The sequence below is a fragment of the Rhinolophus hipposideros genome (genome assembly GCF_964194185.1).
Source record: "Rhinolophus hipposideros genome assembly, chromosome: 9".
NCBI lineage: Eukaryota > Metazoa > Chordata > Mammalia > Chiroptera > Rhinolophidae > Rhinolophus > Rhinolophus hipposideros.
In genome coordinates this window covers 92,421,258-92,491,259 of record NC_138055.1, presented here as the reverse complement: position 1 = coordinate 92,491,259, position 70,002 = coordinate 92,421,258, and the positions used below count along the sequence as shown (strand labels likewise).

Sequence of the window (70,002 nt, the reverse complement as noted above, 5' to 3'; positions counted from 1 at the left end):
ATCAGAGAATATGTTTGGTATGATTTCAATCTTCTTAAATTTGCGGAGGCTGATTTTATGTCCCAATATATGGTCTATCCTTGAGATTGTTCCATGTACACTAGAAAAGAATGTATAGTCTGATGTTTTAGGATGAAGTGCTCTATATATGTCAATTATGTCCATTTCATCTAATGTGTCATTTAGGGCTGCTATTTCGTTATTTATCTTCTGTTTGGATGATCTATCCATAGCTGTCAATGATGTATTTAAGTCCCCTAGTATAATTGTGTTTTGGTCAATTCCTCCCTTTAGTTCTGTTAGTAGTTGCTTGGTATATTTCGGTGCTCCCTGATTGGGGGCATAAATATTGATGACTCTTATGTCTTCTTGTTGTATAGTCCCCTTTACCATTATGAAATGCCCGTCTTTGTCTGTTGTTATCTTTTTCACCCTGAGGTCTGTTTCATCGGAAATCATAATGGCTACACCTGATTTTCTCTGGGTACCATTTGCTTGGAGCGTCAATTTCCATCCTTTCACTTTGAGTCTATGCTTGTCCTTGTAGCTGAGATGTGTCTCTTGGAGACAGCATATGGTTGGGTTTAGTTTTCTGATCCAATCTGCTACTCTGTGTCTCTTTATTGGTGAGTTCAGTCCATTTACATTTAGGGTGATTATTGATACATGAGGATTTCCTGTCATTCTGTCTTTAGTTTTCTGGTAAGGCTGTGTCTCCATTGTTTCTTTGCCTTTTTGTTGTTGTCTATTATATCTCTGTGGTGGTATTCTATGATGTTTCCTTCTGTTTCTTCTTTTATTACAGTATATATTTCAGTTCTGGATGTTTTTTGAGTGGTTACCCTTAAGTTTATGTAAAAGAAAGTTTGATATTTAGAGTATTCCAGTTACTTCAGCACGCTTAGGGGGCGCTAGTCTCCGTGCCTAAGGCTTTCGTTCTCCGCTCGGCAGTGAGGGCTTAAACCACCGATTTCAGCCCTCTTCCCTCAGTCTTTGCTGCCGTGAGCATTGGGTTCAGCCATGTTATATGCTGCCCCTTCAGCCCTGTGGGCCCTAAGCGGAGCCCTAGCAGTCCGAGTCTTTTCCTCTCCCGCAGCTGCGGTAGTTCTGGGATGCAGTGAGCATGGAGCACTGAGCTAGGTCTGCGTACTGCGCCAGCACGGCTCCATCTCCGCACTTCTCCTCTCCCGCCTCCTCCGCTCGTGCGATTCACCCACCTGGAGGTGAATTCAGTAGACTGCCTCTTTGTCTTGCCTGTCTGCTGTGCAGGGAGTTCTTTGTGGGGTTATTGTTGTCCGATTCGTTGTGAATTCCAGGGGAGCTTTACAGAGGCTCACCTCACGCCGCCATTTTTTCCGAATCCAATAATATTTTAAAAGGATTATACACCATGACCAAGTGGGATTCATCCCAGGGATTCAAAGATGTTTCTACATCCATAAATCAATGCAATATATCATATTAACAAAATTAAGGATAAAAACTATATGATCCCCTCAATAGATGCAGAAAAAGCATTTGACAAAATTTGACATCCTTTTACGATAAAAATTCTTAACAAAGTGGTATAGAAAGAACATATCTCAACATAATAAAGGCCATATGTGACAAACCCACAGTGAATATCACACTCAATGATGAAATACTGAAAGCCTTTCCTCTAAGATCAGGAACAAGACAAGGTTGCCCACTATCACCACTTCTATTCAACATAGTGTTGGAGTCCTGGCCACAGCAATCAGACAAGGCAAAGAAATAAAAAGCATCAAAATTGGAAAGGAAGAAGTAAAACTGTCATTATCTGCAGATAAAATATTATACATAGAAAACCCTAAAGACTCCACCAAAATACTTTTAGAATAAATGACTTCAGTAAAGTTGCAGGATGCAGAATTAATATACAGAAATCTGTTGCATTTCCATACAATAATGAATGATCAGAAAAATAACTTAAGAAAACAATTCCACTTACTATTGCACTAAAAAGTATAAAACATTTAGGAATAAATTTAACCACAGAGGTGAAAGACCTATACTCTGAAAACTATAAGACATTGAAGCAGTGAAGAAAGAAACTGAAAAAAAATACAAATAAATGAAAGGATATAACTTGCTGATGGATTGGAAGGTTAATATCATTAAAGTATCCTTACTACCTAAAGTAATATACAGATGCCAAGCAATCCCTGTTAAAATACCAATAGCATTCTTTTCGGAATTAGAACAACTAATCCTAAATTTCATATGGGACAAAAAAACACCCCAAATATCCAAATAAACCTGGAAAAAGAGCAAGGTAGGAGGAATTATGCTTTCTGACATCAAACTGTACTACAAAGCTACAATAATCAAAACAGTATGGCACTGGCATAAAAACATATATAGAACAATGGAATAGAATAGAGAGCCCAGAAATAATCCCTCACTAATATGGTCAAATAATCTATGACAAAGGAGGCAAGAATATACAATGAGGTAAAGACAGGCTCTTCAACAAGTGGTGCTGGCAAAAGTAGACAGTGGTGTAGGCAAAAAATGAAATTCAAACACTTTCTTATACCATATAAAAAATAAACTCAACATGAATTAAAGAATTAAATGTTAGACCTGAAAGTATAAAACTCCTAGAAGAAAACATAGGCAGTAAACTCTTAGACATCACTTTTAGCAGTACCTTTTTGAACATATCTCCTCAAGCAAGGGAAACAAAAGAAAAAATAAACAAATCAGACTGCATCAAACTAAAAAGTTTTTGTACAGCAAAGAAAACAATCAATAAAACAAAAAGAAACCTACTAAATGAGAGGAGATATTCACAAATGATACATTCAATAAGTGGTAGTGTACAAAATATATAAAGAATTTATACAACTTAACACCAAAAAAATAAAAAATAAAACAATGTGATTAAAAAATGGACAGAGGGCCTGAATAGACATTTTTGCCAATAGGACATACAGATGGCAAATAGACATATGAAAAGATGCCCAACATCACTAATCATCAGGGAAATGCAAACTAGAACCACAATGAGATATCACCTTACCCCAGTCAGAATGTCTATCATCAGTAAATCAACAATCAACAAGTGCTGGTGAGGATGCAGAGAAAAGGGAAACTTCATGCATTGTTGGTGGGATTGTAAATGAGTGCAGCCATTATAGAAAACAGTATAAAGTTGTCTCAAAAAACTAAAAATAGAGCTTCCATAGGATCCAGAAATTCCACTTTGGGGTATTTGTCCAAAGAAAACAAAAACATTAATTTGAAAAGACATATGTACCCCAATATTCAATGTTCATTGCAGCATTACCAGTAATAGTAAAATATGGATGCAACTTTTCTGTCCATCAATAGATGAATGGGTTATAAAGATGTGGTGTATGTGTGTGTGTATACATATACATAAACATATACATATACATATACGTACATACATATAATGAAATATTGTTCGGCCATAAAAAAGAATGAAATCTCACTATTTGCAATAACATGGATGGACATACAGGGTGTTATACTAAGTGAAATAAGTCAAAGAAAGATAAATACTGAATGATTTCACTTGTACGTGGAATTTTTTTTTAAAAATGAATAAACAAAACAGAAACAGATGCACAGGTATAAAGAAAAATTGATGGTTGCCAAAGGGGAGAGGTGGAAGAAAGAAAATAAAAATATTTTTAAATAAATAAAATGTTTTAGGGGGTTAAAAAGCCTTTAATAGTTTGGTGTTGGGCACTAAGTTTACTTCTGCACTGTATGGGGCTTCATGGAGCCCCAGGCCAGCAGCTGCCCCTTTTCCCCTGAGGAAGCTTTCACCCTTTGCTAATGAAAAAAAATGCATTTTTATAAAATGTCACTTGGAAAGTTATTGATGAAGTAGTGTTGGGACAGAGCCCCAGAGAACAGTTTCCAGGCTCTCGGTCTCACGTGGAAAGGTGCTGGCTCGGGTAGTAGATGGCCATCAGCTGTGACTAGTTGGCCGTCAGCTATAACCCTTGAGCTATTGGCCAATAATGTAACTGCCACGCTGAGCTGGGGAGTGGAGTCGAGGAGAGTCGGTCAGTTGGCAGAAAAGCGGACGGCAGGTCGCAGGTCGTGTGAATCCAGCCTCCAGTGAGACCATAGTGGTATGACTTCCCTACCCATGGCTCCGTGGGTGTTCCTCTTTGGCCTAGCCACATCCTGCGTTCTTATGTGGGGAGCGGGAGCAGAGACCCCTCAGGCCGCCCCACATGACACATGGCGCAGCGAGCTGGTGTGGTGTCGGCCGAAACTCTCCGGAATGTACGGGAGCAGTTTACACGTATAAAAGCTCAGTTTCATAAGCAGGGTACGGTGCCGGCCAAAACCTACTGAAGCATGGTGGAGCGGTTTGTCCGTGTGAGAGCCCAGCTTCGGGAGGCCCATGAGGAGAGACGCTGGGAGCGGGAGGCGCGTCTGCCTGGGAGACTCAAGCCTCCAGCTGGCACATCACCCTCTTGGCCATGGAAGGCGTTGCCTTCATTTTGGTGATCTGCTGCGGCCTTAAGCTCCGAGGGTTGTGGACATTATACACCGAGGCCACCACCCACTCAGACACCTGGCACGGCCAGCAAGAATCCGACCAGGTAGGAATGGAGTCTGACTCCGGGCAGGAGGACGTGTGGCCCCCACACAGTGTGTGGTGCCCGGTGGCCACTGTTCTCAGGAGTTGGACCCCCAAGGAGGGGTGGGAGGACATGGATGGCTTTCCAGCCAGCGTGAAGAAGGCCCTGCAGGCTCTGGCTGAGCGGTTGCCGGAGGAGGCGAAGGGTACATTTGGTCGTGTGGGCTGGACGTTCCTCACGGCCTTGAGTCTCAACACGGAAAGTGCGCTTAATGAAATGGCCCAGGTGCCAGACCAGGTGTCCCGGTTGGAGGCACTGGAAACTTGGTTCGCCTGTTAGAAGAGGGGCCCCACAGTGGAGATTCTGAGGCAGAGACAGAGGAAGCGAGTGGAGACAATGTAGCTCCCAACCCCTAAGCCCAATCTTGAAGCAAAGGGTAAACGTGAGCAACCTTTGGGCCCCGGGGGCGTTGCTGCCGGCAACCCAGCTGTGACTGAGTTCACGACCTACACCCCTTACACTCCCACTGAGTTGCAGGAGCTGGGGAGGCAGTACAGACAGTGCCCTGGAGAGCCAGTCTCGGCTTGGCTACTAGGTTTATGGGGTGAGGGAGCAGACAACATTCTCTGCTCCCCAGGTGAGATGGAAAAGCTAGTCTTTGTGACAGTGCTCCGTCCCTGCGACAAAGGTTACAGAACTGCCATAGGTTGGCCCACGACCAGAGCAACCATTCTCTAATGGAGTGGCTCACTGCTGCGGTACGCACAGTATGGGGACAGGCTGGCGAGCTGCCAGACACTGTGAGTCAATGGCAGTCATATGCGGAACTCACTTAAATCATTCGTGAAATGGGTATGAGACATGCTATTTTCAACCTTAACATGCGGGGGCCGATTGACGAGCTTTTTACAGCCAGCATGAGAGATCTGGTTTTGGATACTGCACCTGAGAGTGCTTTTGGATCCTTGGTTTCCATTACACCCTATGTGGGGCGACGGATCCATGAAGTTACAACTGCCATGGCCACCCTAGGGGATGTTGAAAGCTGGAGGCGAAGGAAGACAGGAGGTCCGCACAGTTGAGACCTGGAAGCCCAAACCAAGGGTAAAGGGGTGAGGTCCCGGGCCTCAGAGAGTAACACGCACACAGATGTGGTGTGATCTCTTGGCAGCAGGGGTCAATTGGGAGAAAATAGACCAACAACCCAATGCACTCCTTCTAGAACTTTGGAAACAATTGCATCCGGAGCAGCAATTCCGGAGAAGCCTAAAGGAGAAATCTGGGAAAGCACGACCCGTGTCCCTCCAGGACTTCATGTGGCAGCTTGAGGCCGACTCCTTTCAGCTTGAGGGGTGGGGCCAAGGTACCCGGTCAGAGGGGACAAGCAGGGACCGGAAGCCCCTCATGGGACTGTCCATACATTGGTCCCTTTCTCATGTGCAGAGGGTTTTGGCCCTAGTTGACACTGGCGCAGACTGCAGTCTTGTCTATGGGAACCCAGAACTGTTCACCGCACCAGCAATCTGCATTGATGGCTACAGGGAAAGACTGTGACTGTGAAAGCCATTTCCTTACCACTGGGTATAGGAAGGCTTCCCCCTCGTACCTACAAGGTTTATGTCTCCCTCGTTCCGGAGTATATTCTAGGGGTGGACGTGCTACATGGCCTCAGCTTACAGCCGTCGGTAGGAGAGTTCCATCTCTGGATCCAGGTGGTGAAAGCGGTGACACGCGGGCATGCTCACCACCCTCCTCAAGTGTTGCCACAGCCCTGGCGTGTGGTTACAGTGTGACAGTACCGGCTGCCAGGAGAGCAGGAGGAGACTGGTCATATAATATTGGAGTTGGAGAAGGCACATATTGTGAGGCCCACGCACAATCCCTTTAACTCCCCAGTACAGCCTGTCAAGAAGCCAGATGGGACCTGGCGAATGACTGTGGACTATGGGTAGTTAAATAAGGTGACACCACCCTTGCATGCTACAGTACCTTCAGTACATGATTTAATGGATCGTCTGACTGTCCGCCTGGGGACATATCACTATGTAGTGGACTTGGCCAATGCTTTTTTTCTCCATTGACATTGCACCCGAGTGTCAAGAGCAGTTTGCTTTTACTCGGGTCGGGCGGCAGTGGACTTTTCAAGTCCTTCCGCAAGGATACTTGCACAGCCCCGCTATCTGCCACAGGCTCGTGGCCCAGGATTTGGCACAGTGGGATCACCCATCCTCTGTGGCCCTGTTTCACTATGTCCATGATATTCTGTTAACATCAGATTCTCTTTCTGATTTAGAGAAAGCAGCTCCTTCTCTTCTCCGCCACCTGAAGTCATGTGGCTGGGTGGTGAATGAGGAAAAGGTCCAAGGCCCTGGCTTATTCGTCAAGTTTTGAGTGTTGTGTGGTCGGGTAAGACAAAAGTCATACCTGAGGCGATTACTGACAAAATACAAGCCTTTCCCCAGCCAACCAAGGTCTCCCAGCTGTAGACATATTTGAGTCTGCTAGGATATTGGCAACCGTTTGTACCCCATTTAGCACAAATGGCAAGGCCTTTGTATAACATGATAAAAAAAGGGGCCTCATGGGATTGGACAGAGGCTATAGAGCAAGACTTCGTTGCCACAAAATGGGCAGTGCAGCAGGCACAGGCTCTGCAAGTAGTGGACCCTGGCCGCCCATTTGAACTTGATGTTCACGTAACCCAAGAGGGGTACGGATGGGGCCTCTGGCAACGGCAGGAGTGTCTTCGGTTGCCAGTGGGATTTTGGTCCCAATTATGGAAAGGAGCGGAGGTCCGCTACTCTCTAATAGAGAAACAGCTGGCCCCTGTGTATGCAGCCCTAGTGGCCACAGAAGCCATCACAGGAACAGCACGGATGTTGGTTCGAATAATCTATCCTGTCCAGGGGTGGGTCCGTACATGGACCCAGGGACCCAAAATAGGGGTGGCACAGACCACCACCCTCGCCAAGTGGGGTGCCTACTTGGAGCAACGTAGCACCCTTAGTTCAAGCCCTTTGAGCACAGAGCTACAACAGGTCCTGGGGCCTTGAAGCTTGTGACCCAGACTGAGCCAAGCACTCTGCATAGAAGGGAGGACTTGGAGCCCTCGCCCTACAAAGAAGGACAGTCCCCAGTACCTGAGGATGCCTGGTTTACCGATGGTTCTAGGCGAGGAGCTGCAGCTGTTTGGATGGCTATTGGTGTGCAGCCCAAAACGGACACCATTTGGTTTGATACTGGGACGGGCCAGAGTAGCCAGTGGGCTGAGCTATGGGCTGTGCGGATGGTAATCAGCCATGAGCCCAGGCCCCTAGTTATTTGTACTGACAGCTGGGTGGTGTTCTGGGAACTAACGTTGTGGTTCCCTACATGGAAACACCAAAACTGGTTCGTAGGACGCCGTCCACTGTGGGGTCCAGCCATGTGGCAGGACCTCTGGGACCTAGGGCAGAGAAAGGAGGTGACCCTAGTGCATGTCACAGGTCACTCCCCTTTAGTGTCCCCAGGTAATGATGAAGCAGATGCCCTAGCACGGGTCTGATGGTTAGAATGGGCTCCTGCCACTGATGTGGCCCATTGGCTGCACAGGAAATTGCAGCACGCTGGAAGCCGAACCATGTGGCAGGTGAGCAGACGCTGGGGTCTGCCTTTGAAATGGCAGGAGATAGCAGATGCCTGCTATGACTGTGCCGTCTGTGCCCAGGACAGCCCCCAAAGGCGGAGGCTCCCCTGGGAGACACAGCAGATAACGCGAGGGAGGGTGCCCCTCACTCACTGGCAAGTGGATGACACTGGACCCCTGCCTAAGGCCCGCAATACGATGTACGCGTTCACAGCAGTGGACACTGCTACGGGGTTGATGTTTGCTTGGCCATGTCCGGCCGCGGATCAGCGGCATACAGTCGTTGCTCTTACACAGCTGTGCGCCCTCTATGGGCGCCCCCAAGTCATTGAAAGTGACAGGGGTACCCATTTTACGGGGCAAGAGGTGCAGCGCTGGGCTGCCAGGATGGACATGCAATGGTTGTTTCATGCTCCGTATAACCCACAAGCAGCTGGCATGACTGAACACTACAATGGCCTTTTGAAGCAAGGCCTCCAGGTGTCAAAACACCCTCCCACCATGCGTGACTGGACCTCGCATCTATGGGACGTCCTGAGAGTCCTGAATGAGAGACCACGGAAGGGAGGGCCCGCACCAGTAGAAGCTCTGCTACATCGAACGGCCGCTCCCATTCAATTACAAGTCATCACCAGTGAGACTCGGGTAAAGGCAGGCTACGGCGGGAATGGAAACATGTTGCTGCCAGCACCCACATGCTTGCAAGCAGGGGAACGGCAGCAATGGCCTTGGCCCGGGCAGGTCAAAGGCCCCACTGTCGGTGGTTGGGCCTGATAGCCCCATGGGGGGCCGGTTTGACTCATGATTTGCAAGTGACGCCAGGGGTGGTGGGTGAGTGGCCACCGCAAGTGACTGTAGTATACAGAGGTCCCGATACCAGGATAATTTTGCAGGGAACCTATGTGTTCTCACTATGGCCTATTATGGGGTCCCCTGTTCTGTTACATGTTGAAACTATGCAAGGGACCCCAAGCACTGCCATAAAAGTCTGGTACCACAAACCGGGAAAGTTGCCAGTGGCAGTGACCCTCCTTTCCCAGGACAAAAAGCTAGCGTGTATCCTTCCAGATGGAAGGGATTTGCCATTGTTGGTTTCTAAGACTACTGTTTCTTTTCATCCGTAGGTGCCGATAGGCTAATATGGCACAGGGACCATCGCGGAAGACACTTGCCACGTAGATTGTGAGGCGAGACCCTGTAGGGGTGGAGTGTGGGGACAGAGCCCCAGAGAGCAGTTTCTAGGCTCTTGGCCTCACATGGAAAGGTGCTGGCTCCAGGTAGTAGATGGCTGTCAGCTGTGGCTAGTTGGCCGTCAGCTATAACCCTTGAGCCACTGGCCACTAATATAACTGCCGCGGCTGCGCTGGGGAGTGGAGTCGAGGAGAGTCGGTCAGTTGGCAGAAAAGCGGACAGCAGGTTGCACGTCGTGTGAATCCAGCCTCTAGTGAGACTATAGTGGTATGACTCCCCTACCTATGGCTCCGTGGGTGTTCCTCTTTGGCCTAGCCACATCCTGCGTTCTTGTGTGGGGAACGGGAGCAGAGACCCCGCCTGACACCCTGCACGACAAGTATCCACAGTATTTTCTTTCTCATTAGAACTTGCCAGTGAGCATGTTCATTCCCTCCCAGTGAGTCCTCTAGAGACCAAAATGTTGGCTAGAAGCTGGAGGAAAAATAAAACATTTTGTCATTTATTAAATGGTGAGATTAGAAAGTGAGATTAGAAAAATGGAAGCACAAAGAATGAAAGTGACTGCCTGTGGGCGGGGAGAATTCAGGCCGTCGCTGACTCCAGGGCTCCTGTGCTCTTACTTTCTACTATATGAAAAGAGCACTTCACGTGCATGTCCTCCACAAAGCTCTGACCGCTGTTTGCAGAGTTGAGATGCGAGCCCACATGCAAACACTGCTGTGCTCCGCGGCCCGATACCTGATTCTACACCTACGCCCAACTCCAGCCCAGATCCAAAGCTGCCAAAAGCTACGGCCAGCCTCCAGAGTAGCACTGTCCAGTAGTCCCTCCTGCCATGGTGGAATGTTCTGGAACTGTGTTTAGCAGGCCACCACAAACCACGAGTGGTTATTAAGCATTTGAAATGTGGCTAGTACAACTGAGGAACTGGATTTTTAATTTTATCTACTTTTCTTAAACACAAAGTTAAATAATTATATGTGGTTCCTAGCTAGTGTATGGACGGACAAGTGACACTCTCAAATATTAGGAAGATCAGCAGGCGGTGAAGGGGTCTGCTTTGAGAACTCTCTGAGCACACCATGTTGGACTGTGGCTAGCTGGACTAAGTAAATCACTTCTCAGGGAATTCTGTGTGTAACACAAGAAGGAAGAATAGAAAACAGAAATAGTGAGAGAAACAGAAGAGAAGAGTGAGAAGGTGCCTGTTTTTGAAGTGTGGCAAAATGGCAAGGTCTCTAAGGTTTATGGCTATACCTGAATGGCCATGGCCAGTGCCCCACGCCTGCATGAAGTCTAGCTGTGCGGCCATCAAGAAGGGTCTTTGCTGCTTCCGACGGCTCAGCATAACCATCAGTACCTGTCAAAACTGGAGGTCTTTGTGTTCCTTGCAATGAGGTCAGCCTGACCACTACTCTCTGGCATCTAAATATACAACCAAAAATGTTACTGGATGGTTTAATAAAAAGAGTTATTACCTCCTAAAAGTGGCTTATAAATCTGGATATGCATAGAATGAATTTTCACAAAATGAAGCATAATTTAGTTTCTCCATTATCCAGTCTCATGCAGAGTGGGGACGATGCTTGTAATAATAACATAGGGGGCAGCAGAAGAGTGACTCACTGTGCCTATTAGCTTGTTTTTTCTCTTGGTTTCCTGTACCATCTGTGGTATGCATCAACATTTCCCCAAGTGAGCAATCACTGCGATCCTTTTGTGGACCCTAAGAAAGAAGACACCTACCAAGAAGGACTCCTGGTGGCTAAATGGGCTCACATTTAAAAAGAGAGCCCAGCAAACTGCTAGGCTTCAGGGACAACCCTGCACTAAGCTGCCTGCCTTCTGCATTGAACTGCCTGGCTTCTATACTGTGTTCCTGACAACTGAAGCAACCTTTATAAAGGAGATCCTGGAATTGTAGTTCAACCAAAAGGATTGAAGCTTTTCCAATCAGAACAGCTCCATTCTGACCAATCAAGATAGTGCTTTTTGAACTAATCAAACTGTGAGGATTGGAGTCCTCATTTGCATGAGAATGAACCAATAAGGGACCTGGGACAGAGACTTCTCTATATAAGTCAGCTCCCCTCTGTCTCAGAGAGTGCACATTCTGTGTTTCCCAGTTGGAGATGAAACACTCAAGATGTCTCCTTGACCGGAGAAGAGAAGAGCAGGCAGAGCAGGGCGGGCAGAGAGGATTAGAGCCGAGCTGAGCTGTCTAACCCTAGCCTGAGGGGCCTCACTGCAGGTATGCCTCACAGCCACAGCCATGCTGCTTTATCATGAGCTGTAACACTATCGATCTATCCCACCACCATGCTCTTCTCACAGCCCAGCTGTATCACAGTTGAGCTGCCTGCACTGAGTAAAGTTTCCTTCTTCACCACACTCCAAACTGGGCATTCCTGTTAATGCTGAGTTGGCAGGAACTATTGGTTGACATTCCATCGAATGACACTTTTCAAGGCAAGTATTCTTGACAACACCTGAGAATTCATCTTGGGACCCCATTCAAGATAAGCCTCCAATTTATTAGAGAGTTAGACTTATAAGCCAATTTCAGTTAACATTTGTTTAACCTTTAAAAAATGCATCCATTCTTTTTCATGGTTTTGGTCATATGTGTAACTTATGAATATACTTATAAGGTAAATATGTAGACATTTTCTACCTCTAGGATATATAATAGTCCCTTATAATGTAACTTTAAAATTTTTTAAATGTTTTTTAATCCTTGTGAATTATATTTGTTAGCAGTGGAACAGAGAACTGCCAAAATATTTGTTTTCCAAATATGTAATCAGTTTTCCAAACATTGATCTATTCCTTTTTCCCCACTCATTTAAGTCATCTTGAACACTTACCACATTCCCAGATATACATGGATCTAAGATTTTTGTTTTACTGCTCCATCTATGAGCATCTCTGCCATTTTAATTGCTATTGTTTTCAAAATTTTTCTTAGTCACAGTTTTACATTTTCTCTCCCAAATGAATATTAGAATCAGTTTATTAAGTTTAACTCTAAAATTCTTTAGGTCATCTGATTGGTTATGTAGCAGGATGTGAGAGATTATCTTTTATGAATCTTGCCTCCTCCCTGCCCATACTACCCACCATTTCCACCTGGCCTCTCTCTGACCCTGATAAAACACACACTGCTGGTGGAGAACAGCGCTTCTCACATAGCGCGTCCTGTCCCTGCTCATCCCAGGGGCCTTTCTCCCTCTCCTTTCTAATTTTTTTCACAGCACTTATTGGTATAGCACATATGTCAACATTATGTATATTTTAGCTATATTATTGTCTGTCTCTTCTCTGCAATGAAAACTTAGTTAAAAAGAGCAGAGACTTCACTGTTTTATTCACTGCTCTATTCCCAAGGCCATCGTGGACACTCAGTATTTGTAGAGTGAATGAGTCACTTTGGAGTGATGGTGTTTGGGATGTAAAATTGGCCACCTCACCTGAATGCCAATTAGGGCTGACTCTCCTCCATGTGGGAGATCCTCAGAAGGTGCTCCCTGGTGTGGAGGAGTAGCTGCCCAGGTGGTGAAAGGCCTTTCTTTGGTCAGCAACACATCATTTCATTTCATTGATCTCACCAATTCTGGGAGGAGACGAAGTGGGTTTAACTGCTGGTGGGAATGCAAATTAGCAGAATCTCTGGGAAAGCAGTTCGTACATGGTGTCTTAATCATGTCCCTTTGCCCCAGAGACCACCAGAACACATCTGTAGGGAAACAAATTGGGTTTAGCACCCATTGCATTGAGGGAGAATGTACACCATAGGGAGAATGTACACCTGTCTTACTGGAGGAGAGAAACTAAGGCTTTCTTGGGATGCTGTCAGGAAGTGGGGGCAATTCCATGACTGGGCATCTTTATCTAGAAAGCAGGAGGAAGGAATTAAGACTGACTCTGGGATTGGTAGAGCAGCAGCCATCGCTCAGAGTGGCCTGGATGACGATCGTGTTCTGTCTGTGCCCAGCCATGGACACAGAGGGAGCTCATTCTTGTCTTGCTCCATCATGGTCCCAGAGTGGCCTTGCCTGACAAATGTTCTGTGACACTGCTCATGTCCCACAGGAGGCCACCAGGGCCCGCTGTGATGCCAGGCCAGCTCTGCGTGTCCTGGCTGCTGCTGTCTGTCTTTGCTGATTTTTAACCCAGAGTTCATTTTTGGGAACCAATCTTAAGCAAAAAGATATACATGCAAATGAAAATGTATATACATCTCAGCATGATTGTTAATAGAGAAAATATTCCTAAACACAGGCACAGTAAAGAAGTTTTATGAAGCAAATATATGCCATGCGCCATGCGGGCGGGGCAGAGTGTAAAAACGGCTGGTGAAGTGCTTGGCACCAGGTGGCGCATGATGCTGCCCTCACAGTGATGTGCCCAAAGCTGCACGTGACCGGGACCTTTCACAGATAAGGTGAAATAGCTAATCGAGGTATACAACACCAAGGAGAAACATATAAATATATATAGAATATCAACGACATGCTAGGGAATTATTTATTCAATAAATATTGCTTGAATCCTGGCTCACTAATGGAGGGACCCATTCCTAGTCCATCCTTTTTCTCTGTGTCTCATGGTGATATTAAAGGGAGATGGCATAGAATGGCCTCAGCGGGAAGTCCCATGCCTTCCTGTACACAGAGCTCCTTGCTCCTGGAGTGTGCCTAGAGCTTGGCACCTTAAATCCTGTAGTGCCAACAACCCTGTCCTACTGGCCAGAGACCAGGGACCAGTGCCCCACTCCTGCCGGTTCACTAGGCAGAAGAAGCGCCGCCCCACTGCTGAGCCCCATCCCCTGGTACTCCCTGTTCTTCCTTTCACACATTTGAAGCGTAACCCGTGTGGATGTGAATGTGGGAATGAGACCCAGAGTGGCCAAAGGCACTGAAGCAAATTCTGTCCCTTAAACCGGAGCCCGCTGCGTGGAACCAGAGACGAGGCTGGCTGCTCTGACATTGCAGCCACCGCCCTACTCTGCTCTCCCTGTGGCCTGGACTACACAGCTGGACCCCACTGGCAGCCTCCCCGACCTGTGGCAGGAGGCCACACAGGATGTGGGCTCATCTCCTGCTCACAGGCTGGGAGCATCTTCTCTAGCCGTCCTCAAAGCTTACAGGAATTACCTCGAGTGAATAAGACAGAAGGAATCAGTCAGTCCTGCCTGAGTCCTAGACCCATGTTACAATGCCTCCTGCCTTCCTGCCCTGAGGAACAAGGCATTCTGTGACAAACATACTTTTGCTCTGTATAAATATCAGCTGCCAGGAACACAACTTTTTAACCTGCTTGCCTACAAGTGACCAGTCCTGGGCAAATCATGTGCTTTTTCACACTTTTGTACTCGCACCTCCATTTTGTTGCCTCATTCTTATTCACACCCACTGACGCCTGTCTCCTCAACGATCACCTCCCCTCTACCTGCCCCTTCCCTCCTTCCCTCATCCAGAAAACACTGTGCTTTCTAGTTCTAACATACCACAATTTCTTTTACTTACCCCTTACCCAAAACACTGTGTCCTCATTTCCACATTATAACTAAAAATACCTATTCATCTTAGAACCACAGAACTGAATTGCTTAAAAGAAACCAGTTATGTGCGTCTCTTTAAAAAATGAATGCATCAAGAAACTTAGGATTTGGGAAACACACAGACATAGCTGATGTTGGGGAAACTGTGAGGTGGGGTTGCGGGAACAGGAAGGAAGGAGCCCAAAACTGGTAGGGAATGGCTGGAGAGCACATTCTGTCTCCATCCAGCAAATGGTACAGCTGTTTTAAGTAGTGTACTCATTACCACAAGGACTAAGTGTGCCTTCAAATGAGCATTTTTCAGACAGGAAATTCTCTATACATCTAAAATTGTCTTTCCAGGAAAAAAAGGCAAACATAATTTAATAATCTTGTATGGAAGACAGGTGCTAATGATGAGAGCTGTGCATGCAGCTCGTGTTTATTCTAAATGTCATGAAGTCTGATTGTATCGGTGCGGTCAAAAATGCCCCTCAACTCAAATAATTCTTGGTCAGATCCCCACCAATCATCAAATTACCTGAAAAGCAGGAAAATGTACAATCACTTAAAGAACATTTCTTAGTCATTTTATTCTGTGGCTGATGTGTGTGTATGGCACATAATTTGATGGGATGAGTATACTTATGTGGTTAAGATCATCTATGCAAAACAAACAAACAAAGGCCTCTGCATAAATTGTTGCCAGAGGCTTACTTTCCTCACCCAGACTTCTCTTCGCTGCTCACTCAGCACCCAGGCTGCATTTCTATATTGCAAGGTTGGACTGGGCTGTGTTCAGTCATAGTGCACAGGGTGCCAAACACCTCTCAGGGCGACAGTGTGAGATTCCCCCATTTTCCAAATGTCAGCACTGGGGATGATGCACATACCATGGCACATTTTTCTGAGAGGTCAGTTGTCCCAGGAAACAGCCTCACAGTTTCTGGGTGGAAAAGCAGACAGTGTAAAAACATGAGGGAATATAGCCATGCTTCAAACGCCCGTTTCCTCACCCTTCTTGCCAGCCGATTGGGTGTTCTTTCTATGCTCACAACTTTGCCCGTAAAAGTAGGGCACAGCCACACAGAACCCTGCTCAAGAGCCCTTTAGGTTTTAGCTTCTCTGAAGTGAGAGGAGAGCAGCCATGGGGCGTTGGTTAAGTCAGTGAATACTTGGTTCTCCCCATTGTGCCACCAAATCACACAGAAGAAGTCTGCACGTTCACAATCTTCCTGGGGGAGTGTTTCACTGGGCTCCTTTCAACAATTAACACAGCACTATGCCAGAGAGTGACCCCCTTCACCGTCAGACCGCTCCCTAGCTCCAGAGAAAACCAATTTTTAGTGAACTTTTGAGACTACATCCCGAGGGTAGATTCCTAGTTAAACTGATTTGCCAATTTGTTAATTCTTGAACACAGTTACCCCAATATATTCTCCCACTGCCAATATATTTCCACTACTAAAAGCACCAATTCATTTGTTGTGGGGTCTCTGTGGTTCCCCGTCAAAGGCCTGGCCAGAAGTATACATATGGTTAACTTTCACTGTTAGTTAACTTACCCCACAAGTATGAACTCAGTAACTGTGTCTCAAGCCCACTGTCACTTCCTCTAGGAGTCTCTTCCTGACCTGCTATATAGCTCCAATCCCACACTCTAAAGGGGTCTTTGGCCTGTTTGAAAGTGGTCAGGGTGGAGAAAGTTCACAGAACAGAAAGGGTTTGTCCACCTGGCGTTAGCAGAGCCAAACACTAAACACTGAAAATTGTAGTGGAGAAAGACTGGTTATTTTGTTATGAATGGTGCCATCCAGGAGAAGGCAAAGCTAGTACTCAGAAGCCTGAAGCCCTGCATCCAGCATTCAGGGTGAGTTTCTAAGGGGCTCAGGGAGCAAGTGTGAGGAAGCCCTGGAGGGCAAGTTTTAATTGGGGGAACTTGGCTGTTTATGGTAAAGGAGCATCAACACAGGGTCTTCCTAGACAATGGACCTTCTGCTCTGAAAGTGTTCTGGTGTTCAAGTTCCAGCTGTGTCCCTGCCCCTTGGTTCCATGGGCAGGAGTGGGGATGGGGGTCGGGGGTGAGACTTTGGTTCTGGATGCAGCTGAAAGTCAGAGATCAATCCTCTGCACGTGCTTCAGCTGCAAAGAGTGTGAATTTGGTCTGTTGTCTCTGAAAAGCAACTCAGTATCTCATTAAACAGGACAGGACCATTTTGAGCTGCTTCCATTGTTACAAAAGTTCAACTTTAGGCTTTTAGGTATGGCTATACCTTAGAGCTCTTTCTCACCAACAGTTTTCCTTTCTTATTAAAGTCAATGAATATTTACTGACTTAAAGCTCTGCTAAACCCATGGGGGAGCTCAGAGATTTTTAAAACTAGGGTCCTGCACTCTACGGTAATTTAAACAAGTTAAGCAGGAAAGGGGGCCAGGCAGGCCCAGTTATGACAGGCTATTAGGCACTCAGCAGCCCCAGACCGCAGGGACTCCTGTACACTTGAGAAGTTCACTAAGGACCCGAAGGCTAAGTGGACATTTGTCACGCAGGGGACCCTGCTCGCTGCGCCATTTGTCGTGCAGGGTCTCAGCTCCCACTCCCCGCCCAAGAACGCAGGACACGGTAAGGCCAAAAAGGAACACCCATGGAGTCATAAGTAGGGGAGTCACACCAATATATTCTCGCTGGCGGCTGGGCTGGAGACACAGGAAGCAGGATCTACATAATCTGCCTAACAGCAGTCCGCGCTTGCCAGCCACCATCTTCTTGCTAGCTCCCATTCTCCTTTTTGCTAGCATAGCCACAGCCGTTATATTAGTGGCCAATGGCTTACGGGTTACAGCTGACGGCCAACCAGCCACAGCTGCTGGCCATCTGATCACAGTTGATGGCCATTTACTACCCGAGCCAGCACCTTTCTATGTGAGGCCGAGAGCCTGGAAACTGCTTTTTGGGGCTTTGTCCCCACAGCATTCTTCACCCTCTTTCTTGCTGCTGCATGAGATCAAATACCCACTGCCTGACATCTAGTAGCATCCTTCAGTACCACGTTTTGTTTCTGAAAGCAATGGGATATATATATGCATGGGGGTAAGTAAAAAGAACGTTGGGTTAAGATTTAAGAAACTGAAACAAAGTTTTCATCACTGCATGAAACAGCTCTGTTCCACTTGGATTAAAAATTACAAACCTAGCCATACACAGCGCCTAGTTTTTTTCTCAGATACTTCACAATCTAAAACAAATACCATATATAGAAGAGAAGCAAAGTCAGAAGATGTTCAGGATGGCCCAGGTAAAGAGTGGTCAAGCCTTGCATTCTTGGCACACCCAGTGTATGAGTCTCCTAAGCCTGCCATAAAAAAATGACCATAAACTGAGTGGTTTATAACAACAGTTCTGGGGGCCAGAGGTCTGAAAATTGAGGTGTCAGCAGGGTTTGTTCCTTCTGAGGCTGTGAAGGAGAATCTGTCCCAGGGCCAGCTGCTGGTGGTTTGCTGGCAATCTCTGGCATTGTATATGCCTCAATCAATCTCTGCCTCCATCTCCAATGGACCTCTCCTCTCGTCTGTTTCTCGAATCTCCTGCTCCTTTCTCTTAGGAGGATGTAAGTCATTGGATTGCAGGCCAATCCTAAATCCAGGATGATATCAAGGCACTTAACTTAATTACATCTGCAAAGATCCCTTTTCCAAATCATGCTACCTTCACATATTCTCAGAGTTAGGATTTAGACATCATTTTGCCGGGGTAGGGGAGGGTATTCAACTCACTACACCCAGCAAAAATATGTAGGAAAGGAAGAGACCCACAGAGGACTGCTCTCCTAGAACTGAGTATCTTCTTAACAAGAAGACAGCTGCTGTGCCATCCTGAAGCGATGACTAACGTGAGCAAAGAACTAGTATGGAAAGGTTAAGGGCACATGGGAGACAAGGTATATTTTATTAGAAATTAGGAAGCCTAGGAATAAATAGTGTGAGGTAAATTACCTTACAGATCGACTAACTGCCAGGCACTGTTACAGGTGCTGGGAATGTAGCTGTCTGTTAACAAAACAAAAAATACATGCCCTCATGGAGCTTATATTCTGGTCAGGAGAGACAAATAGTAAACAGCATTAACAGGTAAAATTTCTAATATATTAAAGTAGAATTTGGGAGAAAACCTTTTCAGACAAAGAGAATAGCCAGTGCAAATGTCTGAGGCAGGAGCAGGCCTGTGATTAGAGGAGGAAGGAAGCTAGTGGGTGTAAAGTCGGAAACCAGTGGCTAGAGAGTGTAAAGCCCCTGAGGTTAGAATGTCCTTGAAAGTTAACAGGTTGGCCTACCCCAGTTTCATATGTATGAATACACCTCATTAGAGCTCTGGACAGAGAAATCGTTCATCACTTACAGTAAAAACAGCAGCCAAAATAGTACCTTCTGAAGCCCCTGCTACTCATGGGGGGACGTGACTCTCAACTGTGCATGTAATTTGCATCACGGAAGAGGAACCCCTAAATTAGGCGGCTTTGAGATTTTTATCAGGGCTGCAGATGACCTACCTCTCCTCTCCTCCAGACAGAAATTACTCATTTTCTTGCAACACAAGTGTTTCCGGGCGAGAGGAACGGGTCTCTGGAAATGTCACCCTGGAATGCAGGTGTGTGGACAGAACTGATTGCATCTTGAAGCTAATCTGCCATTAACTGAACCTGGATCCTTGACCCCAAACCTTTTCCCTTCCCCCAGGATAGACTCGGGTATGTGTACAGACTTTCCACGCTAATTACAGAGTTCCCATTTTTCCTTCCTCTGGGGCAAGGCCCTGGACACTCTTTATAAGGTGTGATAAAAAAAAATGGTGAATGAACAGGGCAGACAGGTGGCTCAGTTTGTTAGAGCGTGAGCTCTGGGCAATGGGGCTGCCGGTTGGATTCTCACATGGGCCAGTGAGCTGCGCCCTGTGCGACTAGAATGAAGTCGATGAGCTGCTGCTCAGCTCCCAGATGGCCAGATGGCTCAGTTGGTTGGAGTGCAGGCTCTCAACAACAAAGTGGCCGGTTTGACTCCTTGACTCCTGCAAGGGATGGTTGGCTGCGCCCCCCTGCAACTAACAACGGCAACTGGACCTGGAGCTGAGCTGCACCCTCCACAACTAAGATCGAAAGGACAACAACTTGACTTGGAAAAGTTCCGGAAGTACACACTGTTCTCCAATAAAGTCCTGTTCTCCTTCCCCGATAAAATCTTTAAAAAAAAAAGTGAATGCTTAAATTTAAAAACAAATTATTACAGTAAGACACATTGCCATTAATCCCCCTCAAAAGACTCCCCTTCGCTTCAAACACACTTATCCCATCATTCTTGTCACTCTCTGAAGCAGTTCTGGAAGTCCTCTTTCGTGAGTGTCTTTAGTTGCGCTGTCATGGCTGCCTCGATGTCCGGAATCGATTCAAAATGTTTACCTTTCATGGTCATTTTGACTTTGGGGAAGAGCCAGAAGTCACATGGTGCCACATCTGGTGAATAAGGTGGATAAAGACTCACCGCAATGTTTTTATTTGACACATGTTGCCGTACGAGAAGCAATGTGTGACACAGAGCATTTCTGTTGTGATCACAAAATACAGTGAATGCTGCTGCCGAGTACCATCCAACGGAAAGGCAGTGATCTTCGATGCGGGAAGCGGCATGTCAAACCTCAGGAACAGTGTGTGACAAGTTTCAACTTGTTCCGTGCAGTCAATTGGGTGTGAGCTCTGGTTGAGAGAAGGTGTGTTTTACAGTGTGCCATAAATCATCCTCCAGCATGACAACAGTGGTGTCACACATCGCTCCTGGTATATGGCAATTTCTGTCAAACAAAAACATTTCAGGTGTCCTCATCCACCTTATTCCCTGGATCTGGCACCATTTGACTCTGGCTCTTCCCCAAAGTCAAAATGACTCAGGACATTGAGGCAGCCACGACAGCACAACTAAAGACACTCACAAAAGAGGACTTCCAGAACTGCTTCAGAAAGTGGCAAGAACAATGGGATGAGTGTGTTCAAAGTGAGAGGGAGTGTTCTGAGGGGGTTTAATAGCAATGTGTCTTTTACTGTAAACCTTTTTTTTATTATTTAACCACTCACCGTATTGTTTGATCACACCTTGCATCTCTTAGGTCAGTCACCTTGGCACCACGTCCTCCTGTGTCTGGTCCCCTCATGACCTGAGCACCCATGTGTTCCCTTCCTAGCTCTAAGTTCACTCCTAAGCAGGAATGTAAGCAGGTGGTCTGGAGTGAAAGAGGCAGAGCCCTGAATGTCCTGCTGCCGACCCCTCTCCCCTACCCATGTTTCTGTATGTAAGTTCTCTGTTAAACTCATAACTGACAAGCTGGACTTGTCTGTCTCATTCACTGGTCTCTTGGTTCCTTTGGCGTTTGAGGGCCACTTTGCATCTATAGCCTCTTTGCAGAAGAGCCGACTACTCTGCAGAAGAGAGGACTTTGCCATCCTGGACAGTGTCTGTCTTTAATTTGCTGTTCAGTCACCCTTGCAAAGCTAATCAGTGCTCTGCCCGGCTATGCAGGAATATTAGACAGCCAGAACTATCTCCCAAAATTGGGTGGAGTGAAGTCAGGTAGCAAGAGCATCTCAGAGACGTGGCTAGAGAGGTGACATATGCCTTTCTGGGTGTGGATATCAGGAGTAGCCCTTGGCATTTATTGAGTGAAAAGAGAACCACAAGAGGGTTCAGAATAGATTAGCTTCATGACCTGAGCAGATAAGCTTCAGCCACAAAGGGTTCAGTCCTGCTTCTGTGTGAGAATAGACTTCAGGGAAGAAGGGCTGAAGCAAGGGGACCAATTGAGAATGGCTGTTGCATAATCCAGGGAGGAAATGGGGCTGGCAGAGCAGGTAACGTCAGAGGAGGTAAAGAAGTGGTCAGATTCTAGTGAAGGAAGAACTGATAGGATCTGCTAACAGCTTACATAAGTGTCAAAGGAGGATGGCTGAAAGATTTGGATGACAGGAAGTGGATGAGGGAGCTCCACTCTCAGCAGTCAGTTTGAGTAGGAAGATCATGACTTCAATTTTGGAAATATGAAGTTTGGGATGTTCAAGTGGAAATGTTGAGAAATGGAGTTCTGTGCCCTATATTTACTGGATCAATCACCAGAGGACCAGGGGCCAAGCCCTGGGTCAGGGCGATGTGGAACAAACAGCAACGGATGATGAAAGAATGGCAGTGAGGCCAGGAAGGAGGTGAGTGTGGGGTCCAAACATCCAAGTGAACCAAGTGTTTCGAGAGAGTCAAACACTGATGACGGATGGGTATAACTGGCCTGGATTATAGAGAATGCTGTGGATTTATTAGCAGCAGTTTCACAAGAGCAGCAGGAAGAGGAGAGAGGGAAGAGAATGGGACAGCATGGAATCAGCTCTTTTGAGGAAACAGAGAAATGAGGCAAGGAAGCGCCTGGGGCAGGAAGTGGGGTCCCAGATGCACACTGACACAAGTGACTGAATGCAAGTTTCTTGTCTGGGAGATTCAGGGAGGAAGTAAGACAGGAAAAGAGAAGCAGACCGTCAAGGGTGTGATAACAAGCCACCTCCCACCACAGGCAACTGAAGCTCAGTCCTCCTGAGAGCCCATGAAATATACACCTCCCTTACCCTGCATGAGGATCATCAGCTCATTCGCTGAACGAAGGCCCTTGGACGGACGGGGGAGTTCATTTTAAGGCACTTCTGGTCAACCAAGGACGTGGCCAGGTGGAGGCAGGCCAGCTCTCACTCTGAGTAGAGGGGGGACAGGGCTAGACGGGGACCCCAGGGCACCACAGCAGTGCCATCAGGGACCCTGGTGCACACAAGGGCCAGAGAGTCACTCAAGGCGCTGGGGAGATGGGACAACAAACACAAATGCTGAGTGTGGAGAGCTTGAAGAAATGAAATGAAGGCAGGGAGGCTGCACCTGCACTGGGCTGCAGAGAGCAGGGCCCCAGACATCCAGTCTCTGTCAAGTTCCTTGTGCTCTTTCTAAAGATATTTGATGCACATCCAAGGAAAAACATATTTATGTATGTTCATATAAAAATGTATTTTAACAGAAGTTAACATACTCTTTTATTTTTATTTTGCCATGTGATTTGGAGATTTGTCCACACCAGTGCATAGAGGTGTTCTCATTCCTTTTTTTTATGCCACATATTCCATTGTAGCATTTATTTCACTAAGACCCTGCCAAGAAAATTTAAAGTGCTTCCCGTCTTCTGTTACTACAGATAGTAATACAGTGAATGGCCAGGTGAAATAGTCATTTGGAGTTCTGTGAGTACCCATGTAAGATAAACGCCTAGAAATAAAAGTTCTGCTTCAAAGAATACATGCATTTTTAATTTTAACAGATATTGTTAAAGTGTTCTCCACAGAGGTATGAATTTATACCCCCACCTGCCCTATATGAGAATCTGTTCTTCACATCTCAGTCCACACATTGCAGTAAATTTTTTGATCTTTGCTAACGTAAGTGGAATGACTATCTCAGTGTAGCTCTAATTTTCATGGTTTTTTATTACACATGAGATAGGGCAACATTACACATTTTTATTTTGAGGTGGTTTTTTTTGGCCTTTATTGATTCATGGGAGCTCTTACTTCTCAGAAAATTAAGCCTTTTGTTTGATCTCAAAATTAAGCCTTTTGTTTGATTTTTTCAAGTTTGTCATTAATTTTCTGTGAACGAAAAAGGGGGGCCACAAACTCAACTGACAAGCTCAGGGGAGGCCAGCATGGCAGGCCCTACAAACTCAGAGACTAAAAGTAACCACATAGGAAAGTTTGAACATAAAAATTCCTAACTAAAAGAGGGTCATTCTAGGCCTGTAGCTTCCTTGACAACTGTCAATCTTTACCTTAAGTGAACTTGTCCGTTGTTGTCTTTTCAAAGATAACATGCCTTTGAAAGGTCAGAGTAATCTTCTTTTCCAGACTCCTCAGCAAGGACACAACCTACCAGCATCAGGGCAGAAGACCACAAAACCTCTCCTTGTTATCTTGTTACCCGAATATCACCTCTATGTGCTGTAAATATTAACTATCCTGTACCCACCAATGTAAAAAATGTGTCTGTTTTATTTTTTATCCAATCCCCGAGATTTCCCTGTTTTGCTTTTTCCTGCCCTCTTATTAATCTACCATCAATGGATTTCAAGTAACCTTCCTTACAGCTCCTACTTTTATTCTAATATATAAAATAAGATACAAAACTGCCATTTTCTAGAGCATTTTCTCCATCCATTGAGATTTTGCTTCTGGGCAATTGTCAGTTTGGCTCAAGTAAACTCATAAAAATTCTCTATAGGTTTGGATGTTTCTTACATTGACATTTCTGACTGTGCTTATGATTTTTGTGAGGTTGGAATATTTTTATGCATTAAAATTTATTAGTATTTCTTTTGGGTTTCTGATTTGTTATTCCATAGTTTGCAAGAACTGCTGCAGTCCAAGATTATAAAGACATTTACCATAATTTCTTCTAATACTTTTATGGTTTAATATTTTACATTTTTTGTTGCATCTTTGATGCATTTGGAATTTATTCCGCTGTAAGTTATGATGTATGGCTCAAACTTTTTTTCCTAAATGACTACTTATCTCAATAACCTATGTTGAATAAACCATTTTCTGCCCACTAATTTAAAATGCAACTGTTATCAAAGACTAGAACCACTGGGTTTAAAGCAGAACGCATATTCAAATTTACCTTCATTTACTTAGGTCTTAGGAAGAGCTTTCCATATTATCATTCCAACTATGAGTACATAGAATTTTGTGTTATTGTGGGGATAATCCCTGAAAAAATAAGAAATCTTCCTTTCTATGCCTATTGTAAAAGTCCAGGTTCACTCTTGCTCTGAACAATCACCTATGTGGCAACCCTGGGATAAAGGTAACTTTATCGTCGCCATTTTACAGACTAGGAAACGGAAACAGAGAGATGAAGATATTTGCTCAAGATCACACTCGTCAGTGACTGACTCCAAGCTATTAACCATTACGGTATAGGCCTAAATGTTTAAAGAAACATTAAATGATTGCAGTTGTCCCTGGGCTACAAGAAATCGGGATAAAACGTTACCTCCTTAAACAAAAATTTTCACAGCCAAAAGCTTTTCTGAAAGAGCGGGCTTATTGAGTCACATGCTAGCCAGCAAAGGACAGGTCCTGGGCCATGCAGTCTAAACCACCAGCAGCAGGGCGAGGTGGAGAAGGCAACCTATCCGCCCGTCCTGACGTTGACAGGTTCTTTTATACATTATGTTTTGGGAAATAAAGGTGTAAGTTGTTTTGAAAGAAATTTACATTGGCTACAGATAAGGGAGCAGAAAAAGGTGAAGGTGGGGGACAGTTCTAGGATAGGTGCATAGTCTTTAAGGAAGAAACATTTACTACTTTTGATTGGTGCTGGGCAACAGTCCTGAAAGTTCATGCTTAAGCGGAATGCTGTGGGGTCTGGTCTGTTACTTCCTTTTAGATAGCCCCCTGGAAAGTGATTCAAAGCTCCAACTTACATTCAGGAATGAGAGCAGTCTATTGGTAGTTGGCCCACAGCTATTAACTGATTAATCATTCTTGTCTCTTTCTCTTAATCTCCTGCCTACTATAATTTAACTTGGGACATCTCAGAATTTTTCTTGCCACCTTTACTGTGGGGTTGCTGTGAAGATTAAGAACACAGTCTATGTGTATACTAAATCAGTGTTAGCTATTTGTATTTGTTTTAATAATTTAGGGCCTCTAAATACGCCTTGACCCTCCTGTGTTACCAGCAGCCCCAGGATCTCCCTCCTGCCTCTTTCCATCAAGGTTAGCTCCCATTCCTGCCTGAGAGTTTGGTGATGTTGGCTTCCTGTTCCCCATTAAACTGGAGAATCCCTAGGTTTCCTTGCAACTCCTGGTTTCTGCTGATTGAGCTGATTTCTGTTGCAGAGACCTTATAGCACTTGACAAATTAAGTCATTGCCACCAAGCATTGTCTGTGCAATCAAGGGTCTGTCTCTGTGGCTGATGTCTGTCTGGCTGGGAATCCATCTAGCTAGTTAGGAGTCTGTCCTCCCACCTGAGGGTGGGTCTGGCTAGCTTAGAGGTTGCCTGTGTGTCTGTTTAGGAGGGATCTGTTTATATGTGTCTGGGAGTCTGTCCAGCTAGTGATCCATGTGGCTGGTGTCTGTCTGGCTACCTCACTGGGAAAGGGGGTCCGTCCTTTTGGTGGTCTCTTGTGCTGGGGGCGGTCTGTCAGGCCGTTGGTTCGTCTATCTCTCTGGCTGGAGATCCATCCATCCCGCTGTGGACTGACCCTCTGAGGGTCTGGCTGTGTAGGGGTATGGCTATCTGCCTGTTGAGGTCAGGGTCCATCTGTCTGTCTGCCCATTTTAAAGACCGTTTTACCAGGCTGTCTCAAATCAGCCTGCTTGGTTGTTGTCATGCCTAGCTTGGATCTGTCTGAATGGAAGGGGAGTCCATCAGTCTTTCTCAGGGTCTACAGCTCTCCCTGTGTCATCAGCTGAATGTCTGACTGAGGGAGGCTTGGACACTGAGATGAACTAGTCTATTACGTGGTAATGGGGGCAGTATCCAGAAGCCCATCTGTCCATCCTCTCCTTCACAATTGGGGGGCCCTTCGGGCTGGGCCCATTCCTGATGTTCATTTTTCAATCTGCTCAGTGTAGCTTCACCAGTCATCTCCCACTGCCTCCCCCAGCCTCAAGCCTTGAATTCTATAATCATTGGCACAAAGCCCCCACAGTTCCCACCCTGAGAAATTTTATTTTGATCCAGCCCCAACGTTCCCACGCCCAACACTTCACAAAGCAGAGCATGGCCTCAGCAGTCCAGGCAACCACGTGGAGTAGCAGGCAGGCCTGGGCACAGCACTCACACCCGGCTCCACTCGGCAGGCGGGTCCCGAGGCCCTTTAGGCCTTCCGATGCGCAGGTTGAAGCCTGGGAGAGGAAGGGCACGGTGGATCTCATGAAGAAGCGGACATGTGGATAGGTAGGCAACTTGTGGGTAGCCATCCCCCAGCCTCCGGGCTCTCCTGGTTCACTGCAGCGCCATCCACAGGGCTCTGAGAGCCTGAGCCCCAGGCCACCGTCCCTAAACCCCATACAGTGGGGATTCAGCCCACGTCGCAGAGTCCCAACCAATCGGGCTTTGTCTGACTTACCTAGCCCGCCGGTCTGAGATCCATCGGCCACGTCCTCGTAGGTGCCAGGCCCAACAGGGCTGGGATCAGCAGAAACTGCGGGCAGGAAACCATCCCCCACGCATGAGCTCGCGCTGCCCGTGGAGTGCCAGAAACAGCCCAGGGCAAAGCCCTCCATCGGGTCGGATAAGGCTGGCTGGGGCGCGGGGCCGAACCCATCCCGAGGGGTGTACACTCGGGGTGCCGCCAGGTCCAAGACCGCCGCCCAGACGAGGTGGCATCCCGAGAGAAGCGCACCCAGCCCCGGGCGCACGGTTTGGACCGGGACACTCCCGGGCGTGACCAACCAGCGGGCAGCAGCCCCGGGCGGTGGCCAGTCCGGCCTGGTGGGGTCCCCAGGGGGCTGGGGTCCCGAGAAGGGCCAGGTGGGAGCTGGCCCTCCCAGCCCCGCGCCAGGCCGACTCACCGCGGCAGGGCAGCGCCCCCTGCGCGTCCCCCGCGGGCGCCTGTGGCCGCCGGGCCGAAGGCATAACCTGGCTGTAGAGCGGCGTCCCGTCGGTGCCTTGCGCCCGGGGCCCCGACCCGGTGCGCGCCGGGGCCCCACGCTTCTGCACCACTGCGTACGTGTCGGCCATGGCGAGGGCCCGGGGCCCCGGCGCTGAGATGCTCCTACCGGAGGGGAGGCGGGGAGGAAGTGAAACCGCGGAGCTGACGGGGGCCGGGGGCGGAAGAGTGCTCAGCCCGCAAACCCTCTGCTTCCTTCCCGCCCCAGGCGGCGCAAGGTTGGGGGCGGGGAGCAGGCGGGTCTGGGGGGCGAGGGCGAGGTCTCTGTATGAGAGGCTCTTGTTTCCTTGTCCCCAGCTCCCCACAAGGTAGGTTGGTGAAGGAGGGAAGGGGCCAGCTTGGCAGGGAAATGCGGTAAGGAACTGGTTTTGAGGGACGGTCATTTCTGTGTAACTGTTTATTGGATAAAGGAATGAGGAAGTAGCATCTAAAGAGGAGGAAAGGATAGCCTCAAACTGGAGAGCTAGTCTCAAGGACGAGGGGGTGTAATTTCTGCTGCAAAGGAGGGTCAACTCCTGTCCGCAGCACCGGACAGGAGGCCTGACAAGTAGGAGGCCTGACAAGTAGGTGGCCTCAAAAAATATTTGCTGAATTAATGAATGAATGACTGGGCGAGCAAGGAAAGGGTTAACATTGGACCCCGGGGCTAGCCTTAGAGGCAGAGGCAATAGGATCTCTGGGATTAAGGAGGTCTAAATAGGGGCAGGTTCCCAGAGCTCAATTCAAAGAAAGGCCGAGTGAATATTTGGTGAAGGGAACAGTAAGGACCCGGCTGGTGTTTCAAGGGTGAGGAAAGGGAGCAGGAGCATGACAAATCGCCAAGGGAAGAACAAGGGGCTGGAGATGGGTACCTGAGGACCTCGCCAGGTGGGCAGGGCATGGCAGAAAGGGCCAGGGAAGTCCGGAGAGAGAGGGCATCGTCATAGAGTGGGGCACAATTCTGGAAAAGACAGGAGGGTAAGGTCATGAGGCTTCAAGAAAACTGGCCCTGATGGAGACCACTGTGGGGGTAAGCTGAAGAGGGGACAGTCTGATAAGGCAGCAAGAAGGAGGTCAAAGGTAGACATCTAGTGAGTCAGTCCATGGTCCCCAAAGGAGGCCAGGGCTGGACGTGAGATGGTGGTGGTCCTAGACCTGTGCTCTGGTTCCTGGTCTGAGGGTGCTGGTGCATGGAAGGGGGTCTTGGTACCTTTTTGAGGTGCTGGGACTGGGGAGTGGCATTTTGGAGTGCTGAAGAGAACATCTGGGCCACTGTGTGGTGCAGGAACCTGTACTGCTCCTGGAGGAGGAAGAGAGGTCATGAAGGAGGGAAGACAAAGGAGGAGAGCTGTGTCCTTGGGGTGGGGGAGGTGGGGGGCCTGAGGCTCACACCTCTGTCTGCACTGCTGTAGGCCGCTGCTTCCGCATGTCAAGGACCAGGGCGAAGAGGCTGAAATTAGGTGAGAGCATCTGGGCAGAGAGATGGGGCCCATGAGCAGGCGGTGGGTCCCCTGGTGGGCAGGGGACCACGCTACACAGGCACGCATGCTCGGCCTCCTCATACCTGGGTCAGGAACAACTGTCTCACATAATCCACCGCACACAAGACACCGGTTCGCCCACAGCCCGCGCTGAAAAGCAAGAAGAGCAAGTTTGGAGGGGGTCTGCCCACAGCCCCTTTCAGGTGGGCATTTGGGCCTGGGGGCCCTAATGGGGGATCCCCTGCATCACCTTTGGATTCCCAGAATCCCCAGATTATAATTTAAAAGGAAAAACTTTTTAATTGCTTACATTTCTTGAGCATCAACTGTGTGCTTGCTTCGCAGCAGGCATGCTGCCTTCAATAAATGCTAAAAATTTCAGGTGATGCGGCATGAGCAAATGTGGCCTTAGGCACTCAAACTGCAGGACAGATTCCAAGCCTCTCTCCCCCATTCCTTGGCCCCTCTGTCTCAACCAGACCCCCATAAAGCCCATCTCCTTAACCTGCAGTGGACACACAGGGGGCTGGAGCCAGAGCCCTGGAGGTGACGGGCTTCCTCCACCATGGCAAGCACATGGTCAGGATTGCTGGGGACCCCTCTATCTGGCCAGGACATATACTGCAGTTGGTACACAGAACGAGATTTCTGAAACATAAGAAAAGTGTGCAAAGAATATTTAAAAAAAAAAGGAAAGCATTTATTGGGCACCTACCACGTCAGGCCCACTTCTAAAATCTTTTAAATCCAACAGACAATAAGTGAGGAGATGGATACTACTGTTAGTGCCCATTTTACAGATGAGAAAACAGATAGGAAACAGCTCTCCCCATGTGGGAACCTCTTCCTCTCCTTTCAATACCTTCTGGAAGGTGACCTGAAGGGACCGGAGCATGATGTCTTCATTCAGCCATGTCTCCCTGGCCTGAGGATGGCGACAGGAGGAGAAAAAGGATCACTAGTACCCAAAGACACATTTACAGAAAACAATGCATTTCTGATTAAAAATCAAACACAAATAACATACTTTAAAAAATTAATTTAGCCCAAACATCCCTCATGGCTTTTGTGAAGGAAACATTTGACAGAGGGTAGAAAGAGAAGCCATGATTAAAAACCTAAATAAGCTCATTAACAGTGAGATTTTAGATTTCTTTGAATCTAAAACAAGTTTTACTACCAACTGTATGCATCACTTCAGGTGAGAGATTTTCCTGAGTTGTTTTGAAATGGGAAGGGACATAAAGATTTAAGAACCTAACCAGGCACATTTATTATTTACAGACATAACCATGATCATGGTTAAAATGCAAAAGCAATGCATATATTGAGTTATAACAGTTTGCATGCTAATACTACAGTTCCTTGCAGTGTGAGGGGACTGTGGGAAAACTGTTCGACCTTTTGGGCCCAGCCCAAAAGCTTTTCACTCTGAGAATCTTCCATGAAAGCTTCCATAATACCCAAGACTCCATTAAATGCTTTTTCCACCTGTGCCCAGCTCACCAAGGTGATGCAGAAAAGCCCAATCTGCAGTGGCTCCTGTTCTTGGGCCCAGTAACGCTCACACTTTTTCTGTAAAAGGCAAGGAGAAAGGGCAGGGAGTGAAGAGGGGGAGACTGCTTCACAGTTCCAACTCAATACATCTGCACCCCACAGGACCCCAGGCATTGCTGGTGAAACCACAGGCAGCTGCAGCTCTAATAAAGGCCAGAGCCTCCTCAGTTTAAACACACAGACTCAGTGTTGACTTGAGCTTCTGACTATACAGGAGGAAGACAGTCCAGAATATTCTCCTACTGTAAGCAACAAAAAAATCTAAGATATATATAATATATATATATATATATATGTATCAAAAATTAATATAAGACCCAGTCTTATTTTACTATAAGACCGGGTTTTATATAATATAACATAAGACTAGGTCTTATATTAATTTTTGCTCCAAAAGATGCATTAGAGCTGATTGTCTGGCTTATTTTGGGGGAAACACGATATATATATATATATATATATATATATATATATATATATATGCCACTACTTTCAGACATTGGACCACAGGCATTATAGGACTGTGATCACTGAACAAAGGGAAAGACATGAGTCAAACCCTGTGACCGTTCCAGCTTATTGCTGCGAGGCAGTCACCAGGCTGCCGGACACAGAGTCCAATGATCCCACTGAGCTGAGAAGCCAGAGATCATGGCTCAAGAAGGCCAAGGCAGCTAGAATTTTAAGGGCAGAGTCCTGAAAAGAACAGAGGAATTCAAACAAAAGCAAAAAACTCCAGAGGTCAACATAGAATTCACTTTGAGTCTTTAGCTGAATAATAATCTGAGCACATACATATAATGTCAAACCCCATGAGGCAAGTCAAGAATAACTTTCCATCAAAGAATAATAACTGGAGACCTGTAATATTAATACTTCCTATAGTTCACAATGGGACAAAAATAATTTACATTCCCTCAAGCCAGAGTGAAGAGACCTGAGGGGAATTCAGTAGGGGACCCAGAAGGACCACACATTACAGCAAAATTAATTCTAGAATAAAGGCTACTCTAGACCTGCCCTAAAAAGCCTAAAAACAAACCTCAAAATGGTCAAACATCCGAAAGTAACTTAGCTGCCTTCCAGAAAAAGGTCCAACACTCTTCAAAGGAAGACAACAAAATCCAACACTTACCTATGTAAAATTAAAAAGTCAAGCATCCAATAAAAATCTACTAGACATACAAAAAAGCAAGAAAATGTGACACATAACCATGAGAGAAATCAGTAGAAAAAGATTCAATAGATAAGAGGAAAGAAGCAAAGACCTTAAAATTGCTTTTATAAATATAACTATACTCAGATGAAAAGTAAAACATGAATGTGATGAAAAATGAAATCAAATTCATGAAAAAATGAATGTGATGAAAAAAGAGACCTAAATAGAACTTCTAGAGAGGCAAAATAAAATGCAGAGAGTTCCAAAAAAATGTATACACATTTTAAGAAAGGAAAACTGTATTAATATTGTAATACTCAATATATATACCAATAGCAAAAGATGAATATAATTCACACTTGACTTCTGCAATTACAAGAGGTGCTTAAAGTGGGTACCAGGAGCATCCAGACACTTCTGATTATAGCAAACTATTGCTTGATCAACATTGACCAAAGTGTCCACTTGTATACATTTATTTTGGCACCCTGGGTATACGAAATGAAAAATCCACTGTCTAATAGCAGATGAGATGCCAGAAGAAAAGATCAGTGAACATGAAGACATAGTGATAGAAACTACTCAAAGTGGAAAGGAGAGAAAAAAGTGACAGAAAAAAATGAACAGAGAATCAGTTACCTGTGGAAATATATCACGTGGTCTAATGCATGTGTCTGGAAGGAGAAGAGAGAGGGGAGAAGAGAAACTATATTTGAAGAAATAATAGCTGGGGGGAAATTTCAAATTTGATGAAACTATGAACCCACAGATCCAAGGTCAATGAATCATATAAACATAAAGAAAACCACACCAATGCATATCATGATCAATTGCTGAAAAAACAATGATAAAGAGAACATCTTAAAAACATCACACAAAACAAGGCACATTACACACTGAGTATGAACAGGATAAGAATGACAGTAGAATTTTGTCAGACACTCTTCAAGCCAGAGGTCAATGGTGTGATATCCTAAAAATGATGAAATTTAAAAAAAAAGAAAAAAAACTTTCAGACAAACAAAAGCTGAGAGAACTTATTACAAGAAAACCCACATTATGACAACTATTAAAGTAAGCTCTTCACACAAAAGGAACATGATACTAGATGGAATATGGATCTACACAAAAGAATGAAGAGTAAAAAAAAGGTAAAAAGTGTGGCTAAATGTAATATACATTCCTCATTTTTAAAATCTTTAGGAGATTTTTTAACACCTTTAAAATTCATCTAGTGAATTGTACCAAACAAGGAAAAATTAATAGCAATCTTTCACAAACTTTTTCTAAAAAGTGAAGAAGAGGTAACATTTCCCAATATATTAAATGAAACCAGTATTGCTCTAATACAAAAACCAGACATAGTCATCACAAGAAAACTACTGATCAATGTCTCCTGAATATAGACACAAAAATCCTCAACAAAATACTAGCGAAGGATTATACAATATGACCAACTGGGATTAACCCCAATAATGCAAAGTTGGTTCAAGATATGAAAATCAATCAATGTCATATACCATGTTAATTAAAAAAAGAAAAAACCCACACGATCATCTGAATAGATGCAAAAATTTGGGGGACAAAATTCAACAGCATTTCATAATAAAAACATGAAAGAAACTAGAAATAGAAAGGAAATTCATTATCAGAATTTTTTTAAAAGTCTACAAAAGAAAAAAAAAAAAAAACTCACAGCCAACCTAATACTTAGTGGTGAGAGACTGAATGTTTTTCCCTTAAGATTAGGAACAAGACAAGGGTGTTTGCACTTTCCACTTCTGTTGAACTTTGTACTGGAAGTTCTAGCCAGTGCAATTGGGAACAAAGACATTAAGGAAGGAAGGAATGGAGCGAGGAAGAGAGAAAAAGAAAGGACAATAGGGAGGGAAGAAAGGGAGGGAGGGAAGGAGGGAGGATACCCAGACTGAAAAGGAAGAAGCAAAACTATCTCAACTTGCAGACAACATAATGTTATATATAGAGAAAACCCTAAAGAACACACACACACACACACACACACACACACACACAATTAGAGCTAATAAGTGAGTTAAGCAAGGTTGCAGGATACAAAGTCAATATGGAAAAATCAATTATATTTCTATATAGAGAAAACTATTTGGTTTGCAATAAGCAAACTGAAAACTGAAATTAAGAAAACCATTTTATTTACAATAGCATCAAAATATATAAACTACTTAGAAATTTAACAAAAGTGCAAGTCTTCTAGACACTACAAATCATTGCTGAAAGAAATTAAAGAGGACCTAGATAAATGGAAAGACATCCATGTTCATGGATCGGAAGACAATATTAAGATGGCAATATCTCCGAATTGATAGACAGATTCAATGCAATCCTTATCAAAATCCCAGAAGGCTTTCCAAAGATATTGGCAAATTGATATGGACATTAATATGCTAACGGTAATAGTTGTGTCGTGGGTACCTGAGACCACCTCAGGTCTGATGAGTCATGAGGAGGATTCATAGGACTGAGCATAGAATTGTACTCATGGCTGTGATTTATTACAATGAAAGGATATGATAAAATCAGCAAAGCTAAAAGGCACATGGGATGAAGTCTGAGGGAAACAAGGTGCCAGCTTCCAAGGATCCTCTTCCAGTGGGCCACACAGGATGTGCTTAATTCCCCCAGCAATGAGTTGTGACAACATGTGTGAAATGTCTGCAGGAAGTTCATTAGGGACTCAGTGCCCAGGGTTTTTATTGGGGCACTTTACGTCATATGTAGGCACCCTCTGACTAGCAAAACTTGTACCAAAGCAACTGTTCATATAAATCATATTGTTTGTATAAACAGTGAGCCACTCTTATTAGAAACCCAATTTCCAGCTACGAGCCAACCTTGCAGGAAGGCCTTTTTAAGCATAAGCACTTCTGCCTGTTTTGTTAACTTTTTTCTATACAGTAAGTAACTGAGAATAGACAAAACAATCTTGAAAAAAGAAGCGCAAATTTGGTGGATTTCCTGATTTCAAAACCTGCTACAAAGCTACAATAATCAAAAGCCATGTTATACTGGCACAAACACAGACATATCAATCCATGGAATAGAATTGAGAGTCCAGAACTAAATCCTTACATTTACTGTTAATTGATTTTCAACAAAGATACAAAGGCCATTCAATGGGGAAAGCATAATCTTTTCAACAAATGATGCTGAACCAACTGGATATCTATGTGCAAAAGAATGAATTTGGACCCCTACCTTACACAATACACAAATATTAACTCAAAATGAATCACAGACCTAAATATAAGACATAAAATTATAAAACACTTAGAAGAAAACATAGGAGTAAATCTTCATGACCTTTGGTTAGACAATGACTTCTCAAATACAACACCAAACGCACAAGCAAAACGATAGATTAGAATGCCTCAAAATTAAAGAGTTCGTGCTTCAAATGATACTCTCAAGAAAATGGAGGGGCGGCAAGTTAGCTCCGTTGGTTAGAGCACGATGCTTGTAACACCTGGGTTGTTTGATCCCCGCATGGCCCAGTGTGAGCTGTGCCCTCCAAAACTAGGTTGAAACAACTACTTGACTTAAAGCTGATGGGTCCTGGAAAAACATACTTAAAATAATAGAAGTTTAAAAAAAGAATAAAAGAAAGGAAGGAAGGAAAGAAGGAAGGAAGGAAGGAAGAAAAGAAGGAAGGAAGGAAGGAAGGAAGGAAGGAAGGAAGGAAGGAAGGAAGGAAGGAAGGAAATAAGAAAGAAAGGAAGAAAGAAAGAGGAAAGACAACCCCCAGACTGGGAAAAATATTTGTAAATCATATACTGATAAATGACTTGTATCCAGAAGAACTCTTGCAACTCAAGAATTAAAAAAAAACAAATAACCGACTTAAAAAATAGACAAAAGATCTGAACAGATATTTTTCCAAAGAAGATATACAAATGGAAAATAAGCACATGAAAGACTACAGTGAGATACCACTTCCCACCTATTAGGATAAAACAAAACCAGAAACTAACAAGTGAAATGGTGCAGTCACTGTGAAAAACAAACAAAAAACCCCCAAAATTAAACATAGAGTTGCCATATGATCCAGTAATTCTACTTCTAGGTATATACCCAAATTAATTGATATCAGGGACTCAAAACAGATATTTATACACCAATGTTCATAGCAGCATTATTCACAATAGCCAAAAGGTAGAAACCACCTAAATGTTCATCAACAGATTAATGGATAAAACAACATGTGGTACATATATACAATGGACTATTATTCAGCCTTAAAAAGAATGAAATTCTGACACCTGCTACAACATGGACGAACCTTGAAAATATTATAAGTGTACTAAGCCAGACACAAAAGGACAAGTATTATCTGACTCCACTTCTATGAGGGACCTAGAACAGGCAAATTCATAGAGACAGAAAGTAGAATAGAGGCTACCAGAAGCTGGGAGATGGGGAAAAGGGAGTAAGTGTTAAATGGGTACAGAGTTTCTGTTTGGGGTGATGAAAAAGGTCTGGTAATTGATAGTTGTGACGGTTATACAACATTGTGAATGTACCTATTGTCTCTGAATTGTACACTTGAAATGGTTAAAATTGCAAATTTTATGTTATGCATATTTTACCACAGTTTAAAAAAAGACAAGTATCACTTCACACCCAATAGGACGGCTATAATAAAAAAGACAATAAAAGGGTTGGTGAGGATGTAAAACAGTTGGAACACTTAGACATTGCTGGTTGAAATGTAAAATGATGTACCCACTGTGGAAAATTGTTTGACAGTTCCTCAAAATGTTAAAAATAGTTACCAAATGACCCAGCAATTCCATTTCTAGGTATATACCCAAGAGAAATGAAAACATCCTTCTACACAAAAACTTGCACACAACTAGCAGCATTATTCCTAATAGCCAAAAAGGAGAAACAGCTCAAATTCCATAACCTGATGAACGGATAAATAAAAGGTGTTAGATCCATTCACTGGAATGTATTATTCAGCAATCACAAGGAGTGAAGTAGACCCACGCTGCAACGGGCGGGAACTTTGAAAACATTACGCTGAGTCAGAGAAGCCAGTCACAGAGGAGAGCATAGCATATGATTCCATTCATATGAAAAGTCCAGAGCACGCAAATCTAGAGAGACCAAAACTAGAGCAGGGGTTGCCTAGGGTGGAGGCTGGTGGGAATTGAGGAGTGACTACTACTGGATACAGGGTTTCCTAATGGGGTGATGACAATGTTCTAACAGTTATTGTAGTGATGGTTGCATAACTCAGGAATAGATTAAAAACAACTGAACTGCGCTTTAAATGGATGAACTGCATCTCAATAAACCTTTTTTTAAAAAGATAATCTATAGTAAAAATAATATAGTGTATTGTGGAGTATATTACATATTTAGAATTAAAACCTATGGTAACAATAGCATAAAACATGGAAAGGGGAAATTGCAATATGCTACTGTCAAGTTCTCACATTTTTACATGAAATGGTATAATATTATTTGAATGTCGACTGTGGTAAATTAAAGATGTATATTGTAAACCTCTAAAGCCACCACTAAGCACATAATACAAAGATACAAAAATACTAATAAGTGAATAATGACTATGAAATGGATTCATAAAAATTCTCAGTCTGAAAGAAGACAGAAAAGAAGAAGAAAGGAACAAAGAACCGATGGAAAAAATAGAAAGCAAACAGCAAGATGGTAGGTAGATTTAGACCCCACATTAATGATAATTACATTAAAGACTACATACTCCAATTAAAGGTAGAGATTGTGAGGGTGGGTACAAAAGTAAGTCCCTACAATATGCCACCTACAAGAAATATACTTTAAAAATAAAGATGAACATAGATTAAAAAGTAAAAGAATGGGAAAGATATATTATGCATACTCTAATCTAAAGAAATTTAAATAGCTATGTATTAAAATCAAAGTGCAATTTAGAAAAAGGAATAGTACTAGCAATAAAGGAGGACATTATATATCGGAAAAGGGATTGACTCATCAGAAAGACATAACCCTAACTGTGTATTACAGTTACTCAATAATAGAGTTTTAAAATTCCTGAAGCAAAAACTTAGAGAAATGAAAATAGATAAATCTAAAATCAGAGTTGGAGATTCCAACACCCCTCTTTCAGAAGGCAACAGCCAAGGCACAGGCCATGAGGCAGAGCAGTCCAAGGCACACCTGAGGAACAGCAAGGCGAGAATGGTTAGAGTGAAGCAAATGAAGGGGAGAGATGGAGAGGACAGAGGTGTCGCAGGGAAGCCACAGTATTGGGCCTTATGGTCTGTGTTGTGGAATGGGATGGGAAGACCAGCAGGAGAAAGTTAGTGAACACTGGAGAGATGAGCCTCACGAATAAAAGGGAAAAGATCAACAAAAAATTAAAGAAAGGAATAGTGGGCTTCCAACAGAGCTACAGTGTGGTCAGGTCACTCCAACAACTGGGTCCTAGAGACCCGGGATCAGAGAGGAGCTAGCAAGACTCTTCCTGCCTCCTCCCTGAACAAGGGCATGGATTCTAGGGGCTGGGGACACCTACCCTCCCATTCTCCATCTCTCGACACGCCATCAGGATCACCTAGACAAGAGGGGCAACAGGAGAGGGAGGTGATTTGGGTTAGGGGATAGGAAAAACAGGGCCAAGGGAAGACCCTACTTCACCCTCCCACAAACCTGACCTTGACCCCAAACTCCCAGACCAGGCGCCAGAAGTCTAGCAAGGTATGAGGCAAGGGTCCCTGTGTGGCGATGTAGGCCGGGCTTCCATCTGTGCCCTGGTAAAAGCCAAATTCACTACCGAGATCCCGCTGACACCCCACCACATCCGCCCATTCCCTGACTAGCAGCCGACCCTAATGAAGTTGCCATTGATGTAGTCGCCTTGTCCCTCCTCCTGGAGCAGGGAGAGGATCACTCGTGTCTGATCATCTGCCATCAAGAGAGATGAGAAACGTGGAATTTGGGGTTGACAGGGGCATCAAGACCCTGCCAGCCTTCTGGATGAAAGCTGGTGGAGAAGGGGGCGAGTCCTCCCCCCTTCCCCATCACCATGTGCACCCAGCAGGGACCCCACAAAGGTACCCCACTGGGCTGTGACCCAGTCAGGCTTGGGGAGGAAGTGCCTGGGGTCCCGTGGTGACAAGGTCTGCGGTGGGGTAGGGGTCCAAAGTGGCTCCCCACCCTGAAGCCCTGACTTACAGGGCAGCACGTCTTTGTAGCGGTTCTTCCTCATGTTTCCTGGCTGACTGCCTGCCTCCGTGGAGCACAAGTTGCCAGCCTTCCAGGCAGCTGATCTGGCTTGGATGTCCTAGCGAGAGTGAGTGCAGGGAGGGAGGAGAAGAGAGGAGCCAGGTCAGAGTTCTCATAGAGACACAAGGCTGTGGCTTGTGAGAGGGGAGTGCAGGCTCCAGACAGCACAGGGCCAGGCTAATTATAACGATACAATAATAACAGCGACTCAGAGCACCTTCCCTATGCCAGGCTCTGCACTAAGAGCATTAGATCACAAGGTCCCTCCCAAGTGGGTACCATTATTGACGTCGCATTGTGCAGGTGAGAAAGCTGAGGCACCACATGGCTGAGCGACTTGCACAAAGTCCCACCCTGGCAAGTGGTACAGAGAGAGTTGAACTCAGACCTCTCACCATCCACCCTGTATAGACTTAATCCGTGTTACACTGTATACAATGATTGTGATAAATTATGTATTTGATATAACAAAAATATGATATATAATATGCAATGTATATGAATTACAATGTATAACATTACTCATGTAATAAGATACCATAGGAACATTTTTACTCTTAGATTATTATGATTAGTAAACAGCATATTACCATCATCATCAGGTATTCACAATCATGATGACAATAACTCCTGCTAAGCCACCAATGGGTGCCAGCAACCATTATAAGTGCTTTACTTATGCCCATCAGGTCATGTAAGCCCTCATGAACACCCTAGTGTAGTGGGTACTACTGTTGATATTTCTATTATACAGATGAGGGAACCAAGGCCTAGAGAGGCCCAAAGATTCCTGTGAGTGTAGAGGGCTGGCCTTGCTCATCACCCACCCACCCTAGAGTGGGTCCCCAGCATCGCTCTCTCACTGCCCCAGACTAGACTGAGACCTGAATGGGCATGACGTCATATACCACCTGGGTGTTAGATGCTTACATCTAATATGCACATTTTCAGATTGAATAAATTATATAGTTTGTATTATTGTACATTTCTCATTAAACTATTTTATTTGTGTAACTTATTTAGATTTATTTTATAATTTTATCTATTTGTTATATATTTTATATTTACTTAGGAACTTATTGGATAACTGCTTATTTTATAAATTATAATTCTATATGTTGCATTTATGTTTATTCTATTGTTTTATGAAGTTATGTTTGTGTAAATTATAATTTATATTTTTTTACATAATCTATATATTTATATTTATTAATACTATGTCATAAATTTGTTACCAATTTTTACTGTACTGAATGATTACATAAAGTTGTTGATTATATAAAGTATTTACATACATATATTTTACTTATTTTTATATATTTATTGTATATCTCATATTTCTAAATTTGATATGTCATCATGTTGAGTTTACATATTTGCATGTTTCTGTTACATAAATTATATTTAAGACATCTTATTACGTGTAGTAAACGGTGCCTATGAGGCTATATTAGCATTCCTTACACAGGGCTTGCACTACCCCATGTAATGTTTAGAATATTTGTAACTAGTGACAAAGGCTCCTTACAGAGTGAGTGCACAAGATGTGCGAAGCGCTTTTTAGCCGCACCAGTTCTTTCATCTCAGGCCAGTTTAGTCTTCAGCATCCGCATTTCACCCAAGGAGAAACCGAGGCCAGAGGGGCTGGGTAAAGCGCCCCAGGGTCACAGAGGTGACCCGTCCACACCCTCGCTGCGCTGGGCCTCTAGGTTCCGCTTTCCCCAGACGCTTCCTCCACCGACCACAGGAGTGAGAGGCCGCCGCTGGGGTCAGGAGCAGGTGCGCGCCTGCCCCGCCCACACGGCCCAGCAGCAGCAGGTTCTGGGAACACGACCGCAGCACAGGGACCTGAGGGTGCGTGCGGCCCCTCCCAGCCCGACTATGGACTTTGCTCTCTGGGGCCCTGCGGTTAGAGCGTGAAGACACAGACAGGGATAAAGAGCGACACGGGATAAAGGTGCCATGGAGAGAAAAACAGAGAGACCTCGAGGCGAGAAGACACTCTACACACCAAAAGAGATAGGGAGAGAGGGAGAGAAAGGGTGAGAAACAGAGGGAGAAGGGGGAGGGAGGGAGAGGGAGAGGGAGGGAGAGGGAGAGAGAGGGCGGGAAGAGGAAGGGAGAAGGGGAGAGAGGGAGAGGGAGGGAGGGGGAGAGGAAGAGGGAGACAGGGAGAGAGAGAGGGAGAGAGGGAGAGGGAGAGGGGAAGAGGAAGGGAGAGGAGAAAAGAGGGAGAGGGAGGGAGGGGGGAGAGAGGGAGAGGGAGGGAGGGAGGGAGGGGGAGAGGAAGAGGGAGACAGGGAGAGAGAGAGAGGGAGAGAGGGAGAGGGAGAGGGGAAGAGGAAGGGAGAGGGGAAAAGAGGGAGAGGGAGGGAGGGGGGAAGAGAGGGAGAGGGAGGGAGGGAAGGGGAGAGGAAGAGGGAGACACGGAGAGAGAGAGGGAGAGAGGGAGAGGGAGAGGGGAAGAGGAAGGGAGAGGGGAAGAGACGGAGAGGGAGGGAGGGGGAGAGGGAGGGAGAGAGAGGGAAAGAAAAGAAGGAGGGAGAGGGAAAGGGAGAGGGAAAGGGAGAAGTAGGGAGGGGGATAGAGAGAGAGGGGGAAAGAAAGAGGGAGGAAGAGGGAAAGGGAGAGTGGGAGAGGGAGAGGGAGACGGAGAGAGGGGGGAGAGGGAGAAGGGAAGAGAGGGAAAGAAAAGAGGGAGGGAGAGGGAGAGAGGGAGAGGGGGGAGAGGGAGAGAGAGGGAAGAAGAAGGGAGGGGGAAAGAGGGAGGGAGGGGGAAAGGAGAGAGGGAAGGAGAGGGAGAGAGAGGGAGGGAGGGAGGGGGAGAGGAAGAGGGAGACACGGAGAGAGAGAGAGGGAGAGAGGGAGAGGGAGGGGGAAGAGGAAGGGAGAGGGGAAAAGAGGGAGAGGGAGGGAGGGGGGAGAGAGAGAGAGGGAGGGAGTTGGAGAGGGAGGGAGAGAGGGAAAGAAAAGAGGGAGGGAGAGGGAAAGGGAGAGGGAAAGGGAGAAGTAGGGAGGGGGATAGAGAGAGAGGGGGAAAGAAAGAGGGAGGAAGAGGGAAAGGGAGAGTGGGAGAGGGAGAGGGAGACGGAGAGAGGGGGGAGACGGAGAAGGGAAGAGAGGGAGAGGGAGGGAGAGAGGGAAGAGAGGGAAGAAGAAGGGAGGGGGGAAAGAGGGAGGGAGGGGGAAAGGAGAGAGGGAGGGAGAGGGAGAGAGAGGGAGGGAGGGAGGGAGGGAGAGTGACGAGACAGAGAGACAGAGGCAAAGCGAGGCAGGGCACACAAGACAGACGAGCGGACCGTCCAGGACGAGGAGCCGCAGCGCGCGCCGCGCAGCCGTCCACACTCGCCCACTCACACTGAACTCGCCGGCGAGGACCGCCCCCTCCCGGTCGCCCAGCGCCTCCAAGTGCTCCAGGAAGCTCTGCGCCACGTCCAAGCTGCGACTCATGGCGCCGCAGGCCAGCGGGGTCCAGTCGGGCAGCTGCTCCGGGAGTTCGCAGCTCCAAGGGTGCCGCTTGAGGTCGAGGCCCCGCCTCCGATTTCGCCAGCCAATGGGAGCGCGCAGCGGCCGGCGGCCCTTGGCCAATGACACTCGGAGCCTTCCCAGCCTCTTTCTCCAGCTTCCAGACCCCCGCCGCAACTTCCCGACTGGGTCCTCGCGCACTGGGCTGGGGAAGTGAGTCCAGCGCGGGCGCTTCCCTCTTCTGTGGCCGCCGCGCCGGCCGACTGAGGCCTCGCAGTCCCACGGACCCTTCCTCCCGCTTGGGCCCGGGATCCGCGCCCGGGGCCCACCTTCCTCCTGCTGCCCGAGCTGGGTGGCTGGCCGCGCGCCCTCACCCGGCTCCCCGACCCGTCTCCCGGGGGCTGGGCTGCGTCGGGCAGCGAGTCGGGCTGGGGGTGGGGTGGAGGGGAGTGGCGGCACGCGGCAGCTGTGAGTGGGGAGGGCGCCGAGGTGGAGCTGCCGCTTCTGCTTCGCGGAGCCCGGGGTGGGGGACGTCCCGCTCGGTGAGTTCCCGTGTGGTCCAAGGGAAGTCCGAAAGGTAACCGCGGGGGGAAAATGCACAGGGCACCGGTGGGGTGAGAAAGACCGAGTGGAAGCAGATGCTCCTGAATCCGAGTGTTTCCTAAGGGTCCGTTTTCTGGGTTGGGCTAGGAGGAGCTGGGAGCGCCAGGATCCAGTCCTATCCTGTTTCCCTGAAAATAAGACCTAACTGGAAAATAAGCCCTAGCATGATTTTTCACGATGACAAAAATCATAAGCCCTAATGCGTCTTTTGGAGCAAAAATTAATACAAGACCCTGTCTTATTTTCCGAGAAACACAGTAGTTTGAGGATCTCAATCTGCATATACCTACGGAGAAACCCAGAACTGAGGCTTGGAAATGGGTTCCAGGGACAAGGTCTCAACACTTTCAAAGAGCTTCTGTTTTTTCTCTTCCCACACGCTGGGCTTCAGAAAATGTGCAGGAAAAAGCCAGAGGACAGCTGGTGCCCCAGCTTCCGGAGTCGCCAAAGAGAGGCTGGAAAGAGCAGATAGGAGCCTAGGGGCGTGGCCAAGGACTGGCCTGGGCAGGTAGGCTAGCCCAAGCCCTTACCGGGATCACAGAAGGAATTTCGGGAAGGGAGTTGTCAATGGAGAGGGTGTCTGTGGAATCCAGTTTGAGGTCGTTGAGGTGTCGAAAGGTTACCAGTGGGTGAAGTGCACCTTGTCATTGAGGGATCAACAGGGTCATTGGTTCACGTTGTGGATTTAATTCATTAGGGAGTTACCAGAATGATGTTTAAGATAGGGATGGACAAACCCTTTCTTAAAGGACTTTGTTCTGTGGTCTGTGCCAACTACTCAACTCCGCCATGGCAGTGTGAAAGCAGCCATAGGCAATATATAAAGGGATGAGTGTGGCTGTGTGTCAATAAAATTTTATTTGTGGACACTAAAATTTTAATTTCATGTAATTTTCATGTGTTACAAAATATTCTTTATTTTCCCCCTATGGCCTGCAGGCTGTGGTTTGCTGACCCTGGTTTGTGACTGAAAGGTCAAAGTGGATCAGTGGGGATGTTTCGTTTACTGAGGAGTTACTGGGGGTCACTGTGGACTCCGTTTATCAGTTTCATTTTTGAGGGTTCAAAGGTGGTCAGATCACTGAGGATGGACATTGATAGTGAATTCATTGGAGGCCAGTAGGAGGTCCGTGGATGTTTCTGAGGACTGTCAGTGGATGTTACAGCAGTCACTGGGAGGTCAGTAAAAGACAGTAGTAACTGAGGGGCCCCCGGGATTCGGAGTCTTAGTTTAAGTAATTGAGGGGTCAAAAGAGTCAGGGAAGGTCACTGAGGGCTCCTACTCAGGACACGATAGTGAATGTTGGTGGAATCACTGAGATTTCGTGGATGGTCATGGCTTGTTGAATAGTCAGGGAGGTGGGATACAGATGTATCTATAAACTCTAACAAAATAAGAGGTCACTGGAGGAGTCACAGAGACTCCTGTGTCTCTGAGTCCTCATGAATACTAATGGCAGTCACTCAGGACTAGTGCATATGAGCAAATGGGGAAGTCACTGAGGGATCATGAAAGCGCTTTGTGGACCCTGGTGGTAGTAGATGTCATTGAAAGTCAATGGTCACTACAAACTGGTGGTACCTGGGGATAGAGGTGACACTGAGGGATCAGTGGGCCATCCCTATCATCCATGGTGGTGACTGGAAGGGAGGCTGACCCAGCAACTGGGGTTTGACTAGCTGGGGATGTTCTGTCCACCTAGGGGTGTAGGCTCTGTTGGTCTGACTGGGTGGCATGTATCTGTCCACCTGGCTTCAGGGTCTGTCTATCCAGCTGGCTTGAGGGGATCTCTCTGTATATCCTGCCAAGGGCCTGGTTCCTCATAGGCTGAGGTCTTTCTTACTGGCAGAGGTTAAGTCTGTCAAGCTAAAAGTCTGTCTGGCTAGTTGATTGGGTAGGTGTGGTATCTCTCCACTGGGATAACATCTTTGTCCAGTTGTGTGTGTGTGTGTGGGGGGGGGTGCTGTCCTTGAGGGATTCTGTCTTTTGGTTGGCTGGATATGGGGTAGGGGGGACATCCATGTGTCTGGCCACAGGTCTTTCTAGATGTCTGGCTAGGCATCTTACCATCTGTCCAAGAATCTGTCCATTTATCTGGCTGTCTTGCTGTCGTCTGTTCGTCTCCCCAGGACTCTAGAAGTCTGTCTTCCTGGGGATCTTTCTGCCTATCTGGGATCTTATGGCCTGTAACACAAGTGGCCAAGGCTGTGGCCCACCTGTCGTGCTTCTTGCTGGTTTGGGTGTCTTTCTGGCTGCATGTTCACCCATGGGGGCATTCCATGCCCCCCTCATTGTTTAACCTGCCTGCCCTGACCATCCCTCCATGTCTCTCCAAACATTCAAACTCTCCTGGCTTGTCTTCCACTCAGGATGGGTGTGGGGAAAGATCCTTAAAACCTTCACAACGGCCTCTGCCGCTCCACCTCTCCCTTCTCCCAGAGGACTACAAGCTGTGTTCTTGCAGTGGACGTGCTGCCCTCTTGTTCACCCTACTGGTGGCAGTCTTGTGCACGGGGTGCAGATGGCATGGCCCTGCATATGCTAAACACCCCGATGCCTACATGCCACAGGACAGTCTGCCACCTGAGTGCTGGCTGAACTGGCCACTCAACAGAGCCAAGTGGACTGGGTGCTGGAATGCACTCAAGGATGTTTCGCAGTCCTGAGAAGAATCCAGCCTGCCTTCATGTTGCCAAGGAGAAAATCCTAACTTTATGGTGGGGAAACCTAGCAGACACCACCATCTGAGAAGTTGTGGGGAGATACTCTGAGACTATTGAGATCTCCACTTAACAGTCCTTCTCTGCCTTCCTTTGCTAGGCCAGTAAAAAATTGAAAAATATTCTCCCACTGCTCCCTTTATTAAGAACCTGCAGCTGGGTCTGGGCTGCTGAGCTATGGCCCATCCACAAGTCTGGCATTTGGCAAATAGGAAATGTCACCCGTTGCAAAGTGGCAGCTTCCATGATTGGAGCTAACTGCCTTTGGGAGGGCTTTGGTTACAGCCTCCTGACTCTCCTTAGGGGTTCTCGGTTTAGCCCTGTACCCAGGACAAACAACACTAAGTAGCTGAAATAATTTATTTGGAATACATGATACATAAAAATATGTATTTGGAATAATCGTTTATTTTTTAGGTGTGATAATGGTATGATTTTTGTTGAGTCCCTATGTTTTACAGATATATGAAAACATTTATGAATGAAATGATGTCTTGAGATTTGCTTCAAAATAAGCGAGTGGAGTGGATGTAGGGAGGGGGTAGGCTGTGAAGGAAACCAGATTGGTCAACATAGATGGGCTCATGGACTCCTGTACGTCCGTCTGCTATGTTTGAAATTTCCCACAATTAAAAGACTTAAAATAATCAACCAGTAGAGAGGTGAACAATCATTTCTATAAAAAGAGCAAACATGTCACAGAGAACACATAAATGGCCAATAAGCATTTGAACAGATGCACAACTTTCACCATAATTAAAGAAATGCAAATTCAATTAGGAAACATTTTGCACCTAACGCTTGGCAAAAATGACAAGTCTGATAGTGCCCAGTGCTGGCAAGGACACAGGAAACATCTATTCGTAGTGGCCAGGACAGTCTCGTGAAGGACAATTCAGCAGCATGTATGACCATTTTAAAGACAAAATTCCACTTGTAGTAAGTTATTCATCAGATATACTTGCATGAGAATGCACAGCAGCATGTTCAATGATTTTTTTTTCAATTAAATTTATTAGGATAACACTGGTTAATAACATCATATAAATTTCAGGTGTGCTCATGTGCTCACCACCCAAAGTTTATGTCACCACACATTTGACCTTCTTGATCCTACCCCACACCCCTTCCCTCTGGTAACCACCAACCATTCTGTTGTATCTATGAGTTTGTTGCTTTTTATTTTATATCCCATGAGGCTGAAATCACATGACGTTCTTGAAGCAATGTTTGTGGTAGTAAATAAAAACAGGAAACAACTGTGCAGCCATTATAAGGAGGTGGAGCCACCTCCTACTGGACAACCTGGAAGTACACTTGGTGACCTTGGGGCACCCTGAAGAGATCATTAGAGGGAGAGATGGCAAGTCTCAGATCACAGCATGATCCCTTTTGGGTTAAAAAAAATACCATGAATAGAAAATGTCTGGACGGATTTTTTAAAAGTTAGTAGTCAATATTCTTTGGAAAGTAAGGCTGGATTCTTGGGGGCATGGGGAGGAGAAAGGTGGTTTATTTTTCAATGTATATGCTTCTGTATGTTTTTTTTTAACATGAGGGTATGTTACTTTTACATTTTAAAGAAATATCAGTATTTGAGAAGTATTTGCAACATCTTTAAACTCTGGAAAGCCAACAGACAAAATCCAAGTGCCTCCCCTGCATGCCAAAGAAAAGTGGGCAGAAAACCCAGAAGGCAGCTCACAGAAGTGGTCAACAAGAAATGTTTACCCACAGTGGCATTTCAGTGAAGTCTCCCCACTCCCTGGAACCCCACCCCCAAGAGGTGTTGGTGCCACCCAACCCCCAAGGCACCAGCGGTGTGCTTGCCCTGCCAATATCATGCCGTCATGGTCCACAAGCACAGGCCTTCCCTCTTCTGCACAATGGGAGCGTGTCACACACGGCGTTCACAACAGGCTTATTCAATTCTATCTTGAGTTTCTTCTTAACGGCTGCAGGGAATGCATCCTGACTCACAAACTGCAGTCCTGCCAAGGGACATCTAGGCTGCCTCCCTGCGTTTGCTGCTACAAACATGGGAAAGATCCTTGCACAGTCACCACTGGAGTGTGCATGTCATGCACACGCCTAAAGGTCCGTCTACTGTATCAAAGAGTGGATGCACATTATTACTTGTAGGGATATCCCGTTAGGAAATTTCCCTCCCAAGCTCTAACTTATTACGAGGTCCTGTTTCCCATACCCTTACCAACCATATTTAATCTTGTCCATCTTTGCCAATCTGATAGATAAAAATGGTCTCTTGCTACAAACTTGCTGGTAGTAAATATCTAAAGACTTAGACTTGTGCATCCCCTTGGAGCAGAAATTCCAATTCTAGGAATGCACCCTAAAGGAAGAATGAAGGATGGCAGGCAGGAGGTTCTGCAACCAGTTCGGTGGACCACAGCCAAAAAGACACTTCCTGCCAGCCTGCATTTTTACTTCTTTTTGTACAAGAAAGAATACATCCTCTCTCCTAAAGTTTCAGATACAAAGATGTGGAATAAACTTCTCCATTACCCCTTGGCCCTACCTCTCAGTGGTTTCCAACCATTATTAATGGTTGGCATGTCTCCTTCTAGATCTATTTAAAAACTTAAAAATTTAAAGCAAAACAAAAATATGAAAGCATTTGTAATTATTTTCCTTTTAATCTTTTACTATGAAAAATTTAAAATGCACATAAAAGCAGAAATACAACAAACCCCGTCTGTATTACCTCAATTATTTTGCTTCAGCTACTTTTTTCTCCCTCTGCTGAAGCATTTTCAAGCAAGTACCAAGCTTGTATTTCTCCCCCAAATACTTCACCATGTCTGTAAAAACTACAGGCTAAGGACATTTTCTAAAGTCCAATACCATGTCACCCAACAAGATTAACAGTAATTCCTTTAAGACTTCAGTTAACTTTTTGAAATGATGTCGAATTTCAGTACAAAAATAGGGCCAAGATCTCCCATAAGCCCATTCACTTGGATTCCCCAGTTGTTAGTATTTCTGAATATTGAGAAGAACCCTAGAACTTGAGACGTCAATTGCAGATATGGTGTGGGGCTTCTGAGCACAAGCGCCACCTACTGTGGGCCACCACTGGGCCCTGGCGAATGCCACACTGGGAACAGAGTCCATGCCTACTCGGTCTCCTCCCTTGTCCTTTCCATTTCCAAACTACAGAAGTTCTGATTTCTACCTCGAAAAGTGCAGATGGACAGACATCCCTGCACGCTGTGCCACCCCTCAAATCCAAGGCTCCCCGTGAGTCCTCAAGACATTACCTATGCCCACACAAGGCACCAGTGGACATTTCCCCCACTTTGTTTCTCTCTTCAGTTACTGTTATTTCATTGCCTCATTTCACAAATGCCCCTACTTAAACATCCAGGCATGGCTGTGCCCAGGCTGGCCCCAACAGCACCCTAGGATGTGACCCTAGGATGGTGACTTAAGCAGAGCCACATTTTAAATGCTGAAACCACCATGCCAAACTGCCATCCACAAAGCCATTACCCACAGGTTCTTCCACCAGAAGAGTATGAGGGGACCCGTTTCCCCACAATGTCACCAGCATTCGCTACCACCCACCCCAACGGCTAAACACAACTGCTGAGCACACATGGACCTGATTACCCTTCATAAAGTCCAACGAGGCTGGTGAGCCTGAGGTGTCGGCTTCTCTGAGGAATTGGAAAGACCTACACTCATATGCTTAACACAGTGGAGGCCACAAGAAGTGCATAATAGTTTGCATCTTATTTTCTGTCTGTCCCTGGCCAGCAGCTGGTCCCCAGCGCCAAGCCCTGCTCTACATGAGACATCTATGTTCACGTTAAGAAACAAAACACGTGACTAAGGGACCGCTGTGTGCTGGGGAACCAACAGGTAGTCGGCAGACGCAGTCTTGTCACGGCTCTGTGACATCGGCATGAGGTGCAAGCAAACAGGACAGGAAGGGCACGAGGCCCATACCTACTTCAGCCCACCTTCAGTATGGGTACAGGCAGTTGGGTGAATGGTGGCCCCCAACATATGCCTACAGCCTAATTCCTAGAGTCAGTGAATGTGGGCTTATTTGGGAAAATAGGTCTTTGCACATGTGAAATGAAGGTCATCCTGGATTTTACAATGGGCTATAAATCCAATGACAAGTGTCCTTGTAGGAGGCATGCAGAGGAGACTTGACAGACAGTAGAGGAAAGCAAAGTGAAGACACCAGCAGACTAATGATACAGAGATAAGCCAAGGAACATCCAGGAGCAGCCACCAGAAGCTGGAAGAGGCAATGGAATAGAGGAGCTGGGGGTGGAGTCAACACCTTCATCTTCCACATCTGGCCTCCAGAACTGGGAATAAGTGTGTTGTTTTAAGCCATTCAGTTTGTGGCAATGTTATGGTAGCCCCAGGAAACCAAATCATCATGGTATCATACTCCTCTCCTTTTGTATTTTGGAATTTCCATGACTTACAAAATATTTTAATGGCGTAGTCTTCATTTGTGAAGTGAGGCTGTGGCAAGCTGGGAGAGGTCCTGAAGAAGGAATTAACTGGACGAGTATTAGCGCAGCCCGATGTCACGGCCATCCCGTTAGGTCCCATCCCGTTGTCTCTGAATGCTGAGCCCAGTGGGCATTACATGCTCCCCTACTCTCACTGGAGCCCTTAAGAGCACTGTCTACTGCAGGGTCTTTGCCGGGGTCAGCCAGGCGGCCCCTGCTACTTCATGCCATCATGTAGCTCTCAGAGCACCTGCAGAGGCCTCTGCCCTCGTGCCCCGCCTGACTTGTTTCTCCATAGGCCTGTCTCCATCTGGCATGACGGATTTCTTTTCAACTTGTGTGAATCCTGTAGGGTCCTGGCACCCACTGTGTGTAAAACCAGGGCCCTTGGGTACAGACAATGCAAGTGGGCAGAGAGGGAGGACAAAGTGGATGAGTGTGACGAGGCCAGAAGACCCCAGTCTCTCCTGGGCAGCCCTGGCCCTCCTGTGTGACCTCAGATAAACTCTTCCCTGACAAGAGAGCTAGAGGTATGTATGGTGGGTAGTCCCTAAAGTGTCACTGTGTCCCTAGTGAATGGAAAGAAGGTGTGCCTGTGTACCGGGGCAGGCAGAGGGATCCTGCTGAGCACCGAGTAGGTCCCGTCCTCTGAGTTAGTCCCAAGTCTCAGGCTCGTGTGCAGCAAACACAACAGGCCCTGCCAACTGCCCCATACCCCCTCCCAGATGATGAGCTAGCACAAGACCTGCACTCCCAACTGACAGCAGCACCACCTCTCTCAGGGGCAGCAGCCGCCCCTCCTGGTGGCTCAGGGGCAAGCCAGCACACCAGGCTGCCTCGTCTTGAACACATGAGCATCAGGTCCCCACCTGAGGGGGCGCCACGGACGGTCCTCCACTCTCTCCCTGAAAGCGGGCCTGTCCAAGCTACTCAGAGGCAAACAAAGGGTGTGGCAGGGACTTTATTCTGACCTCCCCCACTTCCTGGGTCCAAGTCCACATCCTGACTGAAGTGGGCTCACTCAGCACTCAAAAAGACCCTTTTGTGTGCAGTGTTGGTGTAGGGGTGCCAGCGCCACTCCACATCAGCCGTGGCTTCCTGTTCCAGCGTGCCCAAGCGGATCATGTACACTGGCAGAGGAGAACAGGAATGTTGTCACCTATACAGCCAGCATGTCCCCACCACCAGACATGAGATAAAGCCCCCAACTCACACTTCAGCTCAAAGCGAGGCCCAACCTCGGTCAGCTCCACATTACGGTGGTCAGTCTTCCTGTACACGTGGTGCCTGGGGCATGGGGAGGGGGGCGGGAGTGAGAGGAGGCAGAGAGCAGCTGTGAGTCAACAACAAACAGCACCAGGACACAAAGGTCAGGGTATCACCCCAGAGCCCAGCTCAGACACACCGGAAGGAGATGTAGTCATCCTGGTTCGCGAAGGTGATGACACGGTGGCTGTCATCTTTGGGCACAGGGAACAGGTAACGAAGGATGTCAGAGACCTGGAGCAGCGGGAAGAAGAGGGGAATTCCCTGCCTGGCAAGCCCTGCCCCCAACCTTGTCCCATGCCCGTGGCTCAAGACTCACCCGCTTGCCCAGGTGGGAGGAGAAACCATGCACGATGAGGTGAGGTTTGGCCTCTGACACGGTGCCCAGGTCGGGGACGTCATGCCGCATAACCACATTGCACAGTGTGAAATAAGCAGTGGGGCCGAAGGGCAGGTGGCTGACAATGAGCCCGACTGGTGGGGCCAGACAGGCCGTCAGAGACCACATCTGCTCTCAGACGCCACCCCAGCAGACAGTCTGCTCCCACCCACCAGCCTCACCAGGTGTGCCGCGATGTTCGTGGATAACCAGCAAGTCGGTGACCCCGTTGGCTTTGCAGGCTCGCACCAGGGCCCCCACCTCATGGCGGCCACGGTTCATGCGCTGGGCGCCTGGGAACACCAACTTCAGCTCCTGTACATGCGCTCTGCTTAGGACCTGGCCTGGTACCTGGGTATCTCCCACTCTCTCCCCACTATTGGTACCTTTGCAAACATCTTGAGGCGGGAACTCGGGTCTCGGGAGGTAGTAATCATGACCTTAGGATCCTCAACCCCTGCCCATCGATACTCATCATCCACGTGGTTGGTCACACCTGTAAGAAGTATGAGGAGCGAATGTGACAATGTCTTGAGAAGTGAAACACTAACTTGGGGGTGGCCGAATCCATCCATAACAGCACCATCTAAGTACCTCCAGTGATGGAATGTTCCACACCCACGCTGGGCAAGAGGGTGGGCCCAGCCACATTGGCTACAAGCACAAGCGCAACTGAGGAACCAAATTTTTCAATTTGACTTAATTTCAGTTATGGAAGCTGTATTAAATCACACAGGGCTAGTGGCTATCGTGTCACCATAAGTCAGATTCCATTAAGATCAAAGGGAACAGACTCCTATCTCTATAATAAATATTTATAACATTTGTGATTCCTTTTGTATTTTTTGAATAATGCAATGAGTGAAACATTTGGATGCCAATGAAGTGCTGGGAGCTAGGGAAATTGCAGTGAACAAAATGTACACCATCCTGCCATGGCAGAACTCACATTCCAGTGAAGGGAACAATTAACAGACAAAGCAAAGCAGAGTATGGTGCGTAATATTGCATGTGTCTCTAAATGGAACTGGGAGCTCCCTGAGATGCCATCGGTGCAGAGCCATGAGGACTCTTGGGAGACAGTTCCAGGATCAGGAATCGCAGAGCCTTTTCTCAAGGTGCTTGAGGAAAGACATGGAGGCCAGTGGGCTTAAGTGCAGGAAGGAGGTGGCCCAATGTCGGGGAACGTCACCTTCACCGCCAGCGTCGTCAAATTCCAGGGACCCCTGTAAGGCCAGAGCCTCCCTGCGTAACTCCGTAGGGATCAGGCGGTTCTCTGCAGGGGAAGATAGAGGGTCAAGTGAGACATATACATGGAGCCCTCAGTTAATACAACACTGTAGCTTACAAACTTGCACAAACTTGATCGAAAAAATACCGTTCTTACTCCTTTCTGAGCAGAGAGATGATACATGATTATCGGGGGTGGGGTGAGGAGACAAAACTATTTTTGTCTACATGCTGTTAACAATGGTTACAGATTTCATTGTCTATGGTTTCTGAGTCTCATGGCTTAAAGTATTTCTAAAATATTTAATCACAAGCATGTATTGCTTTTGTAGTTAGAAAAAAATTAACAAATTAATTTTTTAAAGAACAAATACATACTGCTTTCTGTATAAAGGTGGAGCAGAAATCCTGAAACCCTCTAACAAAAACTCCTGCTAATCATGATGCTCTGTGAACTGAAGCTCCAGCCGGCCGAAGGGCAGGCTACAGGCATGTTCACTGTGCGGTATGGAGCTGAACACGAGAACGCCCCCGGGCCCAGCCTTCTCTCCAGTGTGCCCTGGAGGGACTCTTGCACATGAAGATACTTACCTGAAGGAAACCCCCACTACACTCAACATACTTTAGAAACACTGCTGAAAGAAAACAGAATGCTGCAAAAGAATATGTACAGGGCCGGCCCGGAGGCTCAGGCGGTTGGAGCTCCTTGCTCCTAACTCGGAAGGCTGCCGGTGCGATTCCCACATGGGCCAGTGGGCTCTCAACCACAAGGTTGCTGGTTCAACTCCTCGAGTCCTGCAAGGGATCGTGGGCAGTGCCCCCCGCAACTAAGACTGAACACGGCACCTTGAGCTGAGCTGCCGCTGAGCTCCCGGATAACTCAGTTGGTTGGAGCGCATCCTCTCAACCACAAGGTTGCTGTTTTGACTCCCGCAAGGGATGGTGGGCTGCGCCCCCTGCAACTAGAAACGGCAACTGGACCTGGAGCTGAGCTGCGCCCTCCACAACTAAGACTGAAAGGACAACAACTTGAAGCTGAACGGCACCCTCCACGACTGCGATTGAAGGGACGGCAACTTGACTTGGAAAGAAGTCCTGGAAGTACACACTGTTCCCCAATAAAGTCCTGTTCCCCTTCCCCAATGTACAATCTACCTTTAAAACTAAAAATTGACCACTATGATTTAGGGATACAAACAAGCATGACACAAGCACAGACAAGCAAGGGAACAGTTTATTTCTAAACAATATTCAATATTGTGGTCATGTAAGTTGTGGAAAATATTCCTGAATTTCTGTATGATGATCATTTTTCATTTCTTAAGGTGGGTGGATAGGTCACAGGTGTTTAATATGCTTTATGTAAACAGATACAAACATAACCAGACACTTTATTTATCTAAAACCTAGGAACATCAAAGTGAATTTAGAATATTCAGAGACACTGAGTTGATGTACCATCAGACAGGAAACAAAACTTCACCGACACAAAAACTAACACTATTAGGATAACTAAAATTCAGGTATGTGTGACAGACTCTTCATTTGTATGGCAAATAGAACGTGGGGAAAACATTGCAAAGTTAGATTCCTAATTTACAACGCAAATAAAATTAAGTTCCACGCGGATTAACACTTTAAAAATGCAAGGGAATCATAATACCGCCAAAAGACGGTAAGATATGCTTGTTACCTTGTACTGAAAAAGGTAGCAAGACGAAAAACCACAGGGATGTGGGAAATATCTATAGGGATGTGGGGAGTATCTATAGGACCGTGGTAATAATTTTAAATTTGAGAACTAGACACATTGTAAACAAAATTAATAGGCAAGCTGTAAAATCTGGACTCTGCAGCACAAGTAATTCATACCATCCTACGGAGAGTCCCTTTGCAAGCCAACAGGAAGACCCAACTGGCAAGGAAAATGGCCAATAAATACTGGAAAAGATGTTCCCGGCCATACTGCCACGAAGAAAAGCTAATTAAACGCGTTTTATACCACTTGGTCTTTCTTTCCCTGGGGTTTTTAAAATGCAAACCGCAATTTTTCTAAAGACTGGTCTGGCGCTGCGGAGCGGCGAGGCAGTACCTTCGAGAGCGCGCCGCACCTTCTCCTTCCTCTCGTGGGCGACGCGCTGCGCCTCCTCGCGGGCTTTGCGGTACAGGTATTCGCGGCGCAGGCGGGCCTCACGGCGCAGCTGGGGAACAGCAGGTCAGGTCAGCCACTCTTTCTCCAAGCACCCCTGGGCCCTGGCACCATCCACCCCGAGCTCAGGGGCCACCTCCCCAGCCCGCCGCGAACCCCCGACCACCAAAACCAGAGCTCAAACATCCCTACCATCCTGAACGCCGCTTCCACGTGGGACCAGGAAAATCTGCAGGCGCTGTCTGCGCCACGCAGCCCTCGCTTCCGCCCTCAACCAAGAAGGTCGTTAGAGGCTTCACTGAACATAGCAGCGGTCGAGAATGCCCAATGTTAAGATGGGGAACCAGTGGCTAGGAGTTGCAAGGCGATTGGTCAGTCAGGAAGCGCACGCTCACTGGACCAACCAATAGGCGGAGAGATTGTCAAGATGTCACGTGGTCTGGGACAGCCGTTAATGAAGACGTCGGCCAGTGACTTCACCTTCTGTCGCCACTATGCCGGATGCCCAACTTGAAGATGAGCAACCGCTAAAATAGTATTGGCGGCTCCAAATAGTGCAGCGACTGTAAAAACAGCATATTTGACCGTAGGGTCGCTTGCCGGCTCCTTCGGGGATTAAATGTAAAGCCGTTTCTCCCTCAAAATGGCTGCCACGCCTCCTTCCATCGCCACAGCGACAGCCCTACTTTTAAAGCGGCCGCTTTCCGAAGCGACTCGGAACCACCCACAGCTCTCGCCGACTGGCTGGTCCGCTTTGGGTGCTAAACGGTTACAGCGGCCACCCAGTTCCGAAATGCCACTCTAGAGACGCTGGCCCCGAAAAGCGGCGGCGCGGCGGCCCGCACACCGCGGGCCCGCCGCCGGGAGCCGCGTCCAGGGCGGGCCTCGCGGCTATTGGCCAAAACGCCCGCAGGTGGGCGGAGACTGGGCGGCCTGGCCGAGGCTCACTCCAGACCCGGGTGTTGCGGGCCATGGCGGCCCGGGACCTGCGCGCCCGGCTGGACTCGCTGCTCCTGCAGCTGCTGCGGGACTTGGAGGAGCTGGAGGCGAAGCGGGCGGCGCTGAACGCCCGGGTGGAGGAGGTGGAAGCCGGGAGGGCGCGGGCGGGCGGGCGGGCGGGCACGCCGAGGTAAACTGAGTCTTCAGCGCGTCTCCTCCCTCCGCAGGGCTGGCTCTCGCTCTCCAAAGCTCGCTACGCCATGGGTGCCAAGTCGGTCGGGCCCCTACAGTATGCCTCTCGCATGCAGCCCCAGGTCTGCGTCTGTACCAGGTGAGCAGGAGCCCTGCTCGGCGGCACGGGTGGGCGGGCGGTGGCCCCGACGGGACTGTCAACGTCCCTTCTCCCTTTTCCTTCTTTAGCGAGACGCAAGACGGTCTCCAGACGTTTCGGGTGGTAAGAGCCAGCGCGCAGCCTCCAGAGGAGGTGGGGCCCCGCGACGCCGGTGAGCCGCCCTCGCCTTTCCGTCGCGGCCCTTTCGGGATGTCAAAGACGAAATGCACAGGGCAACTAAGATGGTTGTATTCAGGTTGTTGCGATAGAGAGAGCGCCCCACATCTAAAGATCAGACTATGTCAGCAGGTGGTTTGGGCTGTGACTTTTATAGGGAGAAATAGACAAGTGATAGGCGAAGTTCTCTGCAGTTGGGATTGTTTGCCAATCGGGGCAAGTCTCAGTTAATGAACAGAAAATGTGTATCTCTGTCCAGCTGGTTTCAGGGGAACAAAGTTTTAGTCTTAGCTACTCATTCATGAGACACAGAATGCAGAGCTGCAGGGGCTGTCTGGCCTTTCAACATGTTCAGGCAAAATGGGAAAGGTCAGTGTGTGGCTTTGTCACAGGTAATCAAGGGTGTTACCTGTTGGTTTTATGAGAGTAATGAGCAATTTTGGACAGAGACCCTCACCCGAATCACAAGGTGGGCAAGGGTGGTTCTTTGTGGTAAGCTGGTTTACAGAACATAAAAGGTTGGAGGGATTTTCCAGCCATCAGTATTTTCCAGAATCATGAGCTTAGATCAAGTTCAACACTGTGACCTGGAAGACAAGGGCCAGGTAACAAGACCCCAACCTCTACCCTCTCTTTCTGTAGCTCTGCGCAGGCGCAAGGGCCTCACCAGGACCCCAGAGCCAGAGCCCTCCCCTGCCCCCCAGGACCCTCTGAACTGGTTTGGAATCCTGGTTCCCCACAGTCTGCGGCAGGCCCAAGCCAGCTTCCGGGAGGGTGAGTGGACTCTGTGTCAGCCGTGCAGCCCTGGGCCAAACTTGGACCTTCTACCTACAGGGAGCACTTGAGCGCTAATGCTAGAGCTGGGGCTAGTCTTCAAAGGCTTTGCAGGTTTTCTCCATTGCAGACTTTTGTTGCATACCTGCTATTTTTTCTAAAAGCATTTATTGGGTGTTAGAAATGTTCCAGGCTTATGATACAGGTGCTGGGGATATAGCAGGAAACAAAAGGGACAAACATCCCTTATAGAATGTTATACACTTGAGAGGAGAAAGACAACCTGCAGATAATAACGGGAATTGTTATGAAAAAATAAGAGGCTATGGAGGATGGAGTGGGACAGAAGTGGGCTGAGGGAGCTATTTTAAGAAGGGTGGCCTGGGAAGGCCTCTTTGAAGAAATGAAGGAGGGAGCTTTGTGGGTGACCTGGGGGAACTGTGTGCTAGGCGGAGAGACCAGCCAGGGCGAAAGCCTTAAGGTGACATCATAGGGTCTGGCATGGCAGAGAAGAGGCCTGTGGGCTGGAGTGCAGCAGGGAGTACCCAGAGCTGAGGTCAGACAGGGCAGCACGCAGGGCTGTGTAGGCCCTGAGGAGGACTTTGGGAGTGACAGGGTGGGCTAGCAGGGTGACAGTGCATGCTGGCCTGGAAGCGGCAAGAGGGATGAAGCAGGCACCAGGGAGCATCCGGATTTGAGGTGGAAGTGAAGTTGGAGGAGGGGCTAAGTAAAGGAACCCGTGTGTTTTGAGAGCAGAAGCCCCCAGGATTTGCTGACAGGTCAGTTTGGGAATAAGGAAAGGAGAAGAGTGAAGGATGAGCCCACAGTGTCCAGCCAGAACACCTGCAATGCTGGAGCTGCCCTCACCTGGTGTGTGAAGGCTGCAGAGCAGCAGCCGAGCGGACAGAAGGAGTTGGGGGTGGGTGTTTTCCCAGTGCTGTGCGGTGGAGATTCTGAGTGAACATTTGAGCACGTCATCTGGAATTTGGAAGAGGCCTGAGCTGGAGAGAGAAATTCTGGAGCCCACCACATAACACTGATGTTTAAATTCCCCAGTTGCTGACACAGATGCAGCATTAAAGCTAAGGTGGGGTAAGATCGCAGAGAGCCGGGAATATAGACAGGAAGTGAGGAAGAGGAGGGTGAGAAACCATTAGAGGAGACTGAGAAGCAGTAGTGAGGCAGGAGCAACACCCAGAGGGTAAGGTGTCCCAGAAACCAGGAGAGTGTTTCCGGGATGGAGGGGATCAGATGTGTGGCCAACTATGCAGGTAGGCTGGAGACAGTACTGGCTAGAGGGCTGGGCAGCAGAGGCACCAGCCAAAAGCTTCCTTGAGGTGGATCTAGCGTGTGGAGCAGAGAAAATGGGTAGGGAGTGAGGGCAAGAGCAGCAAGGGACTGTGGTAATGGAAGAAAGAAAATAAGGGCATGAGACAGTGTTATGATTTGGATTTTTAGCTGCTGGTGGGTGATAGAAGGGGGTCAAGGAAGTTTTCTGAGGCGGTGACCTTTTAGCAAAGACCTGAAAGAGGTAAGGGTGTGGGTCCCATGAGGCTCTGAAGCAGCCAGTGCCACGCTATACCTGGAGTGGAATCGTGCAGAGGCCAGAGAGACCTGGAGCCTTTCCAGTCCCTGGGGCTCTGCAGAGTCCCCTCCATCGTGTGTCACAGCACAGATCCCACGGTGACAATCTCTCCTCTTCCTCTAGGTCTGCAGCTGGCTGCAGACATGGCCAGCCTCCAGATCCGCATCAGCTGGGCTCGAAGCCAGCTCCGGGGGCTCCAGGACACACTCAAGCAGCTGGAGTCCGGCGCCGCCTGACCTGTGGCCAGGGGCAGGCCATGAACACAGCTGTTCGTCCATGTGGTTGCCTTGTCTAGGCCTTCCTGTCCCTGTTCCCCCCGCCCGAATTCCCCTCTGTAAAACGTTTCTGGTCTGTGTGTTTCCAACTTTGTTAGGTATGAAAGTTTGAACAGGCAAACTGAGGGATATTGCAAGTCACCACTGGGAAACTACTTCTAGTCCTGTGTTCTAGGACACATGTATAGGGCAGGTGCAAAGCTGTTAGGTTAGCTTACACAGTTGTTCTAGTGAACAACTAGTTGTTCTAGTTGTTCTAGTAGAACAACCTCAGCATAAATCAGTATAGGTGACATGCTGCACAGCTGTGGCGGGAAGGACAAGAAGTAGGTGCTTCGGTTCCACTAGAACAGGGGTGTCCAAACTTTTTTCAACGGTTTTCACCAAGGGCCATATGTGGTAAAATAAACAGCCAGCCACTCACTCGAGGTGAAGTACGTATTGCCTCACCTGGTTTATTTAAGTAAACTAAATATATTTTTGGAATTTGCTGCGGGCCAATCAACAATGGGCCGCAGTTTGGACACCCCTGCACTAGACCGTCAAAACTGACTTTAATGGAGGAAAAAAAAACACATGCATGGCTAACAGATCAGAAGAGGATGATTCCATATCAATAAAAAATACAAACCTCTGTGTAGATGGGCAGCCCTTGGCAGGTTTTAAGCCAGAAAGTGAAAAAAATATGACCTAGATTTTCAAATGAACTCTAGGAAGAGACCTTTCAGGTTTTAAAAACCTGCCTTTACCTTTCCAGGAGTGAAGCTGAATGTGTTGTAATTTGTTGAAGGGCCAATTATATTTCCGGTTCTGAGAACTCTGTGTCCTTGCTTCATTTTTTTACTGGGTTATTTATATTTTATCAGTTCCTAGGAGCTAATTTTTATACTTGGGGAAATTTGGCTCTTTGTTCATAATATACTAAGTGATGTAAATAGTTTTTCCAGTTTGTCTTTTAACTTTGCTTACAGTGTTTTTTAAAAAAAACTTTTTAGATAAAACAGAACAACAAAAAACAACTGAATAACAATAATTAAAGTGAAAGCTATAGTAACCATCACCAATCTCGTGTGTTTCTTTAGTCGATTTTATTAATAGAGTTGAATTTATCAGCTGTTTATGATTTCTGGATTTGAGGTTGTAAATATAATAGATACAGGAATTCTCCAATTTTTTTCAAGAACTTATAGTTTCAGTTCAGGTGTGAGGTGAGTCCTTCATCCAATTGTCTTTTCTACCATAGGTCCACATATTGTGTTGTTGAACCCACCCTTTCTGCTGATTTGAGATGCCACCTTTTTCTTCCGTCTAATCCCAGTGTATACCATACCATATTGTTTCATTGATCTTACTATCAGCTAACACACTGGTACCACACTTTTAATTCTTAAACCTTTAACATATACTGTAATCGTAGTAGGACAGGTTTGCGCTTGGAATGGGGGGAATCATTTTTGGTTTTGGACTATGTTGAGCTCTAGTTGTCAGTGAAAAGCCTAAATGAAGCACTCAAGTGGAAACCCCATGCCTGGAGAAAAAGACATCCCTCTCCGCACACACAGGTTCAATTTCAGCTGCCAACAAAGTGCTAACCAGTGAGATTTAGAAGGCAAAAAAAGTACAAGCTACCACATTTTTTGCTTTTCATGGAACTCACGTGGTACCTGGGTCCCGGGCGGGGCCCTTTGTATAGACTTTTGGTGTCAGTTGATGTCGAAAGTCAAGCAATAGCCTCTCTGCATTTACAGTTTTTTTTTTTTCAAGGCACATTTAATTTAATATCAAGAGTGTGATACAAAAGGCCCAAATACAATGAAGGAACACACTCCCCCATTAACACCAAAGACAATTCTCTTTCAACACGTGCCTGTAGAATGGAATGAGGAGTTAATAAATTTCACTACTAAAAAAAAAGAACGCACTGAGTCTTCATCACAGCCAATATCCTTATACAATCTAGTTGTGAAATGAATGTTTATAATGTTTCAAATAGTTTAAACCTGAAGTTTGATACATCTTCATGTTTGTACAGTCCGCAATGAGATTATCTACAGTATTAGCAACCATTCAAAGAACAAACCATTGATTAAAACCACATTGATTTAAGTAAGGCTCGATCAAGTAATATAGAGCCCCAAACTAAATGATTAAATGTATGAACTACTTGTACTGACATCTATTAGTGGATTCTCCTCTCATAGCTATTCAGTTGTTTCTTAGGAAATAAACCCTTTAAAGGCAAAATTCACCTCATTTGAGTTTTGACCCATAAGTTCAACAACAATCACAAGTCCACAGTCTTATTAGCAAAACTGTATACAGTGTCTCTAAGTCACTATGCTCAAGGTTAAGAGCGATGCATTCCATTTTTACATTTTACTGGAATTTTACATGTTCAATTCATGATTTTAAATCTCTAGGTTTTCATTCCTCCAAACTGTCTGAAGACACAGTGTGCCACAGACTTAAGACTTCTGTTTCTCCCTCTATTTTCTTCAAACAGAAACATTTCTCAAGTGTCTACATGTTCTAGAAGGGGAATTTTTCGGAGGTGGCCACTTCTTCGGAATAGTCCGACGCCATCAGGCCTCTGAAGCAAGGGGAGGGGGAAGAGAAAAAAGCTGAAACACAAGGTTCATCTGGTAAGTTTTACATTAACCATTACAAGCTGGATAGTATAAGAATGTGGCTTTTTTGGTTCAAAAAGTCTGAGTCTTGGTGTGGAAACGAGTACTTGGCTGCCCCACCACAGCTTTCTCGTAGTGGGACTGTCAGGGAAGTCTTGACTGGGGAGTATGATTTGTTTACCCATCAGGCGTAAACTTCCAGGCACTCAGTGCATTTTGGGCTTGTTCCAGTTTGTCTTTAGTCTGTTCCAGCTCACTTTCATTTTTAGAAAAAACAAGCTGATGGCTGGGCCCACCATTGTTGATCTCAGTTGGGCCCCACTAGGCTGCTGGACTTGCTTCCGGCACTGCATTTGAGTAGTACACTCTCGCATCTCCTGCTCCTGCGTCGCAGGTCACATTACAAGGATGTTTTCTCTGCGTGCAGACTCTTGCTGTTGTTGCTTTAGGTTTTCTTCTGACCCCCTTAGGCCAGTTACATCATTAGAGTTAAGATCTGTGTACTTGCCCTCCAAAGCTTGCACATAGGCTTCATACTGTTTCCATCTCAGAATTAATTCGTCTCGTGCCATAACTTTGAAGTCTGTTTCACTCAGTCGAACCTTCTTGGGAAGAGGTTCCTCGGTGGTCATCTTGAATCCGACCAGTGGCCTCCCGACGGGGATGCAACCGCCGGCCGCAGCCGGACCCCACCGCGGAGGGAAAAGGAGAAAGGAGAGCGTCGGATCAGGGGCCTGGAAGCGCTGAGCAAGGGGCGGGAGGAATCTGCATTTACAGTTTAAGTTTCGGGTACGGCCGTGCTCCCGGCGAGGTCTGCAAAGACGCACGGTAGCGACAGCCAACGCTCTGCTCCCCGCCAGGGCTCCAGCTCCGGGAGACTGCGGCGCCAGGGCTGGCCCGGGGGTGGCGACGGACTGTCCCCCAGCTCCGCAGGCAGCGGGCCGGCGCGGTGGCTCGCGCAGCCGCAGTCAGCGCGAACTTACGCCAGGGCGGGGCAAGCCCTTTGGTGTGCGGCTGGTGATGGTGGGTGCTGCTCGACCGTGTGGCGCACCGAGGAGGGGCCCGGCCGGCGCGTCCCATATGGTCTAGCGGTGAGGATTCCTGGTTTTCACCCAGGCGGCCCGGGTTCGACTCCCGGTATGGGAACAGGGCTGCGGTCGGGAGCCCGTTTTTCTTGGCTGTCGGCACTAAAACACCTCGGGTCTCTCCATTTAAACCCGGAGAAACTGAAGCCCGGGAAGGTCTGTGCGCCAAGTTCTGTGTTTTGATGGAAATGTCCATTTTCATCACATCATTAGCTAGTGTTTTTCTCTGTCTGTAGCTCAATTGTGTTACATACCACATACATTATAGATGCGAACAATGTCATAACTAAATATTAAATAAGAACACTTTAAATATTCAAAAGTCGCTGCCAAGCGCGCCCTGGAGGCGGCCCCTGCGAGGCCCCGCCCACACCGGGGGCGGGCCGTCCCCCGCGCCGAGGCGATTGGCGGAAAAGAGCGAGCCGCGGCCGCGCGCCTCGGGAAGAGGTCCCTGACACCTTAACTTGCGTAGTGTCGCGGGGTTCCGTTGCCCTCGTGCTCCAGTGTAGAGAGTCCTTTCCACCTGGGCAACCCCAGCTTGCCACTCCCCCGTGGAAATAGCTTCAGACTTTTAATGCCCCCTCTCCCTTCACCCGTGCACGCCGCCCGTCCGCAGCTTCCCTCCTGCTCCCCCCGGCCCGCCCAGTTGACCAGGGCGCTGGGTCCCGCTCCCAGGAGTGCACGACGACACTCGGTTTTCCGTACAGACGTTCGGGGTGGGGGACACATTGCAGTAAGTTCTTCCTTAACACAGATGATAAGTTCTTGGAACTGCAGTGAAACATCATGTAAGGAAACCGATGTTACCATAGGCTAATTGATACAAACACGAGTCAACGGTCCACAGCATCTCATTACCGTTAAATTGAAAGGGACATTAGTTGAAGAACTGCTCTACTTCTATAATCATGTTAATTTTAAGCGTGAATGGAAAAATAGGACACAGTGGTTTCTGGTCTGGCATGTGTTAAAAATAAAAACAGGCCAAAATGGAGTCACTTTTGCTAAGTCACGTCACCAAACCAAAATTTCCTATTTGCAATTTCAGCTTCTTCCAGGGGTGGAATTTTAAACCTATAAGACCTGATAAGTTCTGCATTATAAGACCCCCCCCCCCCGACTCTCTGTAATGCAGGGTCTCTGGTCCCGCTCCCCACACAAGAACGCAGGACATGGTGAGGCCAAAAAGGAACACCCACGGAGCCATAGACAGGGGAGTCATACCAATATATTCTCGCTGGCGGCTGGGTTGGAGCCACAGGAAGCAGGAGCCACACTATCCACAACCTGCCTTCCACTTCTCTGCCAACCAACCTCACTTACTAACTGCAACCCGCTCTTGCTAGCTCAGCCACGGCAGTTATATCAGTGGCTAATGGCTAACTGGTAACTGCTCTATGGGACTCTGTCCCCACAGTATCCTTGCCTGAAATAATCCACTCTTAACTTCTTAGTGTCACCCTTTCTCTGCCTAGAAAAATCTTCCATTTTGTACGACCCATCAGAGCACCCTTCTAGTTGCTAGATGGCATGCTGCCTGATTCATGAATCACTCAATAAAGCCAATTAGATTTCTAAGTTGAATTCTTTTCTTTAACACATGCAAAGAGCTTGGAATTCATCACTCCTGTCCTCACAAGAAAAAAACTGAATAAACTAAAATTCAACAACTCTACTTAGATCCACGAGAAAATTGAGGCCACAGGGCAAACCACTGCCTTGAAAACTGGAAAGAATATCGAATACTGAGAGCCATAGCTTACCAGGTTCAGAAGCTGCTGCTGAGCCAGCACCTGGCAGGAAAACTTAAAGGCTAACTGACACTCACCCTCTTGTGGGTTTTGCCCCAGGAACCGTACCAGGTTCTCAGGGTCAAGACTAGAGAAATACCCTTGTGCTTTTGACAATGGGAGACGAAAAGTGACCACTTTGAAATATGCCCAGAGTGCCCAGTTCTCTTTAACAAAGTCCTATCCTTAAGGAAAGTATGTTACCAGAGCCTACCCAACCTGGAGGAAGGTAAATGCCCAACTTCAATTCCTTCTAGCCTTTCTTTGTCACATAAAGGGGGGAAAAACAAAAAAAGCTGAGGAGCGCTTGTGAAGGTCACAGACCAGAGGCACAGGCTCACTAAAAGACAGTTAATCAGTAAGGGGAGAAACAAAGAGGAAATAGCTGAATATCAGGACGGATCAAACTGCAAACAAACTAAGTCTGATTACAGATATCTATAATAGTTAGCGAGCTATGTGGTAAGTTAAACTGCAAACTAGCTAAATCTAACTGCGTTATTGATTCCCTGAATTTCACCTTTACAGTCCAGCCACACCCCTAGCCCTATTTCCAGAGCACACTTTCCAACAGTGAATTTTATAATTTTTGCATCCTTAGTAGTCTGGATAGCCTGAGAACCTCACAAATCATTGAGCGCTGGCTTCTTGTTCCTTATCTGTCCCTTCCTCAATTTACTTCTTTCCTCTTGCATTTTGCTGTCATACAGGGACTCTGGTCCCACTCCCTGCACAAGAACTCAGGATACGGTGAGGCCAAAAACTGTGGGGACAGAGCCAGGAGTGCAGTTTCCAGGCTCTCGGCCTCATGTGGAAAGGTGCTGGCTCAGGTAGTAAATGGCCATCAACTGTGATTGGATGACCATCAGCTGTGGCTAGTCAGATGTAACCAGTGAGCCTTTGGACACTAATATAATTGCCGTGGCTATGCTGGCAGCAAATGAGGGCTAGCAAGAAGATGGTGGCTGAGCTAGCAAGAGTGGATTGCAGTTAGCACGGCAGATTGCAACTAGCAAGTGAGGTTGGTTGGCAGAGAAGTGGAAGGCAGGTTGCGGACAGTGTGGCTCCTGCTTCCTGTGTCTCCAACCCAGCTGCCATCAAGAATATAGTGGTGTGACTCCCCTATCTATGGCTCCGTAGGTGTTCCTTTTTGGCCTCACCATGTCCTGCATTCATATGTGGGGAGCAGGAGCTGAGACCCCGCAGGCCACCCCCGTGATACTTCTCATTTCCTAAGTCCTCACCAGAAGCAGCTTTGACATTCATATTTCTACTAACATTCTGTTCATGACAGTGTATGTACTCTCTAAGAGGATGGAAGCTTTCTCTACAATGCTTCTCACTTCCTTCTTAGCTCTTACCACAATTACTTTTAACTCCATATTTATTTCTGTCAACTTTCTCTTCAAGGGGCTCTCGGCTTTTCTATCAAGTACCTCAGAATTCTTCCAGCTTCTGTCCATTACCCAATTCCAAAGCCACCTCCACATTTTAAAGTACTTTTGATACAGGAGCACCCTACTTCCTGGTATCAAAATCTGTATTTTTTAATACAGATTTTTAAAAATAATAATTACCACGAACTTGGTAATTTTTTCTCTTACATTTCTGGAGTCCAGAAGTCTGAAATTGAGTTGTTGGCAGGGCCATGCTTCCTCTTAGGCTCCAGGAAAAACTCCTTCCAGGAAAAACTCCTTCCTTGCCTCATTCTATCTTCTGGTGGCTCCTGGCCAGCCTTGTCATCCCTTAGGTTGTGGGAACACCACTCAATCTCTGTCTGCATCTTCATATGGCTTGCTTTCTCTGTGTGCCTCTGTGTCTTCTCCTCTGGCTGTAAGGACAACAGTCACTGGATATAGGGCCCACTCTAATCCAACATGACATCATCTTAACTCAATTGTGTCTTCAAAGATCTTATTTGCAAATAAGATTATACTCTGAGGTTGCAGGTGGACATGAATTTGGGGTATTCAACTCACTACAGAGCACATGGTGGAACAAATTGCAAGACCAGTTGATTCTTTTAATATAGTTTTTATAAATGCTGTCTTGACTTGGTTTTGAGGCCCTGGTTAGAGGACAGTTAGTCCCCCTTCTTGAGCAGCCAATTAAGGCCACACCTCCAACCACCTCCTTCATGGGCTCTCACACTCTGGGCCACTATCCACCTGCCTTTATCACCTCGTGACCAGGTACCAGTCAACTAGGGACAGCTCCTATGTCCTTGAGCCCTCTGAAATTATTTAGACTAGCCAATCCTAAACCTGGTTACCCTGCTTTATCTATTCCTTCCCGAGGAAAAAATCATAAAGGCTTTGCCCACAGTTCACCCTCTCCGTTTGCCTCCTGACCTCACCTTCAGTCATTCTCTGTGTACCACCACACCCCCGACCCCCACACAAAGTGTTCTCCCTCTATTGGGAACTTTGAGTAAAACAAACAGTTTTCCCCTGATCTATTGGTCTTACTATGCCTAAATAATATAATAAAACCTATTGAAACAATTGTCCCAGCAAGCAGGGTGGTTTGGTCCAGACCGAATGACATGTTACTAGACTGCTCTTGACTTCTTAACAGGTTCTTCCAGATGGCAGCGGTAACCAGGGCAGGTTCACTGCCAGCTGGCCTGTGACTACTGTGGCCACAGCTGCTTTGTATTGCCTCCCAGATGTTGCTGTGAATCCTTTCCACAAATTGTGGAACTTGCACACAGTCTTCCAATAGTTCCTATCTGAGCCAAATTGTCAAGTGTCTAGGACAGAGCACCTGGGGGCAGCTCAAATGAATTGGCTGCTTCTGACTGTTGAAAGGCTCCTCCAAAGAGAGTGAAGCATGGCTCCTTCCAGGTACCACGGGGTGGGTCTGAGCAGCCTCACAGGAAACACTGACAGGTGGTAGGGCCAACAGAGTCTTTACATTCTGTAATAGAGTTGTTTTTTTTGGCCTGTTCCACAGTATACTGGAAGGTTACTCTGTCTCCAGCCATTCACAGGGCCAACATGAGGGCGTCCCAGCGACCAAGGCACCCCGGGTCCTGTGGTAAGGGTCGTGCTCATTACATTGTTGTATGTCGAGCTACATAGCTCAGTAGTGTAGAAGACATCCCACGGACGGAGACCAGTGGCACAAAGCTTAACGAAGAAGGAAAGTGGGGGACACCATCCCTATCCTTCCTAAGACCCCTGAGGAAGTCATGCCATGGATTCAGGAATGTAAAACTTGAACAATGTTCATGGGCCTTTTAATAAAAACTGGCCAATGCTCACAGCCTTTTCTGAGCTCTGCTGCTTACCAGCACACCAAGGGCCTTATGCTCAAAAGCCGGAGCCCCCAAATACTGATGAGGCCACTGTGGCTCTGTGAGAGTTAGATCTAGACCCCTCAGAGGTCAATTAGGACACACTGGAAAGGGAGGCCACCACCTACAGACGGCCACTTGGGACCACCAGGAGTTTACCTGGTAAACACTCAAAGGGTCAAAACAATTTGGGACAGACAGAGTCTACAACAGAAACTAAAATTTTATCTACCTAGAAATAGAAGCCATTCTAAAACATTTTATCCAAAAAGGCAGTGTAAAGGGACTGTACTTCAGAGCAGAGGCTAACTGCACTGCCAAGGAAGAGGCGGTTACAGCTCTCCAAGTGCAAATTCCAATCCTTGGGGAGTGGACAGGGAGATTTGGAAAGGGAAATGGCTATGTACGGGGGTGCCTAGAAGGTCCACACATAGAGTTATTAATCAGAGACAGAAACTAGAAATCATAGACTCAGTCAGCTACAGCCTAAAATGAACAAACAGAGGAGAAAAAAATGAAAAAAAATCAAACATAGATACAGAGTAGAAAATAAAAAGTAAATAGATAAATAAATTTTATATACATATGTGTGCGTGTGTTTATAGAGGTCCATGATTTGACTCAATTGTAAATGAAAAATTTACTAAAAGAATTTATATGACAAAAAAAGGGTCACTGATTGGCTTTTGTGCCTCAACAGCACAGGTTCGAAATTATCTTTAACATCTGCTAAGATGTACCAATTGACAAAGCTTCATGGTCTTAATCAATGTTGGGGCTCAAATTAGAGTTCTACCAGGAGATCCCACTAAACTTACACATTGTACCCCCTATAATCTTAGGAAAGTCACTACATATAAAACAGAGAAAAATAGGTATGGCTCACTTTAACTATAGCCTTGCCTAAATTTTCCATAGTCATAGTACCCATTGCCCTAAATATCCCATATTAGACATCAATCCTCTAATGCAATGAATAATAAATTAAAATAAGTCTTTGGTATTTATAAATTAGCTTGATGACATGGACCTCCAGTTAAAATAGTTTACATGGCCCAATGTAAGTTAAAACAGGGCATTTAAGGTGTAGAACTTATATAAGACCTAATAAAGGGGTGATTGTCCCCACTGCTTCTTCATGTTACAGCCCAGTCTTACTTTATTTTAAACAAAAAGCACCCCATGAGCTCAGCACAGCTATTAAGTCCTCCTTAAGACAGGATGGAAGCAATCCTGGGCCTTCTGGCTTATTCCACTTGTAGGAGCAGTTGGACTCCCCTGTCCTCTGTCCCTTGCCAGATGCCACAGTGCCAGAGGAGGTCACCCCTCCTCCAAGCCCCTTGAATAGCTGGGGCATCCCTTGAGATGAATTGAATGAACATTAATGAAATTTACAGCATTGCCACCATCACAAATGGAGCTCAGTGGAATGTTGCTTCCTTCTAGCCCTTAGCCAAGATATCCCTGACAAAGGACGGGATCAGGGATCAAAATAAATGACCAAACTTAAGGCAGCCATCTTAGCACTGGCCAACAAATGGCCCCATCTGCACACTTATTACAAAGTTTTGGGCCATTGCCTGAGAGTTGTCCTCTTCAGGGTAAAGTACTTTGGAATCTCCTGCCTCACAGATACCAAAATATAAATCAAAATTTACATATTC

The 70,002-nt window shown here is 46.8% G+C and overlaps 3 protein-coding genes and 1 pseudogene across 5 annotated transcripts; 1 reads left to right on the top strand and 3 right to left on the bottom strand.

The window, feature by feature from the left end:
* Nucleotides 1-24,686: 24,686 nt before the first annotated feature.
* Nucleotides 24,687-42,595, bottom strand: PTPN18 (protein tyrosine phosphatase non-receptor type 18; the record flags this gene model as incomplete). Its single annotated transcript, XM_081060234.1, has 15 exons — nucleotides 24,687-26,933; nucleotides 27,158-27,232; nucleotides 27,603-27,805; nucleotides 28,552-28,640; nucleotides 28,890-28,979; nucleotides 29,072-29,149; nucleotides 29,244-29,310; nucleotides 29,666-29,808; nucleotides 30,023-30,085; nucleotides 30,652-30,735; nucleotides 38,436-38,474; nucleotides 38,575-38,670; nucleotides 38,748-38,824; nucleotides 39,095-39,203; nucleotides 42,503-42,595. 15 exons carry the CDS (start codon nucleotides 42,593-42,595, stop codon nucleotides 26,866-26,868), a joined length of 1,374 nt encoding a protein of 457 aa, XP_080916360.1. The 3' UTR covers nucleotides 24,687-26,865.
* Nucleotides 42,596-46,329: 3,734 nt separating this feature from the next.
* On the bottom strand, nucleotides 46,330-56,326 carry IMP4 (IMP U3 small nucleolar ribonucleoprotein 4). The gene is made up of 9 exons (XM_081059003.1): nucleotides 55,650-56,326; nucleotides 55,401-55,509; nucleotides 53,271-53,354; nucleotides 52,465-52,574; nucleotides 52,261-52,393; nucleotides 52,019-52,173; nucleotides 51,839-51,933; nucleotides 51,647-51,720; nucleotides 46,330-51,563 (listed from the first exon to the last, which is right to left on the bottom strand). The coding sequence occupies exons 1-9, from the start codon at nucleotides 55,650-55,652 to the stop codon at nucleotides 51,451-51,453; spliced, it is 876 nt and encodes a 291-aa protein (XP_080915129.1). The 5' UTR covers nucleotides 55,653-56,326; the 3' UTR covers nucleotides 46,330-51,450.
* Nucleotides 55,899-60,593, top strand: VMA22 (vacuolar ATPase assembly factor VMA22). Of its 2 annotated transcripts, none has more exons than XM_081059005.1 (5): nucleotides 55,899-56,539; nucleotides 56,624-56,727; nucleotides 56,817-56,899; nucleotides 57,547-57,678; nucleotides 59,387-60,593. In XM_081059005.1, the coding sequence occupies exons 1-5, from the start codon at nucleotides 56,429-56,431 to the stop codon at nucleotides 59,497-59,499; spliced, it is 543 nt and encodes a 180-aa protein (XP_080915131.1). In that variant the 5' UTR covers nucleotides 55,899-56,428; the 3' UTR covers nucleotides 59,500-60,593. The 2 variants fall into 2 exon arrangements, with proteins under 2 accessions (XP_080915131.1, XP_080915130.1); XM_081059004.1 differs by having other exon boundaries at nucleotides 56,292-56,539; nucleotides 56,817-56,983.
* Nucleotides 60,594-61,233: 640 nt separating this feature from the next.
* On the bottom strand, nucleotides 61,234-63,058 carry LOC308501956 (pre-mRNA-splicing regulator WTAP-like; annotated as a pseudogene). The gene is made up of 2 exons: nucleotides 62,347-63,058; nucleotides 61,234-62,128 (listed from the first exon to the last, which is right to left on the bottom strand). The product of its transcript is annotated as a pre-mRNA-splicing regulator WTAP-like (transcript).
* Nucleotides 63,059-70,002: the final 6,944 nt, after the last annotated feature.

Excerpts from the sequence above, each read along its gene's own strand:
- IMP4 (XM_081059003.1), bottom strand. Across the intron at positions 52,575-53,270 it reads TGACGACGCTGGCGGTGAAG|GTGTGACCAACCACGTGGAT; the intron begins GTGACGTTCCCC and ends TACTTCTTACAG. Across the intron at positions 51,564-51,646 it reads GCCTCGCTTTGAGCTGAAGT|TGTACATGATCCGCTTGGGC; the intron begins GTGAGTTGGGGG and ends CTCCTCTGCCAG.
- VMA22 (XM_081059004.1), top strand. The coding sequence starts at position 56,429 with ATGGCGGCCCGGGACCTGCGCGCCCGGCTGGACTCGCTGCTCCTGCAG. Across the intron at positions 56,540-56,623 it reads TGAACGCCCGGGTGGAGGAG|GGCTGGCTCTCGCTCTCCAA; the intron begins GTGGAAGCCGGG and ends CTCCCTCCGCAG. Across the intron at positions 56,728-56,816 it reads CAGGTCTGCGTCTGTACCAG|CGAGACGCAAGACGGTCTCC; the intron begins GTGAGCAGGAGC and ends TTCCTTCTTTAG.